Genomic DNA, 72,089 nt, shown 5'->3' on the forward strand with positions numbered 1-72,089 from the left:
TACTATTTTGGCATGAAAATAAATGAGGGTAGATTTGATATCAAATTAGATTCGGCCATCTTGACATAAATGTTGTTATGACTCTAGTCTTATGCTGAACATATATTTTTGAGTCAAACTTTTCTTACTAGGAAAATAATTTAATTAATTTAGATCTAGGTAAGTATTATCTATCAGAGATGACCATAGAGTGTTAACAATGTTTTATTTTTAGGAAAGGAAGTCTGAAAAATTGTATATTTTATTTATGAATGTAAAAAATATATTGAAACAAGTGAAAATTTCAAAATTGGCCAAAAACTTTGAAATATTAATTTTTAAAAATATTTCAATAATATAATAAAATTAATTTAATGATTAATAAAACTTAAATATTTTTTAAAAGAACACTATAATTTTCATCGATTTTGGAAGAAATCATATTTAGTAGAAATTTTATATTGCTTTCAACAATATTAAAAACCAAATGATGCTCAAATTTTAATTTTGTTACATTAAAAATAATTCCTTATTAGTTTCCAGCAAAAGCCATACATAAAACAATTGCACAAGATACTTACCAAACTAATGTGTTTACACATATTGAGGAAATAAGGGAATTTTGTTTTATTTTAAGAATAATATTCAATTATATTAAAAATCAAATCATGCTCAAAGCTTGTTATTATTACATTAAAAAAATTTCTAAATTAGTTTCGAGAAAAAACAATACATAAAATAATTGCACAAGATATTTATCAAACTAATGTGTTTGTTTACACACATTGAGGAAAGAAAAGAGAATTTTGTTTCATTTTTAGAATAGTATTCAATTATATTAAAAATCAAATTATGCTAAAATTTTGTTTTGCTTAAATTAAAAAAAATTCTAAATTAGTTTCGAGCAAAAGAAATGCATAAAATAATTGCACAAGACACTTACCAAACTAATGTATTTACACACATTGAGGAAACAAAAGAGAATTTTGTTTTATTTTAAGAATACTATTCAATTATATTAAAAATCAAATCATGCACAATTTTTATTTTTGTTATATTAAAAAAAGTTCTAAATTAGCTTCGAGCAAAAGCAGTACATAAAATAATTGCACAAAATACTTATCAAACTAATGTGTTTACACTTGTTGAGGAAACGAAAAGAGAATTTTGTTTCATTTTAAGAATAGTATTCAATTATATTAAAAATAAATCATGCTCAATTTTTTTTGTTACATTAAAAAAAAAATCTAAATTAGTTTCGAGCAAAAGCAATACATAAAGTAATTGCACAAGACACTTACCAAATTAATGTGTTTACATAAATAGAGGATAAAAAAGAGATATTGTTTCATAGGACCCCGCAAAGTTGGTATGTGTAACAACAATTTCGTCCATAGTTGAAGTGTGTTTTGTACCCTTTTCCCTTTTAAGAATAGTACACAAAAAGAAGAGGAGGAAATACATGTAGACTGTCTTACTAATATTTTATGATGATTTTTTTTCTCCCCTATGGTAACTAAGTTAAATTTCAATTATCTTCGGCTCTATATTTAAGTTTATTCGATCTTTTCTGGCTATTGTCTATCTGTATAAGACAAAGCGAAAGAAAAAGAAAAAAATATATTGAATTTATGTCGTAAGTTGTGATTTTGTCGCATGTAGTTTAACAGTCAAAAGGTCATAATATAAACTTAATTAGTAAAATTTTCTATCTCCAAATCAGTTTTTTAGTTTCAATCAATAACGTTTCGCTATCAAAAAATAAGAAAGTCTTGACTTTTGGGCTAGGTTAATCTCTTCATTCACACAAGTTTCATGTTCCTTGTCATGTCTTTCCCTTATCTACACTATAAGAAAGTCTACTAGTATTGTAAGTAAAAATAAAAGAACAAACAATAATCACATATAGAGTGTAATTATTACATACAATATTTTGGTGAGTTAAATTTAATGGGTTAGTAAGGTCACAATTTAAACCTAGTTGAATCTTTGTTCTTTCCATATTCATGCTACAGTTATGAGAAAAAATATGTCATATTATAACATTGCAAATGTATATTTAATGGCTAAAAGGTCACAATTTAAACCTAGTAAAATCTTCCGTCATTTTTTATCAACCATAGAAGTAAATATGTCATACTAAATATATTCTTTGCGAGTTAAAAGTTTAACAGACAAAAGATCACAACTTAAGCTTAGTTGAAGTTCAATCATCTTTTATTTAAAACCTATATGTAAATTATGTCATATTGCAAGTTAAAAAATTTAACAGTGAGAAGGTCACAATTTAAATCTAGTTGTATTGTTAATCATTTTTAATTAATCATATAAGTAAATTTATGTTATACTATAAATATTACTTGCGTGCTAAAAATTTAACGGCCAAAATCTCACAATTTAAACCGAATTATCTCTTTTATCTTATTTTATGTCATACAATATCTTCTGCAAGTTAGTAAGCTTAGCATACACAATATCGCAATTAAAATCTAGCTGGATCTTCTATCCATAACCATATACGAAAAAAAAGTTAATATCTCCAAAGGTCACTCAACTTTGAAAATTTATCTAGTAAAATCATTAAACTTTGTTTTGTAGCAATAAAATCACTCAACTTACACATTTGTATCAATAAAATCACTCTTAATGCTTTTTTGACTTGTCTACCACAATATACCCTTAACTATGAATTTCTTCATCTTCTTTCTTTTTTTCTCCCACAATTCTCGTCAAAGCTAATGAACTGACTAAGTGAATTAACATTTAACAAACATAAAAATCAAAACAGTTCTATTCATACTAATTAAAGACTATTCAAGTTAATAATTTGACAATCTATGACAAGATCCAATTCCATCAACAAAGACCATCTCCAAGACATGCCAAGTAAAGTTCTTATATATTATTCTTAATTTTAATCCCAACACATTTTAGCTGAACTTCACAATATCTTTTCTTTTCTTTTTTGGGGCTCTTAATTATTATTTTTTTTTAAAAAAACTCTATATAACTAAATTAATCATAAGCAAACAAAAAAATATTAATTCCATGAGTTGCTAGAGTGAGGTAAAGTTTAAACCAAAATACATCGTAACAAATTCACAAGATTAAGAGTGATTTTATTGATACAATGATCAAAGTTGGGAGATTTTATTGATATAAAGGTCTAAGTTGAGTGATTTCTTTTTATACAAAACAAAGTTCAATGCCTTTGCTAGATAAATTCTTAAAATTTAGTGATCCTTAGAAATATTAACTCTATGAAAAAGCAAGTTGTTTTCACCACTGAACTCATTGCAAAGAAAAAAAATAAAAAAATGAATTTTCTCTCCCAAATAGCATTTCCTCTCTTCCAGAAATTGGAGTGATTACACTTTATTTAAGGAGGAAAATAATTAATAATCTTGATCCAAGAAATATTATATATGTGGGTAAAACTTCTTCTTTTCTTTTTCTGTTTTTGGCTTTCTTTTTCATATATATATATTTTTAAAATGTTATCCGAGGAAAACAACTTTTTATAAAGCACTTGAATATAACGAAGAAACAAGTACGCCCTTCAATAGCTAAACCACATAAACAAAATATCTTAGTTGAGCGAAGAAATTTCAACTTGTCTAGCAATATTTGGATTAAGTATCTTCTTTAATTTCTCAAGAAAATAATATCTTCTCCCCTATACATTCATTCATCATCATTTTGTTTTTATTTTTCCATCATGATTATAAATTTTGGCAACAATACAACTCGATTAAGGATGTTAAAATCAAAACATAAATGAAGGCAAGTAATATATTAAGTGTTTGTTATAATGTTCTCATACTTTAATTAACCACACAAAAAGTACACTACATCAAAAATGATCTTTAGAGGCAATGAATTAACGATAATAATTCAACTACCGCTATGTATGTATTTTTAGTGGCAATGAATTTAGCGACATTGAATATGATGGCTCTGAACTATTGTCATGCTTAGAAATTTATTTTGAAACAGAAGTGCAGACATATCTACTTATAATTAAACTCTTACTAGCAAAATTAGATCAAAGGAGATGACAATTATTGGATTGATCAAGGAGGTTCTATTGCCTGATAAATTCGATACATAAAAAGTATTCTCTTAGAATAAATATGAAGAATAACTTTAATTAACCTTCTATGTGAAAAAAACTAGACAAAGCATATTCAGTAAGCAAAATAAATTACAGCCTTTTTGACAAGCAAGAAATTAAAGTTGGAAGTATAAATATACTCGAATAAGATGGATCCTAATAGACTTATAAAACAGTATAAATAGTAGACATTGATCATATATCCTTATAAGTTGCTGTGGTGGTGGTGATTTGGATATTGTACATTAATGTCGAATGATGTATCATCAAGTAAAGTCATTATCTCATCATCATTCAAACTCAACAACTCAGAAAATGAAGGACTCTGTGGAATGCCTAATGAGCCATTAACATTGTTATCCATTGGCACTGATGCACTCATGGAGGGATATTCATCAAAGGGTCTATTTGTGGTGCCGTTGGAGGAAACTCTAAATTAGACATTGGAGGAGTAATCATCGGTGAAGGCATTGGATAAGCCATTGTTGTTGGAAGGATTGGATAGGCCATTTCAGGATACCTTTGTGAAGATAACAAAGAAGGAACCTGTGAAAGATCCACAAGTGGAACCATTTGAGGAGGAGTCCTCAAAGGGGACATGAATTGAGGTATTTGAGCAGGAGCGTTTGAAGGAACCATTAATGGAGCCGTGAGAGGAAGAGTAGCATCAGGAACCAAATTATGAGGAGCCCTTGTCATCTCGAAGTTGGTCCCACTAGGTACAGTAGATGAAACCAAAAGAGGAATCTCGGATAGTACTGGAGCATCAATAGGGGCCATAAGAGGAGCCCATGACATGTCGAAGCTGGTCCCACCAGAATCCATCGGTCCAGCAATAGGTTGAGGAGCATTTGATGTAGAACCTTCTTCGTGAGTTTTTGCTTTGATCCCATCATTTATCAGTTTGAGGTTTTTATTGATCACATAACAGAGATCGTTGAGATCTTCTGAGTGCCTACTATTGGGCATCTCTTCATCATTCAACAATCCATACATCTGGTTTGTATACTCCATTTTCTTGTTTTCCTTCCTTACCTTCTCAAGTTCCTTCTCAATTTTCTCGATCCTTTTCTTGTTTATCTTTTCATGTGTTTTCATGTTTTTTGATTTCTTCTCCTCTTGAAGATCGATAAACTTTGTAAACATGCCGGTAGCAGCTTCATGATTTGGAAACAACTCAGGTTTATTGTGGTAAGGGCTATTGACTAAGGTAGCCAATTCAACATCGCAAAGGGTGTTGAGTTCAAGAGCCTTGGTTAAAAATCCCTTTTGTCGTTTTCTATATGAGACTCTCCTCTGAGTGCTATTTTCCATGAAAGACAACTTCACTTTCTTTCTAACCATGGCTAAAAATGAGAAAGAGGAGGAAACATGTGTTTATTAGGGTATGAGGGATGAAATGGATTTATTATTCTTATTGTTGTTGTGTGTTACGTTTCTTTGCTAAGAATTATCTTCTATTTATAGGGTACAAATAAATTTTTAAATAATTTGAATTAGAGAACACTTAGTTGTCATGGGTACTATTTTGGCATAAAAATAGACGAGGGTAGATTTGATACCAAATTAGATTTCCTCATCTTGAGATTAATATAGTTATGACTCTAGTCTTATGTTGAACAAATCTTTTTGATTCAAAATTTTCTTATTAGGAAAATTAAATTGATTTTGATTTAAGTAAGTATTATCTATAAAAACAACTGACCATAGAGTATTAACAAATGTTTTTATAAAGAAAGATTGAAAAATTTTATATTTTAATTTATGAATGTAAAAGGATAAATTTTGAAACAAGTGAAAATTTGAAATATTGGCCAAAAAAATTGAAATATTAATTTTAAATTTTTTTGAATAATATAATAAAAATTAATTTCCTTATTAATAAAATTCAAATATTTATTGAATATTAAATGAAGATATGTGTATGATTATTTCCATTGAATTGCTTATAAAAGCATATTATAAATTTTTCCAATTTTGGAAGAAACCATATTTAGTAAAAATTTTATATTGCTTTCAATTATATTAAAAATCAAATCATGCTCAAATTTTAATTTTGCTACATTAAATTTTTTTTAAATCTGTTTCAAGGCAAATTAGTACATAAATAATTGCACAAGACACTTACCAAACTAATGTGTTTTACACATATTGAGAAAATAACAAAGAATTTTATTTCATTTTAAGACTAGTATTCAATTATATTAAAATTCAAATCATTCTCAAATTTTATTTTTGTTACATTAAAAAAAAATTAAATTAGTTTCGAGCAAAAGCAATACACAGAATAATTGTACAAAGCACTTACCAAACTAATGTGATTACACATATTGAGGAGAGATAAGTGAATATTGTTTCATTATAAGAATAGTATTCAATTATATTAAAAATCAAATCATGCTCAAATTTAGTTTTTGTTTCATTAAGAAAGAATTCTAAATTTGTTTCGAGCAAAAACAATACATAAATAATTGCACAAGATACTTATCAAACTTATGTGTTTACACATAATGAGGAAATAAAAGAGAATTTTGTTTCATTTTAAGAATAGTATTCAACTATATTTAAAATCAAATCATTCTCAAATTTGATTTTGTTACATTAAGAAAAATTCCAAGTTAGTTTCGAGAAAAAGAATTACATACAAAATATCGCAATTAAAATCTAGTTGAATCTTCTATCCTTAACCATATACGAAAAGGAAGTTAATATCTTCAAAGGTCAATCAACTTTGAAAATTTATCTAGTAAAATCATTCAACTTTGTTTTGTATCAATAAAATCACTCAACTTACACATTTGTATCAATAAAATCACTCCTAATGCTTTTTTGACTTGTCTATCACAATATACCGTTAAATGTGAATTTCGTCATCTTCTTTCTTTTTTTCTCCCACAATTCTCGTCAAAGCTAACGAACTGACTAAATGAATTAACTTTTAACTAACATAAAAATCAAAACAGTTATATTTATACTAATTGAAGACTATTCAAGTTAATAATTTGACAATCTATGACAAGATCCAATGCCATCTACAAAGACCATCTCCAAGACGAGCCAAATAAAGTTCTTATATATTATTCTTAATTTTAATCCCAACACATTTTAGCAGAACTTCACAATATCTTTTCTTTTCTTTTTTGGAGCTCTTAATTATTTTTTTTAAAAAAAAAACTCTTTATAACTAAATTAATCATAAGCAAACAAAAAATTACTAATTCCATGAGTTGCTAGAGTGAGGTAAAGTTTAAACCAAAATACATCGTAACAAATTCACGGGATTAAGAGTGATTTTATTGATACAAAGATCAAAGTTGGGAGATTTTATTGATATAAAGGCCTAAGTTGAGTGATTTCTTTTTATACAAAACAAAGTTCAATGACTTTGCTAGATAAATTCTTAAAATTTAGTGATCTTTAGAAATATTAACTCTAAGAAAAAGCAAGTTGTTTTCACCACTAAACTCATTCCGAAGAGAAAAATAAAAAACTGAATTTTCTCTCCCAAATCGCCTTTCCTCACTTCCAGAAATTGGAGTGATTACACTTTATTTAAGGAGGAAAATAATTAATAATCTTGATCCAAGAAATGTTATATATGTGGGTAAAACTTCTTCTTTTCTTTTTCTGTTTTTGGCTTTCTTTTTCATATATATATATTTTTAAAATGTTATCCGAGGAAAACAACTTTTTATAAAGCACTTGAATATAACGAAGAAACAAGTACGCCCTTCAATAGCTAAACCACATAAACAAAATATCTTAGTTGAGCGAAGAAATTTCAACTTGTCTAGCAATATTTGGATTAAGTATCTTCTTTAATTTCTCAAGAAAATAATATCTTCTCCCCTATACATTCATTCATCATCATTTTGTTTTTATTTTTCCATCATGATTATAAATTTTGGCAACAATACAACTCGATTAAGGATGTTAAAATCAAAACATAAATGAAGGCAAGTAATATATTAAGTGTTTGTTATAATGTTCTCATACTTTAATTAACCACAGAAAAATTACACTACATCAAAAATGATCTTTAGAGGCAATGAATTAACGATAATAACTCAATTACCGCTATGTATGTATTTTTAGTGGCAATGAGCACACTTTGTAGATGTCCCTAAAGGCTTTAGCGACACTGGATTTGATGACTCTGAACTATTGTCATGCTTAGAAATTTATTTTGAAACTGAAGTGAAGACATATCTACATATAATTAAGCTCTCACTAGCAAGATTAGATCAAAGGAGATGACAATAATTTGATTGATCAAGGAGGTTCTATTGCCTGATAAATTCGATATATAAAGAGTATTTTCTTAGAGTATATATGAAGAATAACTTTAATTAACCTTCTATGTGAAAAAACTAGACAAAGCATATTCAGTAAGCAAAATAAATTATAACCTTTTTGACAAAGCAAAAAATTGAAGTTGGATGTATAAATATACTTGAATAAGATGGATCCTAACAGACTTATAAAACAGTATAAATAGTAGACATTGATCATATATCCTTATAAGTTGTCGTGGTGGTCGTGATTTGGATTTTGTACATTAATGTCAAATGATGTATCATCAAGTAAAGTCATTATCTCAACTTCATTCAAACTCAGCAACTCAGAAAATGAAAGACTCTGTGGAATGCCTAATAAGCCATCAACATTGTTATTCATTGGCACTGATGCACTCATGGAGGGGATATTCATCAAAGGGTCTATTTGTGGTGCCGTTGGAGGAAACACTAAATTAGACATTGGAGGAGTCATCATCGGTGAAGGCATTGGATAAGCCATTGTTGTTGGGAGGATTGGATAGGCCATTTCAGGAAACCTTTGTGAAGATAACAAAGAAGGAACCTGTGAAAGATCCACAAGTGGAACCATTTGAGGAGGGGTCCTCAAAGGGGACATGAATTGAGGTATTTGAGCAGGAGCATTTGAAGGAACCATTAATTAGGCCGTCAGAGGAAGAGTTGCATCAAGAACCAAATTAAGAAGAGCCCTAGGCCTCTCGAAGTTGGTCCCACTAGGTACAGTAGATGAAACCAAAAGAGGAATCTTGGATAGTACTGGAGCATCAATAGGGGCCAAAAGAGGAGCCCATGACATGTCAAAGCTGGTCCCACCAGAATCCATCGGTCCAACAATAGGTTGAGGAGCATTTAATGTAGAACCTTCTTCGTGAGTTTTTGCTTTGATCCCATCATTTATCAGTTTGAGGTTTTTATTGATCACATAACAGAGATCGTTGAGATCTTCTAGGTGCCTACTATTGGGCATCTCTTCACCATTCAACAATCCATACATCTGGTTTGTATACTCCATTTTCTTGTTTTCCTTCCTTACCTTCTCAAGTTCCTTCTCAATTTTCTCGATCCTTTTCTCGGTTATCTTTTCGTGTGTTTTCATGTTTTTTGATTTCTTCTCCTCTGGAAGATCAATAAACTTTGTAAATATGCCGGTAGCAGCTTCATGATTTGGAAACAGCTCAGATTCATTGTGGTAAGGGCTATTGACTAAGGTAGCCAATTCATCATCGCAAAGGGTGTTGAGTTCACGAGCCTTGGTTAAAAACCCCTTTTGTCGTTTTCTATATGAGAGTCTCCTCTCAGTGCTATTTTCCAAGAAAGCCAGCTTCACTTTCTTTCTAACCATGGCTAAAAATGAGAAAGAGGAGGAGAAATGTGTTTATTAGGATATGGGCGATGACATGGATTTATTATTCTTATTGTTGTTGTGTGTTACGTTTCTTTGCTACGAATTATCTTCTATTTATAGGGTACAAATAAATTTTTAAATAATTTGAATTAGAGAACACTTAGTTGTCATGCGTATTATTTTGGCATAAAAATAAATGAGGGTAGATTTTATACCAAATTAGATTCCATCATCTTGAGATTAATATAGTTATGACTCTAGTCTTACGTTGAACAAATCTTTTTGAGTCAAAATTTTCTTATTAGGAAAATAATTTAATTGATTTAGATTTAAGTAAGTATTATCTATAAAAACAACTGACCATAGAGTATTAACAAATGTTTTTTTAAAGAAAGATTGAAAAATTTTAATATTTTAATTTATGAATGTAAAAGGATAAATTTTGAAACAAGTGAAAATTTGAAATATTGGCCAAAAAAATTGAAATATTAATTTTAAAAATATTTGAATAATAATAATAAAAATTAATTTCATTATTAATAAAATTCAAATATTTATTGAATATTAAATGAAGATATGTGTATGATTATTGCCATTGCAATTCTTATAAAAGCATATTATAATTTTTTACCAATTTTGGAATAAACCATATTTAGTAGAAATTTTGTATTGCTTTCAATTACATTAAAAATCAAATCATGCTCAAATTTTAATTTTGCTACATTAAATTTTTTTTTAAATCAGTTTCAAGTCAAATTAGTACATAAATAATTGCACAAGACACTTACCAAACTAATGTGTTTACACAAATTGAGGAAATAACAAAGAATTTTATTTCATTTTAAGACTAGTATTCAATTATATTAAAATTCAAATAATTCTCATAATTTGTTTTTGTAACATTAAAAAATTTCTAAATTAGTTTCGAGCAAAAGTAATACATAAAATAATTGCACAAAGCACTTACCAAACTAATGTGATTACACATATTGAGGAAAGATAAGTGATTTTTGTTTCATTTGAAGAATAATATTCAATTATATTAAAAATCAAGTCATGCTCAAATTTAGTTTTTGTTTCATTAAGAAAGAATTCTAAATTTGTTTCGAGCAAAAACAATACATAAATAATTGCAGAAGATACTTATCAAACTTACGTGTTTACACATATTGAGGAAATAACAGAGAATTTTGTTTCATTTTAATAATAGTATTCAACTATATTTAAAATCAAATCATTCTCAAATTTGTTTTTGTTACATTAAAAAAAATTCCAAGTTAGTTTCGAGCAAAAGCAATACATACAAAATATCGCAATTAAAATCTTGTTGAATCTTCTATCCTTAACCATATAAGAAAAGGAAGTTAATATCTCCAAAGGTCACTCAACTTTGAAAATTTATCTAATAAAATCATTAAACTTTGTTTTGTATCAATAAAATCACTCAACCTACACATTTGTATCAATAAAATCACTCTTAAAGCTTTTTTGACTTGTCTATCACAATATACCCTTAAATGTGAATTTCATCATCTTCTTTCTTTTTTTCTCCCACAATCTCGTCAAAGCTAATGAACTGACTAAATGAATTAGCTTTTAACAAACATAAAACTAAAAAATGTTCTATTCATACTAATTAAAGACTATTCAAGTTAATAATTTGACAATCTATGACAAGATCCAATTCCATCAACAAAGACCATATCCAAAACAAGCCAAATAAAATTCTTATATATTATTCTTAATTTTAATCCCTAACACATTTTAGCTGAACTTCACAATATCTTTTCTTTTCTTTTTGGGAGCTCTTAATTATTAATTAAAAAAAAAACTCTTTATAACTAAATTAATCATAAGCAAACAAAAAATTACTAATTCCATGAGTTGCTAGAGTGAGGTAAAGTTTAAACCAAAATACATCGTAACAAATTCACGGGATTAAGAGTGATTTTATTGATACAAAGATCAAAGTTGGGCGATTTTATTGATATAAAGGTCTAAGTTGAGTGATTTCTTTTTATACAAAACAAAGTTCAATGACTTTGCAAGATAAATTCTTAAATTTAGTGATCTTTGGAAATATTAACTCTAAGAAAAATTAAGTTGTTTTCACCACTGAACTCATTGCAAAGAGAAAAATAAAAAATGAATTTTCTCTCCCAAATCCCATTTCTTCTCTTCCAGAAATTGGAGTGATTACACTTTATTTAAGGAGGAAAATAATTAATAATCTTGATCCAAGAAATGTTATATATGTGGGTAAAACTTCTTCTTTTCTTTTTCTCTTTTTGGTTTTCGTTTTCATATATATATATTTTTTATTTATTTATTTATTTTTATTTTTTTAAATGTTATCCAAGAAAAACAACCTTTTTTTAAAGCACTTGAATATAACGAAGAAACATGTACACCCTTCAATAGTTAAACCACATAAAGAAAAAATCTTAGTTGAGCGAAAAAATTTCAACCTGCTTAGCAATATTTGGATTATATATCTTCTTTAATTTCTCAAGAAAATAATATCTTCTCCCCAAAACATTCATTCATCATCATTTTGTTTTTATTTTTCCATCATGATTATAAATTTTAGCAACAATACAAGTCGATTAAGGATGTTAAAATCAAAACATAAATGAAGGCAAGTAATATATTAAGTGTTTGTTATAATGTTCTCATACTTTAATTAACCACACAGAAAGTACATTACATAAAAAATGATCTTTAGAGGCAATGAATTAACGATAATAATTCAATTACCGCTATGTATCTATTTTTAGTGGCAATGAGCACACTTTGTAGATGTCCCTAAAGGCTTTAGTGACATTGGATTTGATGGCTCTGAACTATTGTCATGCTTAGAAATTTACTTTGAAACTGAAGTGCAGACATAGCTACTTATAATTAAACACTTACTAGTAAGATTAGATCAAAGGAGATGACAATAATTGGATTGATCAAGGAGGCTCTATTGCCTGATAACTTCGATACATAAAAAGTATTTTCTTAGAGTAAATATGAAGAATAACTTTAATTAACCTTCTATGTGAAAAAACTAGACAAAGCATATTCAGTAAGCAAAATAAATTACAGCCTTTTTGACAAAGCAAGAAATTAAAGTTGGAAGTATAAATATGCTCGAATAAGATGGATCCTAACAGAATTATAAAACAGTATAAATAGGAGACATTGAGCATATATCCTTATAAGTTGTTGTGCTGGTGGTGATTTGGATCTTGTACATTAATGTCGAATGATGTATCATCAAGTAAAGTCATCATCTCATCATCATTCAAACTCAGCAACTCAGAAAATGAAGGACTCTGTGGAATGCCTAATGAGCCATCAACATTGTTATCCATTGGCACTGATGCACTAATGGAGGGGATATTCATCAAAGAGTCTATTTGTGGTGCCGTGGGAGGAAAAACTAAATTAGACATTGGAGGAGAAATCAACGGTGAAGGCATTGGATAAGCCATTGTTGTTGGAAGGATTAGATAGGCCATTTTAGGATACTTTTGTGAAGATAACAAAGAAGAAACCTGTGAAAGTTCCACAAGTGGAACCATTTGAGGAGGAGTCCTCAAAGGGGACATGAATTGAGGTATTTGAGCAGGAGCGTTTGAAGGAACCATTAATGGAGCCGTCAGAGGAAGAGTTACATCAGGAACCAAATTAAGAGGAGCCCTCCGCCTCTCGAAGTTGGTCCCACTAGGTACATTTGATGAAACCAAAAGAGGAATCTTGGATAGTACTGGAGCATCAATAGGGGCCAAAAGAGGAGCCCATGACATGTCAAAGCTGGTCCCACCAGAATCCATCGGTCCAACAATAGGTTGAGGAGCATTTGATGTAGAACCTTCTTCGTAAGTTTTTGCTTTGATCCCATCATTTATCAGTTTGAGGTTTTTATTGATCACATAGCAGAGATCGTTGAGATCTTTTGGGTGCCTACTATTGGGCATCTGTTCACCATTCAACAATCCATACATCTGGTTTGTATACTCCATTTTCTTGTTTTCCTTCCTTACCTTCTCAAGTTCCTTCTCAATTTTCTCGATCCTTTTCTCGGTTATCTTTTCGTGTGTTTTCATGTTTTTTGATTTCTTCTCCTCTGGAAGATCGATAAACTTTGTAAATATGCCGGTAGCAGCTTCATGATTTGGAAACAGCTGAGGTTCATTGTGGTAAGGGCTATTGACTAAGGTAGCCAATTCAACATCGCAAAGGGTGTTGAGTTCACGAGCCTTGGTTAAAAACCCCTTTTGTCGTTTTCTATATGAGACTCTCCTCTCAGTGCTATTTTCCATGAAAGCCAGCTTCACTTTCTTTCTAACCATGGCTAAAAATGAGAAAGAGTAGGAGAAATGTGTTTATTAGGATATGGGGGATGAAATGGATTTATTATTCTTATTGTTGTTGTGTGTGACGTTTCTTTCCTAAGAATTGTCTTCTATTTATAGGGTACAAATAAATTTTTAAATAATTTGAATTAGAGAACACTTAGTTGTCATGGGTACTATTTTAACATAAAAATAAATGAGGGTAGATTTGATACCAAATTAGATTCCATCATCTTGAGATTAATATAGTTATGACTCTAGTCTTATGTTGAACTAATCTTTTTGAGTCAAAATTTTCTTATTTGGAAAATAATTTAATTGATTTAGATTTAAGTAAGTTTTATCTATAAAAAACAATTGACCATAGAGTATTAACAAATGTTTTTTTAAAGAAAGATTGAAAATTTTAATATTTTAATTTATGAATGTAAAAGGAAAAATTTTGAAACAAGTGAAGATTTGAAAGATTGGCCAAAGAAATTGAAATATTAATTTTAAATATATTTCAATAATATAATAAAAATTAATTTCGTTATTAATAAAATTCAAATATTTATTGAATATTAAATGAAGATATGTGTATGATTATTGCCATTGCAATGATTATAAAAGCATATTTTATTTTTTCCAATTATGGAAGAAACCATATTTAGTAGAAATTTTATATTGCCTTCAATTATATTAAAAATCAAATCATGCTCAAATTTTAATTTTGTTACATTAAAAAATTTTAAATCAGTTTCAAGGCAAATTAGTACATAAATAATTGCACAAGACACTTACCAAACTAATGTGTTTACATATATTGAGGAAATAACAAAGAATTTTGTTTCATTTTAACACTAGTATTCAATTATATTAAAATTCAAATAATTCTCAAATTTTGTTTTTGTTACATTAAAAAATTTCTAAATTAGTTTCGAGCAAAAGCAATACATAAAATAATTGCACAAAGCACTTATCAAACTAATGTGATTACACATATTGAGGAAATATAAGTGAATTTTGTTTCATTTTAAGAATAATATTCAATTATATTAAAAATCAAATCATGCTCAAATTTAGTTTTTGTTTCATTAATAAAGAATTCTAAATTTGTTTCGAGCAAAAACAATACATAAATAATTGTACAAGATACTTATCAAACTTATGTGTTTATACATATTGAGGAAATACAAGAGAATTTTGTTTCATTTTACGAGTAGTATTCAACTATATTTAAAATCAAATCATTCTCAAATTTGATTTTGTTACATTAAAAAAAATACCAAGTTAGTTAAGAGCAAAAGCAATACATACAAAATATCGCAAATAAAATATTGTTGAATCTTCTATCCTTAACCATATACGAAAAGGAAGCTAATATCTCCTAAGATCACTCAACTTTGAAAATTTATCTAGTAAAATCATTAAACTTTGTTTTGTATCAATAAAATCACTCAACCTACACATTTGCATCAATAAAATTACTCTTAATGCTTTTTTGACTTGTCTATCACAATATACCGTTAAATGTGAATTTCGTCATCTTCTTTCTTTTTTTCTCCCACAATTCTCGTCAAAACTAATGAATTAATGAACTGACTAAATGAATTAACTTTTAACAAACATAAAAATCAAAACAGTTCTATTCATACTAATTAAACACTATTCAAGTTAATAATTTGACAATCTATGACAAGATCCAATTCCATCAACAAAGACCATATCCAAGACAAGCCAAATAAAATTCTTATATATTATTCTTAATTTTAATCCCTAACACATTTTAGCTGAACTTCACAATATCTTTTCTTTTCTTTTTGGGAGCTTTAATTATTAATTAAAAAAAACTCTTTATAACTAAATTAATCATAAGCAAACAAAAAATTACTACTTCCATGAGTTGCTAGAGTGAGGTAAAGTTTAAACCAAAATACATTGTAACAAATTTATGGGATTAAGAGTGATTTTATTGATACAAAGATCAAAGTTGGGAGATTTTATTGATATAAAGGTCAAAGTTGAGTGATTTCTTTTTATACAAAACAAGGTTCAATGACTTTGCAAGACAAATTCTTAAAATTTAGTGATCTTTAGAAATATTAACTCTAAGAAAAATTGAGTTGTTTTCACCACTGAACTCATTGCAAAGAGAAAAATAAAAAATAAATTTTCTCTTCCAAATCCCATTTCCCCTCTTCCAGAAATTGGAGTGATTACACATTATTTAAGGAGGAAAATAATTAATAATCTTGATCCAAGAAATGTTATATATGTGGGTAAAACTTCTTCTTTTCTTTTTCTCTTTTTGGTTTTCGTTTTCATATATATATATTTTTTAAAATGTTATTCAAGGAAAACAACGTTTTTTTAAAGCACTTGAATATAACGAAGAAACATGTACGCCCTTCAATAGTTATACCACATAAAGAAAAATTCTTAGTGGAGCGAAGAAATTTCAACCTACCTAGCAATATTTGGATTAAATATCTTTAATTTCTGAAGAAAATAATATCTTCTCCCCTAAACATTCATTCATCATCATTTTGATTTTATTTTTCCATCATGATTATAAATTTTGGCAACAATACAACTCGATTAAGGATGTTAAAATCAAAACATAAATGAAGGCAAGCAATATATTAAGTGTTTGTTATAATGTTCTCATACTTTAATTAACCACACAAAAAGTACACTACATAAAAAATGATCTTTAGAGGCAATGAATTAACGATAATAACTCAATTACCGCTATGTATGTATTTTTAGTGGCAATGAGCACACTTTGTAGATGTCCCTAAAGGCTTTAGCGACATTGAATTTGATGGCTCTGAACTATTGTCATGCTTTGAAATTTATTTTGAAACTAAAGTGCAGACATAGCTACTTATAATTAAACACTTACTAGCAAGATTAGATCAAAGGAGATGACAATAATTGGATTGATCAAGGAGGCTCTATTGCCTGATAAATTCGATACATAAAAAGTATTTTCTTAGAGTAAATATGAAGAATAACTTTATTAACCTTCTATGTGAAAAACTAGACAAAGCATATTCAGTAAGCAAAATAAATTACAACCTTTTTGACAAAGCAAGAAATTAAAGTTGGAAGTATAAATATACTCGAATAAGATGGATCCTAACAGACTTATAAAACAGTATAAATAGTAGACATTGATCATATATCCTTATAAGTTGTTGTGGTGATGGTGATTTGGATCTTGTACATTAATGTTGAATGATGTATCATCAATTAAAGTCATCATCTCATCATCATTCAAACTCAGCAACTCAGAAAATGAAGGACTCTGTGGAATGCCTAATGAGCCATCAACATTGTTATCCATTGGCACTGATGCACTAATGGAGGGGATATTCATCAAAGGGTCTATTTGTGGTGCCGTTGGAGGAAAAACTAAATTAGACATTGGATGAGTAATCATCGGTGAAGGCATTGGATAAGCCATTGTTGTTGGAAGGATTGGATAGGCCATTTCAGGATACCTGGGGACATGAATTGAGGTATTTGAGCAGGAGCGTTTGAAGGAACCATTAATGGAGCCGTCAGAGGAAGAGTTACATCAGGAACCAAATTAAGAGGAGCCCTCCGCCTCTCGAAGTTGGTCCCACTAGGTACAGTAGATGTAACCAAAAGAGGAATCTCGAATAGTACTGGAGCATCAATAGCGGCCAAAAGAGGAGCCCATGACATGTCGAAGCTGGTCCCACCAGAATCCATCGGTCCAACAATAGGTTGAGGGGCATTTGATGTAGAACCTTCTTCGTGAGTTTTTTCTTTGATTCCATCATTTATCAGTTTGAGGTTTTTATTGATAACATAACAGAGATCGTTGAGATCTTTTGGGTGCCTACTATTGGGCATCTGTTCACCATTCAACAATCCATACATCTGGTTTGTGTACTCCATTTTCTTGTTTTCCTTCCTTAACTTCTCAAGTTCCTTCTCAATTTTCTCGATCCTTTTCTCAGTTATCTTTTCGTGTGTTTTCATGTTTTTTGATTTCTTCTCCTCTGGAAGATTGATAAACTTTGTAAACATGCCGGTAGCAGCTTCATGATTTGGAAACAATTCAGGTTCTTTGTGGTAAGGGCTATTGACTAAGGTAGCTAATTCAACATCGCAAAGGGTGTTGAGTTCACGAGCCTTGGTTAAAAATCCCTTTTGTCGTTTTCTATATGAGACTCTCCTCTCGGTGCTATTTTCAATGAAAGACAATTTCACTTTCTTTCTAACCATGGCTAAAAATGAGAAAGAGGAGGAGAAATGTGTTTATTAGGATATGGGGGATGAAATGGATTTATTATTCTTATTGTTGTTGTGTGTTACGTTTCTTTCCTAAGAATTGTCTTCAATTTATAGGGTACAAATAAATTTTTAAATAATTTGAATTAGAGAACACTTAGTTGTCATGGGTACTATTTTGGCATAAAAATAAATGAGGGTAGATTTGATACCAAATTAGATTCCATCATCTTGAGATTAATATAGTTATGACTCTAGTCTTATGTTGAACAAATCTTTTTGATTCAAAATTTTCTTATAAGGAAAATAATTTAATTGATTTAAATTTAAGTAAGTATTATCTATAAAAACAACTGACCATAGAGTATTAACAAATGTTTTTTTAAAGAAAGATTGAAAATAATTATATTTTAATTTATGAATGTAAAAGGATAAATTTTTAAACAAGTGAAAATTTGAAATATTGGCCAAAAAAATTGAAATATTAATTTTAAAAATATTTGAATAATATAATAAAAATTAATTTTATTTTTAATAATAGTCAAATATTTATTGAATATTAAATGAAGATATGTGAATGATTATTGCCATTGCAATGCTTATAAAAGCATATTATAATTTTTACCAATTTTGGAAGAAACCATATTTAGTAGAAATTTTATATTGCTTTCAATTATATTAGAAATCAAATCATGCTCAAATTTTAATTTTTTTACATTAAGAAAGAATTCTAAATTTGTTTCGAGCAAAAACAATACTTAAAATAATTGCACAAGTTACTTATCAAACTTATGTGTTTACCCATATTGAGGAAAGAAAAGAGTCTTTTGTTTCATTTTAAGAATAGTATTCAACTATAATTAAAATCAAATCATTCTCAAATTTATTTTTGTTACATTAAAAAATTTTCCAAATTAGTTTCGAACAAAAGCAATACATAAAATAATTGCATAAGACACTTACCTAACTAATGTGTGTACACATATTGAGGAAAGAAAAGTGAATTTTGTTTCATTTTAAGAATAGTATTCAATTATATTAAAAATCAAATCATGCTCAAATTTTGTTTTTGTTGCATGAAAAAAATTTCTAGATTAGTTTCGAGTAAAAGCAATACATAAAATAATTGCACAAGATACTTACCAAACTAATGTGTTTACACATTTTGAGCAAAGAAAAGAGAATCTTGTTTCATTTGAAGATTAGTATTCGATTATATTAAAAATCAAATCATGCTCAAATTTTATTTTTGTTACATTAAAAAAAATTCTAAATTAGTTTCGAAGAAAAGAAATTCATAAAATAATTTCACAAGACACTTACCAAACTCGTGTGTTTACACATATTGACGATAGAAAAGAGATTTTTATTTCATTTTAAGAATAGTCAAGAAGAAGATGAGGAAATAGATGTAGACTGTCTTACTAATATTTTATGAAATGAAAATAGACATTTTATGATGATTTTTTCTCCCATATGTTCACTAAGTTAAATTTTAATTATCTTAGGCTCTATATTTAAATTTATCAGATCTTTTCGATTTAATGTCTATTTGTATAAGTCCAAGCAAAAGAAGAAAACATAAATATATTTAATTTATGTCGTATATTATGATTTTGTACATCAGATTTAACAGTTAAAAGTTCATAATTTAAACTTAATTAGTGAATTCTTCTCTCTCCAAATCATTTTTTAGTTCCAATCAATAAAGTTTCTCTATCAAGAAATAAAAAAGTCTCGACTTTTGGGCTTAGGTTAATTTCTATATTCACGCAAGTTTCATGTTCCTTGTTATGTCTTTCCCTTATCAACGCAATAAGAAAGTCTACTAGTGTAAGTAAAAATGAAAGAACAAACAACAAACACATATAGAGTGTAATTATCACATACTATATTTTTTGTGAGTTAAATTTAATGGGTTGATAAGGTTACAATTTGAACCTAGTTGAATCTTTGTTCTTTCCATATTCATGCTACAATTATGAGAAAAAATATGTCATATTATAACATTGCAAATGGAGATTTAATGGCTAGAAGGTCACAATGTAATTTAAACCTAGTCGAATCTTTAGTCATTTTTTATCAACCCTATAAGTAAATGTCATATGATGAGTTTGAGATTTCAACTCATTTAGGGCTTTGTTTTGATAGTATAAGTGCCCTCAAATGCCTATTTTATGCTCTAAACTGATGTTAAAGTGCTGATTTGCAGCTATGGAGGCTAAGGAGCAAGGCAAGGACATTACCAGACAAAAAGGAACTAAAAAGTTGAAGAAGTGAAGAAAAGCGATCGTGGTGATCGCCAAGACCACTCGACGCACCCCCTAGTGGCGCTTTAGCTCGCCCAAAGTTTCAGCGTGCCAGCCCTAGAAAAAATCAAGTTGGCAAAGAAATGGGCAGTCGACGAATCGCCGATCGGTTCCGTGATAACAAACTAGATCTCCTAAAGTTACAGGACTTGGGGTGCTGAGGACCAATGCAAAATGGCGATGGAAGAGAGCAAAAGGCGGATCGCCGAACCACTCGGTGAGGCGTGACCTATTCCGCCGAGTGGACTTTTAGGCCAAAATGCAGGCAACTATAAATTGGATTTTAAAAGAAGTTCTTAGGAGTTTTTAGTTTTTGGATCCCCAAGTTTTAGAATTAGAGTTTTCTCTTAGTTTTTGAGTTTTTATTGTGAACTTGGAGGATTTCTAAGCTTAATTTTGAGGATTTGAAAGTGGGTCTTTGAATTTAACCCTTGGAAAACATTGTAAAGACTTGGAGACTCTTACTCAGCTGATGGCTAATCAAGTTGGTAATTGTTTTTACCTTTTTATGATGTTTAGCTAAACCCCAATTCTTGGGGTGTGATCATGTGATTATGGGCTGAATTAGCTTATGGGTATTGTTAATTACTAATTTAACTGCTTAATTGAAGTGGGTTTAATTGATAGTTGTGTTTTAAACTAAGAATTGTTGTTGCAAATGCAATTCAAACTTAGAATTCTGGGCTTGCTTGAAAAAGAGGTTTTATAATCAAGGCTTTCAATTGATGATTGTAGTTATTGGGTTGATATGGGTTTAGCTTGAAAGAGTAAATTCTAAATCTGATTCTACCCATCTAGCTCGAGAGAGTGGATGAATTAAGATGTGGGTTGTTCTTATTTGCTAACCTTGTTGATGTTCGAAAGAAATCACTTGACTTGTAATAGTTGTTCAAGAGAAAGCTATTGCATCTAGAGTCTAGCCTACCCATTGATATTTAGCTATTTATTAGTAATTTCAATTACCCATACAATGAAATTTTCCTATAATCGATCACATCCCGAGAATCCGTCTCTAAATTGTTATTTCCTTAGTGTTTGATCGTATTGTAGCTGATAATTGTAAATCCAAACCCCCCCCACCTGACATTCATTGTCACCCCTTTAGATTTGTTTGTTTGTATGTTTTCGATAATTTATATTCCTATAACTGATTAGATCATGTTTGCACTTCATAATTGAATTTGAACACGTACTGCTCCCTGTGGGTTCGACCCCAACCTTTCGTTGGGTTTTATACTAGTTAAAGATCGTTAAAACCTAGAATTGGATGAGGTGTACTTGAAACGTTAATCATTATACTAAATATATTCTCCGCGAGTACAGACAAAAGATCACAGCTTAAGCTTAGTTGAACTACAATCATCTTCTATCTAAAACCTATATGTAAATCATGCCATATATATTCTTTGTAAGTTAAAAAAAATTACTGGTGAGAAGGTCACAATTTAAATCTACTTGTATTTTTAATTAGTCCTATACGTAAATTTATGTTATACTATATATATTACTTGCGAGCTAAAAGTTTAACAGCCAAGCCAATTGATTCGATTTTCTCGAAATCAACAAGTGGACTTGAAATCATAGATCTATTTTGTGATTCACGCGACTCAGACAAGAATCTTATATCATACCCACCCAGTGTTGTTCTGATTGAATTTCAAAGATATCGCTCGCTGTCAAAGAGCATTTTGTGAAGTGTTCTACTGCCCCTGTCACCTGAGATAAAGTCAACTGGAAATCTTGACCGGAGTTGTGGTGTGAGGATGATGATTTGATGATTCATTTGACAAAGAAGGGTGTCTTGGTTGCCGATACCGAGGTTGATGAATCATTCCACCTGGCAACATCAAAAGTGGAGTTTGGCAAAGGTCAAAGGCGAAAGCAAGGAGGAATTCCACTTTGGAAAGGAAAATGGCAGTTCCAAACGAAGGATCCTCGGACAAACTTCTCGGTGTCCAAGTTTCATAAAATTAAGGAGGTTAAAATCAAAACATAAGTGCTAACTTAATTAAATGAAGACAAGTACTATATATTTTGTGTTTATTATAATGTTCTCATACTTTAATTAACATTACACAAAAAAGTACTACTGTCATGCTTAGAAATCTATATGAAACCAAAGTACAGACATTTCTACTAATAATTAATATATCATAAATCCTTATAAGTTATTGTGGTGGTGATTTGGATCTTGAACATGAATGTCGAAAGATGTATCATCAAGTAAAGTCATTATCTCATCATCATTCAAGCTCAACAACTCAGAAAATAAAGGACTCCGTGGAATGCCAAATGAGCCATTAGCATTGTTCTCCATTGGCACTGATGCACTCATTGAGGGGATATTCGTCAAAGAGTTTATTTATGGTGCCATTGGAGGAATAAGCATTGGTGAAGACATTGGATAAGCCATTGGATAGGCCATTTCAGGATACCTTTGTGAAGATAACAAAGATGGAACCTGCGAAAGATCCTGTCACGACCCAATCCACTGGGCCGTGCGGGCACCTACATACTAACACCTAAGTAGGAGAACCCTCATATCCCAATAATCAAACATGCGGAAAAATTAAAGAAAACGGAGATAAATATACTAACAGGATTTTATAAATATGAACCTTTAAAACAATTTCGATTAAGACTTGTAAAGTAATTAACACCCCAGGGATCTAGTCTAAACATGTACAAGAGCTACTAAGAGTATAAAGCCAGACATGATAATGTAAAGACACAAGTCCCACCATGCGGAAGGAAAAATAGAAGCTGCTGGAGATTTGTCTTCGTCTTCACGTATGAAACATCACTGATCCTGCAACCAGACTATGCCAAAAAGGCATAGCAAGAGTAGTATCAGTACAAAACCACTCGTACTAGTAGGCATCATCCTTCATGACGACGCCCACCACATAATATAAGAATTCAACTAGCAAGAACATGAAATAAAACCACTCACTCCCCCACCTTTACTCTCTCTCGAATACCTCCAAATTACACTAGTACCCTTACTACTAACCACCATCTTAGTCCACCTACTTACTAGGTTCTTGATCATAGTCTAACCGTTCTACCTCAAAGAAGAGTCCACCATTGCAACTACTAACATCCGGACTAACCATTCATGACATACCCTTACCTTCTCTTCATCTTACCCAGTCCTTTCCACGTGGCACCTTTTATCAAGGCTTCCTAACCACTAACCACAAATTCCTTGCAACACCCGGACAACCTTTCACTTAAACATTAGAGACTCTTGAACCCCTGGCCATTCCCGTATTCCATCCCATTTTGGGACTTGCCCTTCCCGATTCATTCACTAATGAGATACATAACAAGTTTACTCAACATAGTATAACAATGAACTATTAGTCCTCATAATCATTTAACAATTCCAGAGAGATACAATATCAATTATCATTTACGAACAACATACAATTCCACAATTATCAAGATATACAATTTTGTCAAGTCAATGGTCCTCTTATGGAACCCAAACCCAAACTGTTAGCATACCAGAACGTGGTACCCGATCCAATGTTTATGCTGGAACGTGGCAACCGATACATATAATTTGTAACGACCCTAAAAATGAACTAGTGAAAGTAGAGCCTCACATGTGAGTTTGGAGTTGAGAACTTGATGAAATGATGAGAAATGACTGTGACGTCCGGAAACTAGTTATTTGAACTAGTGAGTTGTAAGGGTCAACTTTAAATGGTCATATATTTTAGCTCAAAATGAATTAAGTGGACCTTTACCTATCCAATTAAAGGTCTCTGAGTCCTCTTTCCAATGCCACTGAGTTTGCCCAATTCTGACCTTGGAGTAAAAAGTTATGCCCGAAATAGTGAAGCACTGTCCAAAAGGACGAGTTTAGACGGGTTTAGTGAACACTTTTAAGTTCAACTTTGTGGGTCCTTAATTCTTTTCCTAAGTTGAGTTACTATTATTCTTTGCCTTTCCTAGCAATTATAAAGCCCCTTTTTTACCAAAATTCTTTCATTTAAGTCACTCCAATTAGAATAAAGAAAGAAACCCACCTCCTCTCAAATATCTTTCTCTACAATCCTCCATTGAAGAAGGTCAAGAACTAGGAGTTAGTGTTTGACGATTTTAAGGTGGTTCTTTCTCAAATTGCTTGGGGATTCTTAGTTAAGGTATGGGGACTCTTTATCTTTGATTCCTTTTTCAATCAAAGAGCTAATTCAAAGTATTTTCAAAGTTCTTCAAAAATCCTAAAGTTCTAATTTCGATTCTAGCATGGGTTCTTGCATTAAAAAAGTTTTAAATGATGATTTATATTGTTATTAATGATTATTAATGGTTTTTAGAAAGAAATCCCCATGAACCCATGTTTTTCTCAAATTCTCTAAATTTCACCATAAAGTGGGTGTATTGATTTTGAGTAGATGATTATAGAATTGTGTTTAGTATGGTACGGGATGTTCATATATGGTATTATATATGTTGAATTGTGAAGAATTGATGTTGAATTGAAGGATATGAGATTTGAGCCTTGAATGGGAAAATAGTGAATCGGTGCTTATGTTGATTATTGGATTATGTTTAGCTTGTATTGTATAGCTAAATTCTACTATTATCTATGTTATTCTATTGTGATATTATGGAGAATGGTAAGATGACTTGATCTCTTAATGTTGCTATAATTGCTTCTTAGGTTGGATCCACCTTTGGTGGAAATGTTGCTTGTTGCTTTGGAATTATGATTGTGGCCATGAAGGGCATTGTATGAGTATTGTTGTGTGATTATATATATATGAGGCTATATGTAAAGTCCTTTATGAAGCTATATGTAAAGTTTTATGTGAAGCTATATGTGAAGGTATGATGTGAATGAGTTTTATGTGATCTTGTGATGATCCTATGTAAAGTGGATAGCATTGTGAGTTAAAGTATGACTTCTCTTGATGTATATATGAAATGATGTTTGATTATGAAGTATCCTTAAATGACAATGTTGTGACTTGGTTGGTAGACTAAAGTGTCCCTCCTTGTTACTTAAAGTCTTGAATGCATGAATGTGTGAAGTGGGCAGAACTAAGAAATGGTGCCCTTTCTATAAATGCTAAAAGAGGAATTCTAGGCCAAGAATTGAATCGGTAGAACTAAGAAATGGTGCCCTTTCATAAGTCTAGCTTTCCTAAGTAAATGTGAAACCTTGAAGTGGTGAACCCTAGGGGTAATGACCTTATTCTTGAGTGAAATGATAGACTTAGAGATGGATGGAGCCGGAACGGCATGAAAATCCTTATCTAAGAAAGTCAAATGAGCTATCCTTATGTGTCACGCCCCGAGCCTATACCCACTGGCACTCGAAGACCATCGCTGGCCCACAAGTGAACCCTTGGCCTGGCTTTCTTAACTCAACGGAATAACTCAGTGCAATGCAAGGTTTTTAAAACAACCTGCTTAAAATAACATCTGGCCAAAAAGGCAACTCGAGTCTCAAAATAGAATATTTACATATATACATAGATGAGAGACTACAAACCAACTGACTGACTGTCTATGAAGCCTCTAAAATACTGAGAGGGATGCTGGGACATGCCCCACGACATCCTCATAAAACAAAACTTGAGAGAACAAAATAACTGAGTCCTCCGGAATGCAAAGAGGCTCACCACTGACTCTGAAGTACTCAACTGGATCAACGGTGAACCGGATGCTGGCCCTGGGTACCTGTATCTGCATCATAATAAGATGCAGGCCAACTGACCTCAGTACATTGAATGTACGAGTATGTGAGCTGGAAAGCTAAACCACAACTCAAGCTTGAAAAGAGTACAAAGGAACTCTTACCTTGGCTCTGTTCAACTCATGAATAACTGAACTCAATATATAAAGCAATAAGACACATGCAATATATAAAGCTTGTAAAACAGTGTAAACAACTTAGCTTTGTTAAAGATAAAACAATAACAACTCAACTTTACTTATATAAAAGTAATATAACTTTAGTGGGAGACTCTTTCACCGACAATCACCATTAGGAGCCTTAGTGGTAATACAACGTTTTACCTCACGTTGCCCGAGGACCATCCTATACCTTGCCATCGATATAGGTTGCTAATGATACAACGTTTTATCTCACGTTGCCCGAGGACCATCCTATACCTTGCCGTGATATAGGAAGCTAATGATACAACATTTTACCTCATGTTGCCCGAGGACCATCCTATACCTTGCCGTGATATAAGAAGCTAACTTTACCAAGTGGATCCACTAGCTTAACTTTACGGATTCATCTAAAAAGTATGACCCGTTAACTCCCATGTTGGCTACATGGCTCTTATGGAGAGTTGAGTTTATAGGAACTCGTGTCTCCAATTTGGTGCTTAAGACTACTCCCAAAAATACTTAGCTCATAAGTGTTTTAAACACATTTTTCTTTATTTGAGATAATTACTCAAAACTTAGCCCAAAGGCTCTCTTGGAAATCGATGTTCCTTTCTTACTCAAATGTAAAAACATTTAAAAATCTCTTTTGGAAATACATAATTCCCTAATAACTTTCGAGAAATGAACTCGACTTTATGCTCTTGATTCAACTTGAAACTCTTACTTGACTTAACTTGAAACTCTTACTTGACTTAACTTGAAACTTGACTTAACTCTTTACTTGACTTGAAACTCTTGAGCATTAATGAAGTTAAACATTCAATAAAAACTCATGACTTAACTTTAAAACTTGCTTGACTCCCTTCTTGAACTTATAGACTCACCCCTTAACTTCACTTGACTTGGAAACTAACTTTCCTTGAATCGGAATTATGAATTCAAGGTGTTTGATCACATGATATGGATGAGTTCTTGATGTTTAAACATACCTTGGAGTGTTGGAAACAACTTGGGAACATAGGTACAATACCTAGGAACATGCATGAGAGAGTTTGGAAAGAATGGGAAAACTTGGCGCTCTTGGCGCTCTGAGAGGCGCGGAGCGCCAAGCCAAATACTTCAGAGATGGCCTGCTGGCGCTCTGAGAGGTGCGCCGCCCCAAGGGGGAAAGTTCAGAGTCCCTCTTGGGGCGCGCTGACAGGCGCGACGCCCCACCCTTTTTCCCCGAAAACTTGACTTTTCTCCTTAGTTTTCTCCAACTCTAAACCTTCTACACCTCAAGGTTTCCATCCTCAAACACTTAAAACCATAAACCTCTCAATATAACATAGATTCAACTCATAAAAACCACCGGAAACACACACCAAACCAACAAGAACTACAACACAACACAACTACAACTTCAACAATTCCAACCAACAACTTTAACAACAAATCCAATATTTTCTCAAATCATAAAAATGAGCTTGGTGTGTGGGGGAAAGGATCAACCCACACAAAGAACTCACATACCTAATAGGGATCACCCCCGACGATATCCACGACGATCTTCGACGAAAACTTGCTTCTTCTTCTTCACTCTCAAACCCTTACTTTCACTCCTTAAACATGAGGAAAACTGATCACAACAAGTCTTAAACCTTAATATATATCCAAAGACAAGGCTAGGGAAAAGACCAAAATACCCTTACAATTTTCCGGACAGATTTCCTGCCAACTGCCCAACTTTCAAAGGGCATAACTCGCTCATACGAACTCGGAAACGAGCAAACTTTATGGCGTTGGAAAGATCATTCCACGGAATTTGCAAACATAACTGGAACAACACCTAGATCATCCTGAGTTAGGATTTATAACTGTTCAAAGTTGGCCAAAAACTCATTATTTTCCATACTTAGCCAAATTTTCCAGATTTGAAATTTTTCACATTTTTCCAAAAATGGCTATTTCCAATTTCAAGCTTTTTCAAAGTTATTTCAAATTGTTGGATGTTACATTATGAACCTTGATTGACCATAACTAAGAAATGGGGCCTTTCTTGGGAAAAGATACTATGAGTTGGTTGAACTAGAAAAGGAACCCTCTTTTGTACATATGTGAATGAAAATACTCTATGGGAAACAAGGCTAGAACTGAGTGGATGTGGTTAGGATGGTGGCCCTACTTGAGCATGAGACTAGGGCACAATGAACTTCCTTGGACATCCCCTAAACCATGTGCCTACATGGGTTGGTTACTAGTTCTACCTTTGGCACGTAGAACAACCTCCACGGAGTAGGATAGACTCTGGATTCCATACCTAGCTAGTATGCTCTATGTTGGTTATGCCTATTCTCATCATGTGGGATGTGCACTCTAGTTATTGGATAGGTTCTACAACGTGTAAGTAGTAGTATGGGATGCTATCTACACATGGCACGAGTAGGCTTTGAAGATACTAAAGTGAGTTCCCTAAGTCTAACGACTATTATGTGAAAGTCCCCTTATGTGCTTGAATGTCTCCAAAATGGTTTCTTAAAGAATGTTGGTCTATTGATGTTATGTTGTAAAGGAAATGTCCTTATCTAAGGTAATCTTGGGAAACACTTAAGTGTGCTTGAAGAGGTTGTATGGGTGGTCACTTCTTGTCTCACTCAAGTGTGTCTTAAGGTTATATTAGGTAGAGGTCCTATGGTAATGAAATGACATGTGTTCTTTTAAAGTTAAGCATGGGTTGTATATGGACATATGTTGAGTATATGTATGGTTAGCCATGGTCTTATATGTTAATGTTGACTTGTATTATGTCTCTTATACTTGTAAAGGAAAGGTTTTATCAAATGATATGAAAGCATTTACTTCCTTGAAAATGTCCTTTTTGACATGTTTTTGCATGGTCTCCATACTTAGTACTTAATTGTGCTAACCCCTTTCTTTCCCTTTTTGGACTAAAGTGTTGGGATTTGGAGATGATGACATGGCATGGCTATTTGATAGGTTTCTAAGTGTTGAAGATGAAGACTTGGTGAGTCCTCATAGATTCGGGGACAATACCCAATATGTTCTTTTATGTCTTTTTAGTATTGTTTAAGTTGTGTATGGGATTAGTCCCGAATTTTGTACTCTAAAGTATTAGATGGTTTTGAGACATCAAGTATAAAGTCTAGAAAGTCTTCCGCTTGCTATTTTTTTTTTTTTTATGAAATGTTTTCCCGGTAAAGAAAGTTTTTAATTCCTTATGGTTTTAGTGTCTATGCGATGAATGAATGCTAAGAGGCTTGTATTAGACCTCTTCGAGGTCGAGTACACCATATACGACTACGAGGTGCTCCCGGGTCGTGACATAATTATGCTGAAACGTGGAATCCGATCCATATAATTATGCCAGAACGTGGCAACCGATCCATATAATTATGCTGGAACATGGCAACCGATCAATATAATTATGCCGGAACGTGGCAATCGTTCCATATAATTTTGTCGGAACATGGCAATCGATCCTAGTTAGAACGCAACATCCGATCCATTCAACAAACCACAATCACAATCATACAACAAGTGGTGATTCATGGTATGTAGTTCTTCATTCATACATAATGCTTCATTCAAATACACCCACACATCATAATACAATAATCGTCAACATATATCACGCAACCAAGAAATCAAACCATCACCTAGCCCTAGTTCATCGTCTAAGGTTTCTTCCTAGGATTTAATCATCTTTTATTCAGTGCACGAAGGTGTACACATAAATCTTATCATTAGCTTACATTATACTACGCAGTGAGCACAAATTTATAACTACTCAATTAATAAACCTACCCTACCTGGGCGCCAAGTAGCTGCACGGGATTTTTGGCTTCAATTCTTGTTTTCGGACTTCGTGACGGTGATCTTGACCGGAAATCCACAATCTATCGATCTCCTTAAGCTAGAAATCTCATTCTTTTTCCTTCCCAAGCTTAGAACAACTTTTTGGGAGTTTCTAGGGTGGTTTACGTCTAAATTAGGTGTTTTAGGAAGAAGGACAAAATAAGATTTCACGTTATTTATATTTTGTCTCACCTATCCCGCTCTGGCGCCAGCTTACCCCGCCGTGGCACCGCTGCCCTAGCGGCATTTGGCCCGCCCTGGCTGTAATAACCCATAAATTTTTTGAACTAAGACTCGAACCATTCTTCGTTGTGCGTAGGATTTTACCAAGGAATTTAAAATTTCTTAAGTATTAAGGTCAGGTCACTAGATATAGAACCTTGAGTTCCAAAAATAACTAAATTGGAAATAGCAAAATCTAAAATTTTGCAAGTTATGCTTAAGTTATGAGTTTTGGGTCAACTTCAAACGACTATAACTCTCAGTGCAGGATGAGTTAGGTGGGCTACAATATGGCTAATGAAAGGTCTTAGAATTATCTTTCCAACGTCACCGAGTTTGCAAAATGTCGAGCTCATATGAGGGATATATGCATGTTTGAAGTTAGGTTGTCCAATTAAGGAAAGTTACCCGAAAATATGAGGGGTATTTTGGTCTTTTCCTTATCAAATCAGATTAATTCATTTTTAGTAAGGCTTTAAGGTTCTAATCCTATTAGGTTCAGTTTTATAATCCTAATATATGCCTAGGGTTTTAGTTGAGAGTTCAAGAAGAGAAAAGAAGATAAAAAAGGAGATGATCAAAGCATTCGTTCAAGAAATTCAAGATTTTGTCAAGAACCTAGTTCTTTGAGGTATGTAAGCTTCCATAGTGTTGGGTTCATTCATCCACACACCAATCATGAGTTTCTTTTGCGAATCTATCCATAAATATTGAGCAATTTAATTTCTTGATAAGTTCTTGATAAGTGTTCTTGAAGTTTCCTTATCGATTAAGTTTTGATGTAAGATTCTATTGGGTCAACTTAAAACGACCATATCTCTTAGAATATAAAGAGTTACGTGAGACATAACCTATTAAATCAAATTATTTGAATCTACTTTCCAACACCATGATTTTTGCTTCAATCCAATTTCTGAGTAAAAAGTTATGACTATTTTAGTAACCTATACAGTGCTGTTACGAATTTAGCCGACAGGAAAACATTAAAAAGGGTTGTTTTTGTTTTTTTACCTCAAAGAAAACCTTAAACAAATTTCTTGACTAATAAAAGGCTCAAAACAATCAGATTTTCATCTTTTAATCCATCATTCTCTTCTCTCTCAAACCCTAAGGAAAACTTAAAGTAGAAGACTCCATTCAAGATTCTTTCAATCTTTTTCAAGATTCTTCTTCAAGGTAAGTTTTCTCCAAGAATTCCATTACTTATAACTCAAGTTCCTCCATACAATTATGAATCACTAATGAAAATAATAAATCTTGGCCATAGAGATTTCAAGAAACTAATTCAAGAATCTCAAGAAAGGTTTTCTTGATTGTTTACCTTTAAGCTAGGGTTTCAAGGCTTCTAATCAAGTTCTTCTTCAAGATTCTTCAAGAACCTTATTTTTTTCAAGTATGTAAGGCTATTATAGTGTTGGACTAGTCCGTCCTCATGCCCTACATCTACTTCCAAATCAGTAAAAGAGAAATATAGGATTCTACCCCTAGACTTGAGTATTCTTGAGCTAAGTTGATTTTGAGTTCTTGAATTCCTGATTCTTTTAAAATGCTCTATTCCTAATTATTGAGTTTCTATATTTTTATTGAGATCCTTGAGTTGATTTTCTCATGTTTATAATTCAGTATGAACCCTATTTTGAGTTATATATCTTGAGAAGTTTTCTAAGCCAACACTTGAGTTTTAAAGTGAGTTTTGAGGAAGTAAGTATGAGAATGAGAAGAGTTGTATACATGAGTTTCATAATGTTCTTTAGACCCTTGATTCGAGTCGTTCATGCTCATAAATTCCACATGAACACCATACATTGAGTATCTTCGAGAGGAGTAGCATCTTCGAGTTCTAAGTCTTTGAGCATTGAGTTCCTAATCCTTTTGAGATTATATTCCTACTGATGGGACTACTACATGTTACCCATGAAGCCCTTGAGTTGAGTTGTTCATGCCCATAATTCCGCATGAACCCTATGAGTCGAGCAGTCTAGAGATGAGTATTATCATTTAGTCTTGAGTTTTGAGTACTGAGGTTTTTTATTTCTAGTAAGATTCCTAAGTTGAGTTGTTCATGTTAATAATTCCACATAAACCCTATGATTGAGTTATAAATTTTAAAAAGTTTTTTAAAGCCAACACTGTTCTTAACTGAGTTTTGAGAAAGTAAAGATGAGTTTTGACAAAAGAGTTTCTAAAACATGATTAGTATGACAATTGAGTATGCCATCAATGTATGAGCAGTATGGTATCCAGATATACCATCAATGTCTATGCAATATGACTTCTCGAGTCATCAATGATCATATTATAATATTATTTTGAAATGTTTTTGAGAAAGAGCATAGTTGAGTTCATTTTCTTTAAAAATGATATATGAGAACTAAGTACTCTAAAGAGTAAATGTTTTCACATTTAAGATGAGAGGAAACTAAGATTTCCAAAAGAGTTTTGAGTTGTTTTGAGTACCATCTCTTTTAAGAGAAAGATTTTTGAGTAATAATCTCAAACCACATAAAAAGTTATGTTTTTAAACATATGAGCTAGTATATTTTGGGAGTAGTATTGAGCACTGATATGAGGGAGAGTTCAGATAACTCATAGCCCCATCAACCATATAGCCAACATGGGTAGAAAAGGGTCATACTTTTTAGATGATTCCTTAATGCTTTTTAGCATAGACTAGTGGAACCACTTAGTGAGTAGGTCTTATACCCTGACAAAGTATAGGACAGTTCTGGAAGCGTGGGCGAGATGTTGTATCATCACATAGCTCATAGTGATGGTTGACGGTTAGAGAAACTCCCACAGAGATATTTGTATTTTTATATACACAGAGTTTACTTGTATTTCATATATAAACAAAGTTTATATTGTATCCTCGCATACAAACTGAGTATATTGTATTCTTAAATACATTGAGTTGCTTTCTACTGTTTTAAAAGCTTTTCATATATTGCATCTCTTATTGTTGCTTTATATTGAGTTAAGTATCCAGAGTTTGAGTACCAAGAGTCGAGTGTCTTATCATTGAGTTGATCCTTATTTCACTGCGTTAAATATCTTATTATTGAGTTGAGCCTTATTTTACTGAGTTGAATATTTTATCTTTGAGTTGAGTATCTTATTCCTGAGTTGAGTTAGTTGAGTGAGTTAAGAAGATGTAAGTATGTTTCCTTTTATCAAGTTCAAGCTTATGTTATACTTTAGAATTCCCCTTACATGCTCGTACATTCCACGTACTGAGCCATTTGGCCTGTATCGTTTCATGATGTAGATACAAGTATTCAGGGTCATCAACAAGCACTTCATTGATACCACATGCAGTTCGAGTTAGCTATGGTGAGCCTCCTTGCTTCCGGAGGATTTCATTTACTTTTCATTTTTGTCAGGATGTCGTGGGTCTTGTTTCGACTTCCATCTTTGTCAGTTAGAGGCTTCGTAGATAGACTGTAGAATTTGAGAAGTTTGTTTCATTTATCTTCTTAAATGTATTAAAGACTCGAGTGCCTACTGTTGGCTAGTTGAATTTTTATTTTGAGTTGTTCATTTGAGTTAAAGATTTGCAAAGTTGAGTTTTATTGGATTTTATTCAGTTCTTAAGCTTTGTATGCTTGAGTTAGTCTTTCACTTGTAGTCAGCCAGGATGAGGGTTCGCTTGGGGACCAACAATGATTCTCGAATGCCGGCCACGTCCAGGGTGTAGGCTCGGGTCGTGACACTGGCGGGATAGTGACTCAGTAATTTCCCAAAGTTTTACTTTTCCTAAATAACGACAGTTGGGGTCGTTATAGATCCACAAGTGGAACCGTTTGAGGAGGAGTCCTCAAAGGGAACATTAATTGAGGTACTTGAGCAGGATCGCTTGAAAGAGCCATCAATGGAGAGGTCAGAGGAACCATCGATGTTGGAGTTACATCAGGAACCAAATTAAGAGGAGCCCTTGCCCTCTTGAAGTTGGTCCCACTAGGTACAGTAGATGGACCAAAAGAGGAATCTCGGATAGTACTGGAGCATCAACAAGGGCCAAAAGAGGAGCCCATGACATGTTGAAGCTGGTCCCACTAGAATTCATCGGTCCAACAATAGGTTGAGCAACATTTGATATAGAGCTTTCTTCGTGGTTTTTTCTTTGATCCCATCATTTATCAGCTTGAGGTTTTTATTGATCACATAACAAAGATCGTTGAGATCTTCTGGGTGCCTACTATTGGGCATCTCTTCACCATTCAACAATCCATACATCTGGTTTGTATACTCTATTTTCATGTTTTCCTTCCTTACCTTCTCAAGTTCATTCTTAATTTTCTCGTTCCTTTTCATGGTTATCTTTTCTTGTGTTTTCATGTTTTTTGATTTCTTCTCCTCTGGAAGATCGATAAACTTTGTAAAGATACCAGTAGCAGCTTCATGATTTGGAAACAACTTAGGTTCATTATGGTAAGGGCTATTGACTAAGGTAGCCAATTCAACATCGCAAAGGGTGTAAAGTTCACGAGCCTTGGTTAAGAATCCCTCTTGTCGTTTTCTATATGACTCTCCTCTTAGTGTTATTTTCCATGAAAGCCAGCTTCACTTTCTTTCTAACCATGGTTAAAAATGAGGAAGAGGAGGAGAAATGGATTTATTATTCTTATTGTTGTTGTGTGTTTCTTTGCTAAGAATTGCCTCCTGTTTATAGGGTACAAATAAATTTTTGAATAATTTGAATTAGAGAATGCGTAGTTGTCATGGGTACTATTTTGGCATAAAAATAAATGAGGGTATATTTGATATCAAATTAGATTCCATCATCTTGAGATTAATGTAGTTATGACTCTAGTCTTATGTAGAACAAATCTCTTTGAGTCTAACTTTTCTTATTAGGAAAATAATTTAATTGATTTAGATCTAAGTAAGTAGTATCTATAAAAAAAAATGCCTATAGAGTATTAACAAATGTTTTCTAATGAAAGATTGAAAATTTGTATATTTTAATTTATGGATGTAAAAAAGATAAATATTGAAACAAGTGAAAATTGAAATATTGGCCAAGAAAATTGAAATATTAATTTTAATAATATTTAAATAATATAATACAAATTCATTTAATGATTTATAAAATTCAAATATTTATTGAATATTAAATGAAGATATGTGTATGATTATTATCGTTGCAGTGCTCATTAAAGCACATTATAATTTTTTTCCAATTTTGGAAGAAACCATATTTAGTAGAAACTTTATATTGATTTCAATTATATTAAAAATCAAATCAAGCTCAAATTTTAGTTATTTTTTTTTACATTAAAAATATTTCTAAATTAGTTTCAAGGCAGATCTGTACATAAAATAATTACACTTGACACCTACAAATTATTGTGTTTAAAGATATTGAGGAAAGAAAAATAGAAAATTATTTCATTTTAGAATAGTATTCAATTATATTATAAACTAAACCATGCTCGGATTTTGTTTCTTGTTACATTAAAATTAATTCTAAATTATTTTGGACGCACATTAATCTATAAAATAATTGCACATGACACTTACCAAACTAATGTGCTTTTGTTTCATTTTAAGGATTGTACTCAAGAAGAAGAGGAGGAAATAGTCATAAATTGTCTTAATAATATTTTATGGATTTAAAATAGACATTTTATGATGACTTTTCTCCATTTTGTTGTGATTGAATTATGAAATTCTGTAAAAATTATGTTGGCTCTGTTACAAGAGCTGAAATATATCATTACTTTATATCCTTAGATTAGCATGGAAATATGGAGTCTATACAACATATCAAAAATAGTAACTCTCGATACTCTAACATCTTAAATAAGTGCACAGAATTGATCTGCCCTTATCATGTTGTTTTATTAATTTGTTGGATGTTGTATCCTAGTCGGACTGTTTTGTGATTGTATCGAATTTGTGATGATTAAATTGTGTTTAAATCAGTCTTATTTTTATTTTCACTGTGCCCGATAAATATAGTGACAACTTTCGTAAGGACAAATCGTCATTTGGTTGAGAGTATATGTTGTGAGGGGTTTGTGTGGTGAAGCCTGAGTAGTCATATCTCGAAGGGATGTATGAACTTGCTCGGTGATGAATATGGTGACATTTTTTTCAGGGTGAATCGGCGTCTTTTAGGGAAGATATGATTTGTTTGGTACTAATAAATAGTCTTGCAATGAAGAAAGAAAAAGTGAGCACCCCCTCAAAATTATTGAAAATGAATACATGATGGGAATAATCTTGTGACAACTCTTTGACTATCTTTGTGATTTTTGACTCATTGGTGGTTATCAAGCATGATATCATTTGTTCTTGTGAGGAGGTAAAAAATCAACCATCTTGATTAATTTGCATGTCATATGTGGTGAGGTTGTTGAATAAACTCTTGTATTTACTTGTTCCATCTAGAACTTGTCCGGTTGGTCTTGATTGCTTTTAATTGGAGAAATGATCTTAGCCTTTCTTTGTGATTTTTGAGAAGCCCACTATACCTAAAAGCCCTACCATTGCACTAAATGTATCCCTAGTTGATCCCTTTTGAGCCTAATAGTGTTTCTTTGACAACCACATTACAAGTCTTACTCTTTCGAGAAAACAAAACCTCTTTTCAACCCTTCCCTCTTTGAACTCCAAAAGTTGGAAATTGAGGCTAAAAGCCTAAGTTGGGGGTGATGAAAATCTATAAAGGTAATGCTAACCACATGATGGCTTGAATACCCTTCGCCATAGAGAAGACCCGTAAAATAGTAACCTAATCGTTTTACGTACTGTAACTTTTAAGAGTTTTATTCTATTTTCGTAAGGGGTCCTCCTAAGGATGTCATAAGTCATATTTTGAGTAAAGAAGAAGGATGATGTTGTAATGAGGATTAAAAATGTGTTGCTAATAAATGGGTCTTAAAACAAGAAAGAAAGTAGTTAGCTTCGAAATAAATATTAAGCTAGTAGTTTTGAATAAGTTCCATGAATTCGGTGAAGGTTACTTGGATGCTTAAGGGTGGGGGAAACAACAGTGATAACTCATATTTTGACTTTACTTAATTTCTAGTATGTAAATATGAGTTGTATGACATATTGATCAGTCTTTAAACATAGTTGTGTTTTGTGACTGGTGGAAATTGGAATTAATGATTACTTATGATTATTATATACTAGTTCTGGGCACGTTCGCACATGCATAATTAACATATGTCATTACTTAATGTGTACTAAAAACAATACTAACATATACCTAAACATGCTAAACTGCATACATACTCTTGAGTATTTTAAATCAAATTTATAGTGTACAACCATGAAATTTAAAGGTGATAAAAGGTGAATGAGATGATTATTCTAATTTCGACATTCAGTAACTCGACATGTTTTTCCATCTCTCAAATTTTTAGCTTTTATTTGCTATTAGTATTCTTGAATTAATATTTTTATTTAACCAAAATGTCATGATATAATGATTTTATACACTACTTTAATTATAACTAAATAATTGTAATAAATTTTCACCTTTTGCTCATAATTCTCTGTAAGCTTTCTTTCCACGGTTCACAAATATGATCATTCAAGGATAAATGCACAAAAAATATGTTGCTATTAATTTGGGATCCTATTAAATTTAGATAATGGCTATAATTGTCTCCAAAAGTCTTATATTAACTTTTTCATGGATTTACTCTTTACTATCAAAGATACGGAGAAGGGCCTAACATGCTCCTCAAGTATTCGAATTGGTATAAAATTACCCTCCATCCACCTTTCGGCTCTAAAATACCCCTGGCGTCCACCTTTTGACTCAAAAATATCCTCGACGTTAATCATTTGACTCATATTTATCCTTATTTTCAATAGCATCCTTAAAGTAAAATTATTAAATATTTATTTATTATGTTGCTTAATGTGATTTCTCAAATAAATAATAAAAATGATATTTTTAAAAAAATTATTTTTTTATAAAACAACATATGATTCATATTTTTACCCGATACACTTGAAAATAATATTAAAAAAATAATCAATTTCACGAGATCTTCATATCAGCCTTTTTTAAATCAACCCCCAATTTATAACATAACCCAACTCATAAATGGAGATCCAACTAAAATTCATATTCACCCCAACCGATTGTCCATCTAAAAAATTATTTTTTTTCATTAAATAAAATTTTCTATCAATTATCCAAATGTCTTGTTCATTTTCTATTTTATAACTTTTTTTAATCTCTTATTCTTAATTAGGATATCCGGGACTCAAACTTGAAATCGAACTCACATGTTTATATTCTTTTAATTTGTATTATTGTTATGGTGGGATGAAGGTGAGGATAAGAGAAATAATTATTTTTATTTTATTTTGAATTTTGGGTACACACAAAAGAAAAATGTAATATTCATACATATTTGCTTAATTAAATTATTTTTTATTAAACTAATTATTTTTGTATGAATGCATCGTTATTTTCCTCCTTTTTTTCTCTCTTATTTTTCATAAATTGAAAAAAAATAATTAAAATGGTAAACAAGATCCAAATAGAAAAAAGAAATGGAAGAGATAGGAAGTGAAGGGTGGGGGTGGGTGGAGGTGTATAGAGTAGATGCCTAACCTTTTTTATTTTTAATTTACTAGAAAATTCAAAATCAAGTCAATCATGTGAGCTTATATATTAAGTACTTTCATATTATTTTAACGGAAAAATTGGCTAAAATGCCCTTAAACTATATGATTTGGTACAATATTGCCCTCCATCCTCCTAATGAGTATGATCCGTTAGATATAAGGGTATTTTTGAGCCAAAAGATTAACGTCATGGGTATTTGGGGGCCCTAAGGTGGATGTGTCACGACCCAGACTGTCGTGATTGACACCCACACAAACTCTTCGGTAGGAGAACCACTACTACAATCCAAACCAAGCAAATAATCTAAAAACTAAGGCATTTAAATCAAACACTAAGGAAATAAAAATAGAGTTCCCATAAACTCTAACAAAAGTCTAACGATAATAACTGACAACGCGGAAGAAATAACCTAGAACCTGAAAGTCAATGTACCAAAACATCTAACAATGATCCAAGTCTAAACAAAAAGGGATACAACTCCATACTAATGAACTAACTAAAACAAAGGTCTAAGTCCGTAAATGGTGGACTTAGACGAAAGAGAATTCCATGGCAGCCCGGAAGAACTGCTCACCCTTGAATTCGAAGTGACGATCACTGATCTCCTAAGCGAGGTCTGTCAATAGCCGCTTGAAGATGCCATGTACTCAACAAAATAAGAGCAAGTGCAAAATCAATACAGAACCACAGTGTACTGGTAGGATTACGCGGCTATCCCACTAGTGCAACATAAACAAGTCAAACAACATTATAATCACATGCATATATATCAACATATACAACATCATCAACATTTACGAACAACGAGCAACTTCACATTTTATATCAAATCATTGGTCCTCTCATGGAACCCAATCCAAACAATTAGCATGCCGGAACGTGGCAACCGATCCCATATTTATGCCAGAACGTGGCAACTGATCCCATTTTTATGCCAAAACGTGGCAACCGATCTTATTCACACACCACAATCACAATCACAATCATAAGTATATCATCAAGATCATACATTTAAGTCATGATTTCATGGCATTCATCAATTATCTATCTCATTTACAGCAAGTGTGATCAACATTGCAACATTCATACATATACAAGTATCATAATGAAGCAAGAACAAACATATATCACACAATCATAGAATCGCAACCATCACCTACCTCGAAACAAACTTGAAATCCTAAGAAACTTGATCCTTCCCTTTTCGGATTCGTTCCACTTGTTCTTGGTTTACAAACAATCAATATAATACGGGAATCAATAAACAATCATTAATTACCCGGATTACTAACAATTCTATGAACCCTAGATCAAACCCATGATCCCAATTATTCAAATTAAGGTTGTTTCTACTGTAGAATCTATAACATAACCTCCCCCATCAATATTCACCCATTCTATTACGTTCTACCGATCGAAGAACGGATTCGAGGAGTGAAAAGCTTACCTTTAGCCTTAAGAATGGCGAAAAACAGGAGGAGTCACCTGAGGGTCGTTCCTTAGCTCAAAAAGTCAAAAAGTGTATAATGAGGTCGTTTAGGGGTTTATTAACGACTTTAATTCGCGTTGGGTCCGCCACAACAGCGACGCCAAAGAGGCAAAAGTCCCCGCCAAAGCGACCAAAACAAAACAGAGAGCTATTTTAAGAATTCCAAAATTCCCATTTCATAACACACCTCTAACCCACGACGCTCAGTAAATACCCTTTACGCTAAGATCGATTCAGGGAGTTCTACTTTCCCGAATTCAATTCCATAAAGTCGTACGAATTCCTTAACGAGTTATCTAACTACTGAAGTAATCAAATCATAAATGTTCACCCGATTGGTACCAAATTTCGCTACACCTCAATGACTCCGATTTCGTCCAAATTTGGACAAGGTTGGGAAAATCCAAATACTACGAAAAAGTTTTTTGGCCCCAAATTTTCCCATGAACAGTTCGTTACAATAGATATCAATTTACCCATCACTCGTCCCTGAGTGACAAAACTTAGGAAAATAGGCTAAAGAAGGAATGAAGTAGTACCTGAATCGACGAACAATTGGGGATACTTGTCTCACATGTCCCTCTCGGTTTCCCAAGTAGCTTCCTCAATTGGACGATGCTTCCATTGAACTTTCATGGACTTAATCTCCTTGGTCCTCAACTTGCGCACATCACGATCAAGAATTGCAATCGGTTCTTCCTCATATTGGAGGTCTTTGTCTAACACAATTGAGTCTCACTTAATGATATAATCCCCTCACCATGATACCTCTTCAACATGGATACATGAAATACCGAATGAACACTTGATAAATTAGGAGGTAAAGCCAATCTATATGCTACCGGTCCCACACATTCAAGAATTTCAAATGGACCAATGTATCTAGGACTTAACTTACCCTTCTTACGAAATCTCATCACCCCTTTTATGGGTGATACTTTAAGAAGAACATTTTCACCGGATTGAAACGCCATGTCTCTTACCTTATGATCCGCATACTTCTTTTGTGTACTCTGGGCTGCTAAAAGCTTAGCTTGAATACTTCTCACCTTATCTTGAGCATCATTCACTAAATCAACCCTAAAGGTTTCACATTGCCAACCTCAGACCATCCTATGGGTGATCTATATCCCCTCCCATAGAGTGCCTCGAACAGTGCCATATCAATGTTGGAGTGATAACTATTATTATAGGAGAATTAACACAAAGGTAAGAACTTATCCCAATGCCCTCCAAAATCAATCACATATACCCTCAACATGTCTTCAAACACTTGAATAGTCCTCTCTGACTGTCCATTCGTCTGTGGATGAAAGGCTGTACTAAAAGTTAGTTGTGTGCCCAATTCATCATGTAATTTCCTCCAAAACTTGGATGTGAATTGGGTACCACGGTTTGAGATGATAGAGAGGGGCACCCCATGCAACCTCACTATCTCTTTCACATAAACTTTAGCCAATTGTTCATTATTATAATCTTCTATTCTTACCGGAATAAAGTGGGTTGACTTAGTCAATCTATCAACCACTACCCAAATAGAATCAAACTTCCCCAAAGTCTTGGGAATACCAACCACAAAATCCATGGCTATTCTTTCCCACTTCCATTCCGGAATTGACATTCTTTGAAGCAAACCTGCAGGCCTTTAATGTTCATATTTCACTTATTGACAATTTTGACACTTCGCCACAAGCTCCGCTATGTCTTTCTTCATGGCTGGCCACTAATAAATTCGCTTCAAATCTCTATACATCTTGGTCACACCCGGATGAATAGAATATCGCGAACCATGAGACTACCAACAATTTCTCAATCAAGTCATCTACTCTAAGAACACATATTCTCCCCTTAAAATTTAGCACACCATCCGCATCAAGAGTGGTCTCTTGTGCCTTACCAATCGCAGTGTTTTTCTTTGGTTCTTTCAAATTCTCATATTCAAATTGTTTGGCCTTGATCTCTTCAATAAAAGTGGCCCTTACCTCAATACTAGCTAGCACCTTACCTCTTTCTGAGATGCCCAACTACATGAACTAAGGTCTGAATTTCTTTAGCCAAAGGTCGCTTGGCTACACTCAAGCCAGCTAAACTACCCATACTCACCGCTTTTCGACTCAAAGCGTCTGCCACCACATTAGCCTTGCCCGGATGGTATAGAATGGTCACATCATAATCTTTAAGTAACTCCATCCACCTTCGCTGCCTCAAATTCAGATCCTTTTGAGTGAACACATGCTGCAAACTTTGATGATCAGTAAATACCTTACATTTAACACCATAAAGGTAATGCCGCCATATCTTAAGAGCAAACACTACCATTGCCAACTCTAGATCATGTGTTGGATAATTCCTCTCATGCACCTTCAATTGAGGCGAGGCATAAGCTATAACATTCTTACCCTGCATCAACACAACACCCAACTCAGAATGAGAAGTATCACAATAAACTATAAAATCCTTACCTTCCACCGGTAACGCTAGAATAGGTGCGGTGGTCAAGAGAGTCTTGAGCTTTTGGAAGCTCTCCTCACATTTTTCAGTCCATTCAAATGGTATCTCCTTTTTGGTCAAATTAGTCAAGTGAGTGACAATATAAGCAAAGTTCTTCACAAATTGACGATAATAGCTAGCGAGCCCCACAAAACTCCTAACTTCAGTCACAGAACTTGGTTGAACCCAATTCTTAAACGCCTCAATATTTTGAGGATTTACCATTACCCCTTCCTTTGAAACTACATGTCCAAAAAATGCAACCGATTTCAACTAAAATTCACACTTAGAAAATTTAGCATAAAGCCTTTGCTTCCCAAGAACACCCAAAACACTACGAAGATGGTTGGCATGTTCTTCCTCATTTTTTGAATATACCAAAATATCATCAATAAAGACTATAACGAACGAATCAAGAAATGGTTTGAACACCCCATTCATCAAACTCATGAAAGCTGCAAGCGCATTGTCAAACCAAAAGACATAACTAAAAACTCATAGTGCCCATAGTGAGTTCTAAACGCCATATTGGGCACATCCGCAGGCCTAATATTCAATTGATGGTAACCAGAACTTAGATCAATCTTAGAGAAAACTGATGCACCTTGCAATTGGTCAAAAAGATCATCTATTCGAGGCAAAGGGTACTTGTTTCGAATAGTGACCCTATTCAATTGTCGGTAATCTATACACATCCTCATACTACCATCATTTTTCTTAACAAACAAAATCGGGCACCCCATGGGGAAGCACTAGAATGAATAAATCCTTTATCAATAAGCTCTTGGATTTGAGCCTTAAGCTCTCTTAATTTTGCCGGAGTCATGTGATATGGAGGGATATAAATGGGGGGTGTACCAGGCTCTAAATCAATGCAAAAATTTATATCTCTATCCGGAGGCATACCAGACAAGTCATTAGCAAACACTTAACTAAATTCAGACACCACAGGAATAGACTCAGTGGATGGATCCTCAATCTCAACGTCCATAATATGAGACAAAAAAGCCAAACAACCCTGCTCTACCAGTTTACTAGCCCGAATGGAGGATATAATCTTAGCTTGCTTAGGCTTGTACACCCCTTCCTACTCTAATTTTTCCCTTCTCGGAATTTCTAGAGTTACAGACTTAGTATTACAATTAAGCACATCATAATAGGGGGACAACCAAGTCACGCCTAAGATTATGTTAAAGTCAATCATATCCAAAAATCACGAAATCAGCCCAAGTCTGAAATCCCATAAACAAAATAGGATAAGCATGATAAACATGGGTAACTATGACTGACTCTCCAACTGGGGTAGAAATACAAATAGGGACATCAAGAATATCACAAATCATATCAAACTATGAGGCAAATCGCACAGATACATAAGAATAAGTAGTACTCGGATCAAACAAAACATATTAGTCATCCGGTCACAGACAAGAATAGTACATGTGATCACCGCATCAGACGCCTTCGCCTCATTCTTTCCCGGAAAAGCATAACACTGAGCCCTATCATCATGACGAGTCACTTCCCTTCCTGGTTGCTCATTACCCCTACCTCCATTACCATTACCATTTTCTCTACCTCTACGGCCTCGCTGATTACCTCTTGGCCCACCTTGTGGACGTCCACTACCATTATTACCATTCCCCGCGGGTACCACTACTCTAGACTACTGCTGCTGCACGGAATATAACACACGTGGGTAGGGACAATCTCTCCTCATATGCCAAGGTTCACCACAGTTGTAACAAGTACGATCAAAAGATGGTCTGCCGACCGTCGAAGGCACAACTCCCTGATTATCCTGAAATTATGAGATAGAGTTTCTAAGTAACTACCTGTAGAGGCGGGCATAGCGGACTGAATTCGCTTGGCTGCAAGCGTTGGCCTTTCGGACCCCTTGGAATAAGAACCTTGAAAGTTACCTGAGTTCTTGGCCCCTTTTGCCCATGCCTTAGCTTGACCGTCTCGCTTCACCCTCTCCACTTTCTTAACATAGTCTGTTACCTCATTGAAACTCCTCCCTGCAGAAGTAATATGAACTGATAATACTTGCAACTCTAAATTTAATCCCCTAATAAATAACCGGATCTTCTCTTTCTCAGTAGTCACTAATTGAGTAGCATATCTAGACAAATCATGGAACTTGGCCTCATAAGCCGCCATAGACATATCACCTTACTCCAAAGCCATAAACTAATCTTTCTTGCGATCCCTCAAAGTCCTAGGCACATACTTCTCTAGAAACAGAGCATGAAATTGGGTCTAAGTAAGTGGAGGTAAAGTAAAAGATCTGCACTCCATATATGCTCTCCACCATTGCTTCGCCTCACGTTGTAGTTGAAAGGACACAAACTCAACCCCATGTTGATGAACAATACCCAATTTATGCAGCCTCTCATAGCAATCTAAGATGAACTCATAAGCATCCTCACTCTCAGAACCAAGAAACACAGGAGGCTTTAGCTTCAGAAACTTAGTCAACATTTCATGCTTATTACTAGTTATGACAGAACCCAACAAAGGATGGAAGAAATGATCATTACCTCCCGTTCCACCCGTCTTGGTCGAAGTGCTAGCAACAGGACGATTAGTAGGAGCTTGAGTTGCTTGAACAGATGGAAGCATTCCATGACTAGCCAATCCCTTTAAAAACTACATGATTTATTGAGCTAACACCGGATCGATGGGAGGAGTACTTGTAGCCTCAACTTGCACCTCTTCCTCTTGTCCAACCTCATCAACATTCTCAACCTCAACCTCAACCTCTTCTTCTATTTCCTCATGATGCGCACGAGGGCTTTCATTCATATGAGAATTCTCAGCAAGAGCTCCATTTCCAACAAGTTCTACTCTTCCACGACCTCTACCCCTACCTCAACCGCAACCTCTCGCTGTAGATTCCTCAACCAGAGCATTGACGGAAGTTACGAGCCTAACGCCGTTGAATCTAGTATTAACCATCTGCGAACAGAAGAGTGAAGAAGGTTAGATACCAATTTGAATCGCCAGATACCAATTGGAATCAAGTCATAACACGAAAGGAGTCAAGAGAAAAATAGAGATTTCCAAAAGTCATATACCCTTTCGAAGAAAAGTAAAGGCGTCCCTGTACCGTTCCACGAGACTTTATTCGAATCGTTTTGGTACATCAAGATCAATGAACCTAGGTTCTGATACCAACTTTGTCACGACCCATACCGTCGTGATTGACATCCACACTGACTCTTTAGTGGGAGCACTATTACAACCCAAACCAAGCAAATAATAAAAAAACTAAGGCACTTAAATCAAACACTAAGAAAATAAAAATAGAGTTCCCATAAACTCTAACAAAAGTCTAACGATAATAAGTAACAATGCAACAGAAATAACCTAGAACCTGAAAGTCAATGTACCAAAACATCTAACAATGATCCAAGTCTAAACAAGAAGGGATACAACCCCATACTAATGAACTAACTAAAACAAAGGTCTAATTCCGGAAATGGTGGACATAAATGAAAGAGAATTCCATTGCAGCCCGGAAGAATTGGCTCACCCTTGAATTCAAAGTGACGATCACTGATCTCCTAAGTGAGGTATGTCAATAGCTGCTTGAAGATGCCCTGTACTCAACAAAATAAGAGCAAGTGCAGAATCAGTACACAACTACAGTGTATTGGTAGGATCACGTGGCTATCCCACTAGTGCAACATAAACAAGTCAAACAACATTATAATCACATGCATATATATCAACGTATACAACATTATCAATATTTACGAACAACGAGCAACTTCACATTTTATATCAATTCATTGGTCCTCTCATGGAACCCAATCCAAACAGTTAGTATGCCGAAATGTGGCAATCAATCCCATATTTTTGCCGAAATGTGGCAACTGATTCCATTTTTATGCCGAAACGTGGCAACTGATCCAAGTTAGTTATGCGGGAACGTGGAAACCGATCCTATATTTATGCCGCAACGTGGCAATCGATTCCATTTTTATGCCGGAACGTGGCAACCGATTGAAGTTAGTTATGCCGGAACGTGGCAACCGATCCCATTCACATACCACAATCACAATCACAAGTATATCATCAAAATCATACATTTAAGTCATGATTTCATGGCATTTATCAATTATCTATCTAATTTACAACAAGTGTGATTAACATTGCAACATTCATACATGTACAAGTATCACAAAGAAGCAAGAACATGCATACATCACACAATCATAGAATCATAACCATCACCTACCTCGAAACAATCTTGAAACCCTAAAAAACTTAATCCTTTCCTTTTCGGATTCGTTCTGCTTGTTCTTGGTCTACAAACAATCAATATAATACAAGAATCAATAAACAATCATTAATTACCCAGATTACTAATAATTCTATGAACTCTAGATCAAACTCATGATCCCAATTATCCAAATTAGGGTTGTTTCCACCATAGAATCTATAACAAAACCTTCCCCCATCAATAGTCACCCATTCTATTATGTTCTACGGATCGAAGAACGGATTCAGGGAGTGAAAAGCTTACCTTTAGCCTAAAGAATGGTGAAAAACGAGTAGGAGTCGCTTAGGGGCCGTTCCTTAGCTCAAAAAGTCAAAAAGTGAATAATGAGGTCGTTTAGGGTTTATTAGCGACTTTCATTCTCGTCGGTCCCGCCATAACGGCTACTACCCCGCCACAACAGCGATGCCAAAGCGGCAATAGTCCCCGCCAAAACGGCCAAAACGAAACAGAGAGCTATTTCATGAATTCCAAAATTCCCATTTGACAACACACCTCTTACACACGACACTCAGTAAATACCCTTTACGCTCAGATCGATTTCGAGAGTTCTACTCATCCGAATTCAATTCCGTAAAGTCGTACGGATTCCTTAACAAGTTATCTAACTACTCAAGTAATCAAAATCATAAATGATTAACCCAATTGTTACCAGATTTTCCTACACCTCAATGACTCCGATTTTGTCCAAATTTGGACAAGGTTGGGAAGATCCAAATACTACGAAAAGTTTTTCGGCCCCAAATTTTCCCTCGTTGGCTTTACTATAACGACGAAAACAGTTCGTTACATGATGGAGGATAACTTTGTACTAATTCAAATAGTTAAGGAGCATTTTAGTCCCTTCTATTAATTTCTACACATTAGGGTTTATCTAAAAGTCTTCGTATTGAAATTAAATTTGCTATCGATTTCCTATAAATATACATTAACTTTCTTTTTAGTTGACGTTTATTTACATTAATGCCAAAGGAATAGTGCATGTTGAGTATGACATAGCCCGTTTAAAGGTACTAGTTTTTCGACACATGCGTTGCATGTGATTATCAATATAGAAAATTTAAGGGAAGATTTGAATAATAAGCTTTGCACAAAATAAAATTACAGATTCTTTTGTGAATGTTCAATGTGGATCATCATATATATCTCATATTCACACGAACCCATAAAGATGGTCAATGAAAATTTTTATTAGTTAAATTCAATAATGTATATACTTATTTCAATTTGATGAGGTTCAATCATGTAATTAGTTGTATCTCACTAATATTACCTTATAAATGATATTTGTTGTGTATTTTTCTTGTCATATATTCAGATGTTCTTTGCACGCATATTCCACTTAATCTGTTTATATGTCATATGAACATGTGGAGAACAACATCATTTTCTGTTTTAGAACTATTTTTTGTAATTTTTATTTTATTAGTTATAACATAATAGATGTTGTTCTTTTTGTTGGCTCTAATATTTGAATTTTCAATTGACTGTCTACATATATCAAAGAGACTTATCTGTCCATAGTTAACTGAGAAAGGTTTCCTTTTTTTTACCGAAAAACTAAAAATTAAAATTAAAGAATATATTCTATCTGTGAAATCATATATATAATCACTTTTTTTTATCTTACACCCAACAAAGATATAGTTTATATACTTGTAAATAATTTTTAATTTATTCAACCAAGCATGATTCGTCCAAGGAAAAATAACAACACCGTGTTATCACATATATAGGGGCGGTATAATAATATGAAAAAAATATTGATAAAAATTTAATATAAGGAAAGATGAAAGATAGAAATAATTAATGCAATAACTATGAGGATTCATAATATTGTAACTAAAGATAATTTATAATGTTTCAACTAAAGAATTATAGATGAATTTCTAATAAATTTTATACTTACATAAATAAATAGGACATTTATTTAATGTTACAATTTTTTTTATACTTATTAGATTTTAATTTAGTGTAGGGACAAAATGAAAATGTTTATTCCATATTACTAAATATAAAATTTCATTTTGTTAATGATAAATTTTAAATGATTCATATATATTCACACATTTTCACATTCATATAAATTTTAAATGATTCAGAAAAACAAATTGTGACAATTTTCTAACCCTTGAGAAGTTTAATAATTTTGAAAAAAGATATTCAGAATCATATATCTACATCACAAGAAAAATTGTTCTAATACAAACTTCACCTGACGTTATTACAAGTCATATAAGTTTTTCTTCGTCGAAAATACTTAAATATTAAGAAATAGTAAATCAATAAAACAAAAGGGCAATGTTTATATTAACAAAAATGCAATGTTTATATAGTAATAACTATTTTGAAGCGAACTTCCTGACAATATAAATCACATAAGTACCATTGACAAATAAAATCATTGTTTTGTCTTGAGCATAAAAAAACAAATCGTGACAATTCTCTAACTCTTGAGAAGTTTAATAATTTTTGAAAAAGATATTCAGAAGCATATATCTACATCACAAGAGAAATTGTTAACAAATAAATGAGTTTAGACTGCATCATGTTAACTTCATATTTTGGAACATTACATATTATTATAAGCAAAAAAATAATTATTATATCATCAGAATTATTTTCCTCAAGTACTCGGGGTTAAGGAGTATACCATCTTACGGTAGAACAATTTACTTCATCAAAATAGTGGTACATCATATTCCCCTAACTTTGAACTCACTCAACGACAATAAATCACACGTAAATTTTTAAAATGCAAGAAGAAGATTCAAAAAATTGTGGTTGAAAAATGAAAGGAAACCCCTCTATTTATAGTCAACAAAGGGTAGTATGAACAAGTATTTTTTGTGTCTTATCTGAAAAGTCATGACCTTTCGAAGAAGTCACTACCCTTAGGGAACGTCACAACTTATTGAAAAAGTCACAACTATTTGGAAAAGTCACAACTCATTGAAAAATCACAACACTATGAAAAAAGTCGCAACTTATTAGGAAAGTCACAACTCATCAAAAAAGTCACAACCTAAGTTAGGGATATTATAGTAATTTAACATTCAAGTTAGGAATTCATGCTTTTAAGGTAATATAGATTAATATCTATCAAAAACTTTAGAAATTCAACTTGTAACTTTGTTATTTTCTACTTCTAACAATATACTTTTTTTTGTAGTCCAACCAGACCCAATGGGTTAGATTTATAAATGAAGCAATTATTTACACAAATGGGCAAGCCAAAAGTGCTAGACCCATTTAAAGAAAACAACTTTAAAAAGCTAATTAAAACAAAATCAAAAAGAGGAAAGTCAAAAACAATAGAAAGGGAAAGTGAAGCTGCTTAGAAGCTCTGGAGACGTGTACTCTGGCCAAATGCCGGCCAAACTCTGGTGAACTATTTACGGATCTCTCGTTGTCGACCACTACAAGCCAACCTGAAGACAGTAACTACAGAAGCAACTACCGATCAGGTAAGCTTCGACTTAGTTCTTTATTCCGATTTGTTGCTCTTTCTATAGATCTAAAATAATGAAATAGTTGCGCCCTTTATTGACTTCTTTCGCTACCAGCAGTGGATTTGAAACATCTCTAGAAATGTTGTTGAGGACCAATTCTCGGGTTGAAACTATACCCAAATAACACTATTTCTTCATTTGGAAAGCTATTAGGTAGGAAATATTGTGCTTTTCCTTATTAGTTATCGTTGATGGAATGAGCTTTATAGAAACTAATACCACATATCAAAAATAATTTATAAGTTCTAGCACAAATACTTTTAACTAGATAGTTTTCCGTTGTTGTTTAAAGGATGTAAGGTCACTCATCACTCACTAATCCTTTCCAGATGTTCTTCCTTGATAGGATGAATCTCAAAGAGATTAATACCATAGATCATAGGAAACACTCTATGTCACGACCCGAGCTTACACTCTGGACGTGGTCGGCACTCGAGAACCATTGTTGGTCCCCAAGCGAACCCTCATCTTGGCTGACTACAAGCGGAAGACTAACTCAAGGATACAAAGCTTAAAGTTGAATTAAGAATTCGTGAAACTCAATTACAAAGCTTTAACTCAAATGAAAAACTCTGAATAAAAATAAATTATTCAACTCGCCATAAAATAGTCATCTTAAGTCTTTAAAAACATTTAATAAAATAAATGAACATACTTCTGAAACTCTACAATCTATCTATGAAGCCTCTAAATGACAAAGATAGAAGTCGGGACAAGACTCACGACATCCTAACAACTGATATAACTGAATGGTAAATGAAATCCTCCGGAAGCAAAGAGGCTCACCATAGCTAACTTGATCTCCATGTGGTATCAACGAAGCTCCTGTTGATGACCCTGAATACCTGTATCTGCATCATGAAACGATGTAGGCCAAATGGCTCAGTACGTGGAATGTACGAGCATGTAAGAAGAATTCTAAAGCATAACATAAGCTTGAACTTGATAAAAAGGAAACATACTTACCTCTTCTGAACTCACTCAACTCAACTCAACTCAAGAATAAGCTACTCAACTCATGATACTCAAGGATAAAACAATAATAAAAGACGTAATATAAAATTGTAGATAGCAACTCAATGTATTAAAAAATACAATAATACTCAATGTGTATGTAAAAATACAATATAACTCTGTGGGAGTTTTTCTAACCGACATCCACCACTATGAGTCTAAGTGATGATATAACATCTTGCCTATGCTGTCAGAACTGTCCTATACTTTGCTATCATATAGGACACCTTAACTAAGTGGATCCACTAGTTTATGCTAAAAATCACTAAGAAGTCATCTAAAAAGTATGATCCTTTTTACCCATGATGGATATATGGTTTATGGAGACTTGAGTTATTATGAACTCGCGTTCCCATATCGGTGCTCAATACTACTCCCAAAATATACTCAGCTCATATGTTTTAAAAACGTAACTCTTTCTCTAGTTTGAGATAATTGCTCAAACTATCCTCTTAAAAGAGGTAACTGCTCTTGAAAACTCTTTCTCAAAAACATATCAAAATCATATTTAAATATGATCATTGATGACTCGGGAAGTCATATTGCATAAACATTGATGGTATATCTAGATACCATACTTGTTAAACATTGATGACATACTCGATTGTCATACTAATCATGTTTTAGAAACTCTTCTCAAAACTCATCTTTTTCTTAAAAGAGATAGTACTCAAACTGCTCAAAACTCTTTTGGAAATCTCAGTTTCCTCTCATCTTATATGTAAAAACATTTACTCTTGGGAATACTTAGTTCCCATATATTATTTTAAAGAAAATAAACTCAACTCTACTCTTTCTCAACTCAGTGCTCAAAGTCTTTAAAACAATTTGTAAAAAGACTTCTTAAAATAGGGTTCATGCCAAATTATGTACGTGAACGACTCAATTCAAGGTTTTCAATAACTATGCATAGAACTCAATACTTGGGGAACTCAACAACTCTAGAACTCAAGGAGTCAATGATACTACTCATTTCAAGAATACTCAACTCAGAGGGGTCATGCGGAATTATGGGCATGAACAACTCAACTCATGAACTTCAGGATACTTCTCATCTCAAGACTGTTAGAATTCTAGGGTTCGTGTGAAATTATGAGCATGAACAATTCAACTCAAGGACTTCATGGGTAACATGTAATAGTCCCATGATTAGAAATATAATCTTAGAGGGGATTAGGAACTCAATACTCAAGACTTAGAACTTAAAGATACTACTCCTCTCAAATGTACTCAACTGATAGAGTTCATGCGGAAGTTATGGGCATGAACGACTCGACTCAAGGGAGTTCCTTATGTATACGACTCTTCTCATTCTCATACTTCTCAAAACGTAACTCAAATTGATGATGGATCTCAAGGGATTCACAATTGAACTCAAAGGCTTCCTTGAACTCTACTCTTAACTCTCTCTTGAATGTGGATTATGAATTCAAGAGTTATGGTTCATGATATGAAAGATCTCACGATGACAAACTAGACTCATGAATACATTCTCCTCATCCTCATACTCACTTGCTCGAGTCTTGAAACAAGTTACTAGAAATTGTAGAAGACTTCTCAAAAAGACTCAAAGGGACTTTCTCAAAATGTTCGAAAGAATTCTCAAGACTTGACTCTCAACTCTACCTTGAATTTGATTTATAAATTCAAGGTTGTGATTTATGAAAGGAAAGATCTCATGATGTTTAGGAATGTTTTTAGATAGTTAAACATGAGAAACGATCAAGAAATCACTGTTTGAAAGCAAGTCCGCGACGCGGAGATGCATTTTAATGTTTGGTCACGAAATAACTTTTGAGGCAGAGGGTCCGTGACCTCGACGCGACATGAAGAAATTTTTTATGAAATGGGGAGGCAGGTCCGCGACGCGGACTGGGTTGCCAGATTCTACTTTTTCCCTCTTCATTTTATTCACCTAAATTTGATTCTTTTGCTCAACTTCTCTCTAGATTTAGATACCTAGCACATGTACACTAGAATCTAACTAAAAAAAACTCTATAAATCGATACAATAATCTCAAGAACTCCTCAATCTCAGCCCAATTCAAGAACGAAAGCAAATTCAAGAACAACTTTCAACTTTCTAGAATGAATTTAATGTTGAAAATAACATTATTGGCGTGTGGGTGAACAAACCAAACACTATGGAAGCTTACATACCTGAAAGAACCATCTTCTTAAAGCAAGTTGAAGGAAAATCTTGAAAGACGAACCCTAGCCTTAGGGTTTCTTGAATTCCTTGAGCGTAGAATTCTTGGAGTGGATAGAGGGTTTGATTTATGAAAACTGAATTTTCTATACGTTTAGGGTAATTTAGATGACCTCCTAAGGGTTTTTAGGATCAAAATACCCTTAAAGAAAATAAATAAAACGAGCTGGGAGTTGAAATAATTTTTCACTAGGCAATGAGGTCCGTATTGGCTCCGTAATGCCGAGCCATCGCGGAGCTGCTGCCAGGTTTGGGCGTCATTAGTACATCAGTCATAGCTTTTTACTCAGAGCTCGAAATTTAGCAAACTCGATGGAGCTGGAAGGAGGATTCGAAGGGCTTTAATTTTCCATCTTGTAGCTCACCTAACACATCCTATACTAGGAGTTATGGTCGTTTGAATTTGACCCAAAACTTAGAAGAACTAGGAATGACTTGAATGTTTTTCTCTTTTGGTTCTTCTTGGAACTCAAGGTGCTACATCTAGTGACCTTAACACTCAAGAAAAAATAAATTCCTTGGTAAAAACTTACTCACTACGAAGGATGGTTCGAGTCTTAGCTCAAAAATTTTCTGGGGTGTTACACTCTAAGAAAAAATAAGTGACCCAACATCCTTAAACTAAACGTCACCAGTAAACACTAATTGCACCAAAAAACAGTAACAGACAGCCTTGCCCAATGCCTATGCCTTAATCAGTAATCATTGTACACCTTAAACTCTCACCAGGTGGCATGATATACAGACTTTATGAAATAATTTCAGGCATCACATTAGAGCAAAGTTACCTCTTCCTAGTTTCCTACATGAGCAAGCATAATGCTTGATAGTCCAAGTACAAAACTAACTATTGAGTTGATGAATGATCCTAAAATTAGGCATACCTGACTTGTCCATGTTAAGAATTATATTTGCTTCATTAGGAAGCTCCTGAAAATTTTCCACCAAATAGGTACCTGCAAAATTAACAACTTAGTTAGCAAAAAAGTCGGCCAGAGTGTTGCCTTCCCTCAATATGTGTTTCAATTGGATAGGAACATTTTTCCTCATCTTGTTAATTGCTTCAACCTCCTTGACCACACTCCAAGGGACCTCCCAAATCCCTTCAATAAATTTTGTCATTGAAAGAGAATCGGTTTCTACTATTAGGGGTAATAAACTTCTTTCAATGCAACAGTGAATTCCCTATCTTATAGTCACAGCTTCCGCCACAAGGTTGGTTGAAGTCGATAAACTTCTCCCTTTTGCTCCTATAATATCACAAGCATTGTTTCTCACACATAAAGCAACTGAACTAGGGCCAGGATTACCTTTGGATGCACCATCTGTGTTACACTTGTACCAATCAGGAGGAGGATGCAACCATCTTACCATCTTATAACTATATCTGGGCTTCCATCGTTCTAAAATTTCCACTATATGAGGCCAATATCTAGGTATCTCTTGAAAACAAGAAAATCTGGTACAAATAAACTTATGAATAGTATAAGTAGTATCAAAAATAATTTTCTCATGCGCATATAATCCACCATGTCGAATGGTGTTTCTACTTTTCCATACGAACCAAAGAATAATGATAGGGACAACAACCATAACATTTTTAAGCACCTTGTCATCTCTCCACTTCTGTACAGTTTGCTTAATATGAATGAAAGGACCTTGAATGCCAGCAACACTAGCAAAATAACTCCATACCTTTTTAGCCATGTAGCCATCAATGAAAAGATGTTGTACAGTTTCAGGCAAAGGTATTGTACAACATAAACAATTAGGATCAATAGACCTATCCCAATTAGCAATAGTAGTAGCCACATGTAACAATTTTCTCCAAATCCTCCAGGCTAGGAAGCCAAATTTAAAAGGCAACCCTTTCACCCAAATAAGATTATAATGGACATTCACTTCCTTCTTGTTTCTTAGCAACTCCCAAGCAGAGCTAACTTTGAACTTTCATGTACTGTTGAGTAACCACCATGGTCTATCAGACATATTAGAGGGGATGAAATTACTCTCTTGCATTCCAATATGCTCAACTATTTTTGTAGGCGAAAACTGTTGCATTCTATCCATATCCCAACCTTCGTTGTTCATTAATTCACTTATATCTACCAATTTTGGGTAAATATGGCATTTGTGATCTTGATGCAAAGTACCAAGCTTAATCCAATTCTCGTACCATATATTAGTGGTGCCTCCCCTTGGTTCCCACCAAATATATTTTTCTAGCTCGGTCCTATTTTCTAACATGTACTTCCACACTTGAGATCCCTTCTTCCAAATCACAACCGTAGGGATTTGTTTCTTGTAATATTTATTCCACATAAAATTTGCCCAAAGGGATCTCCTAGTTCTGAAATTCCACCACAATTTTGCAGCATTGCCTTGGATACATCAAAAAGAGATCTAAAACCTAGACCCCCCTTCTTCTTTAGGTAAGCAAACATCCTGCCAAGCAACCCAATGTTTACTACTACCTGATTCTTTGTTGCTTCCAAAGAACCTGACAAAAATCTTGTGTAGCTCTTTTATTACACATTTTGGAGGGATAATAGCAGATAAAGTATGAATAGGAATACTTTGTAACACACTACAAATTAATGTAGCCTTACCACCATAAGAAAGCATCCCCCCTTTCTATGATTGAAGCTTCTTCTTCACCTTTGAAATGAGCTCATTATAGTCTCTCTTCCTTTACTTAGCATGGGTGATAGGACACCCTAAATAAGACAAAGGAAATTGACCTCTAGTAAATCCAGTATACCTATCAACCAATCCAACTAGCTGCGCACTAGTACTCTGACGCATCTACCAAGCACTCTTCCCTTTATTGATTAACTAGTAAACTTACCCGCGTTTCACGCGGGAATTTAACATCATGGAATTTATTAAATAATACTTAAAACCTATCAGTCATTAAAATTAAAACACTATATTATCTTATATACAAGATTATGTAGTAACAAACATTAATAATGAAAAGGAAAATAAAAATTATTATATCTTATCATTTATCCTTAATAACATAAGCATAAATTAATGACTGTAAAAATACATACTAGGATCTGTAACATAAGTAATGGTGTCAGTGAGCTACTCAACATGAGCAAAGTACACAAATATTTAATTGTAAAGAAGAAGAAGAAGAGGTTCATAATTTTCATTGTTTTAAAATGAGAGGAAATCCCTTATTTATAGACTACAAAGAGTAGTGTGAAGAAATTGTTATTGTGCCTTATCAGAAAGGTTACAACTGTTTGGAAAAGTAGAAACCCTTCGAAAATGTTACAACCTTTCATAAAAGTCACAATTTTTCATAAAAGTCGCAACTCTTTATTAGAGTCGCAACTTTTCATAAAAGTCGCAACTTTTCATTAAAGTCGCAACTTTTCATAAAAGTCACAACTTATCATAAATGTTACAACTTTTCATGAAAGGGGAAGGCTAGTTTTGGAAATAAATAAATTAAAAGGGAATCCTGGTTTGTGGTGGCGCCACGTAGGCGGGCCTAAGGTTCTATTTTATATATATATATATATATATATATATATATATATATATGATTGACCAGACTGTTTTTCATATTTACCCAAGACTTTCATGATTTTCTTGAGAGATCTCTCATGTGTTGCGGCAAATATGATAATATTATCATCATAAGCTAAATGATTTAAATTAGCACTCCATTTAGGCAAACCATATCCAACATATTGATCATATTCAAATAAAGCATTCAACGCTCTGGATAAGACTTCTGTACTCAAGATAAAGAAAGCATGTTAAAGTGGGTCCCCCTGTTTGACCCCTCTAGTGGAGTGAAAGAAACCCTGAGTGTAACATCTCGCAATTTGAAATAGATAGGAAAAAGTACAGAACTGGAAATAGTCATTTTAGGAAATAATGAAAATCTGGAAATTTGTCTAAAGTTAGGAAAAGTTAAGTTTTGGCCAACTTCAAACGGTCATAACTTCTAGCTCAGGATGAGTTAGAGGTATTTCCAGATATGGTAGGAAAGATCTTGGAATAATCTTTCCAACACCACTGAGTTTTCGCGATTCCAAGTTTGTATGAGTGAGTTATCCCTTTTGGAATTTGGGCTGTTGGTATTAGGAAAGTCCAAATCCGGATTATTTAAGGGTAGTTTGGTCTTTTGCTTACCCAACTTAATTAATTCATTTTTCAGAGTTTAATTGGGGTAAAGTCAGATGTTTGTTAGTTTAGAAAAAAGTGAATTTCACGCTAGGGCTTGGAGAAAGGAGAAGAGAAAGCAAGATTCGTCGAGATTAGCTTGTGGATTTCGTCGGGGGTGATCCCTACAAGGTATGTAAGATCACATAGCGTTGGGTTAGTTAACCCATGCACCAAATATGATTAATTCAGTGTATTTTCATCTTAAATAGATTGAGAATTTGATGCTCTTGATAGTTGTTCTTGAATTGATTTCGTTCTTGAATATGAGTTGAGATTAAGGAGTTTCTTGATGTTAAAATGTTGTTTCCTTGAGTAGTTTGGGTTAGAGTTTGTGTATATGATTTGGGTACATGAATCTAAAGTGAATTTGAGAAAAAGAATCGGATTAAAATGATTTAGGATCAGAAAATGAGAACAAAAATGTGTCACTCACCTGGGGAGGGCCAGGTGCGTCGCGCCCTCATAGCGCCAGAAAGGCTGGGGGCGTCGCCCCCCCATAAAGACAAAAAGGCTGGGGGCGCTAAATAATTAACACTTTCCATTGATTCTAACTGCTCTAAATAACTTCTAAACATCTAGAAATCATCCAAAAACATGAATCATAACCTTGAATCCATAAATTCAAATTCAAGGAAAGTCAAGAGCCAAGTCTAGGAAGTTCTTACAGTCTTTTTAAGAAGTCTTTTCCAAATGTTTTAACTTTGTTTTAAGACTTAAAGTTTAAGTTGAGTAAAGAGTAAGGAGTAAAGTTTGAAGTTTATTTCTTCAAAAGTATATGGGGACTATGTATTCCCAAAAGGTTTAAAATGTTTTCACATTTAAACGAGAAAGGAAACCTCGATTTCCAAAGAGCCTTCGGGAAAGTTTTCAAAAAAGAGTAGTCGCTTTCTAAATGAAGCAAGAAAGGAAACTTTGATTTCTAAGATAGCCGTTGAGCTAAGTTTTTAAGAAATTATCTCAAATCACAGAAAGAAGTATGTTTTAAACATAAAGAGCTAGTATCATATTTTGGGAGTAGTATTGAGCACCGTTATGGGGACGAGCTTGAGTCCAGATAACTCATGTCTCCATAAACCATGTAGCCATAATGGGTAGAAAAGGGTCATACTTTTTAGATGAATCCTTTTCGCATAGACTAGTGGATCCACTTAGTAGTTCAGGTTTTATACTTGTGGCAAGGTATAGGATGTGTTGACAGCGCGTGGAAGATCGTTGTATCATCACAATACCTCTTATGTGATGGTTGTCCGTTAGAGAAACTCCCATGGCATTACTTTGTATTTTTATATACATCAATTTATTTGTAGTTTTACATACATCTCAGAGTTATTTGTATCTTTGCATACACACAGAGTTGACATCATGTTTTAAACAGATTTTCTTTATATTGCACTTGTTTTAAACTACTTTATATTGAAATAAGTCAGTTATATTGAGTGAATTGAGCCAGGTAAGTTCTTCAGTTTCTTTCAGATTCTTTTCAAGCCTATGTTGTGTTTAGCATTCCAACTTGCATACTCGTACATTCAATGTACTGATGCTAGTTGGCCTGCATCTTTTTATGATGCAGACACAGGTAACTAGGATCGGCATCCAGCGCATCGTTGATCCAGTGAGCACTTCAGAGTCTGTTGGTGAGCCTCTTTGCATTCCGGAGGACTCCTTGTATTTCGCTTTCAGTATTTCATTGTTAGGATGATTGGGGATCTTGTCCCAACTTTCCTCTTTGTTTTAGAGGCTTCATAGATAGTTAGTAGTTCAGTTCTCTTTACATTTCATTTCATATGTTAAGACTTGAGTTGCTATTATGGCCAAGTTGAATGTTGACCTTTAAAACATTCTAAGTTATTTTACCAAGCTATTTGAGTAGGTTCATTTGATCATTGTAATAATGTTTAGAGTTTTTCGCTGAGTTAGTAAGCTAGGCCAAGGGTTCGCTTGAGGCCAGCAACGGTCTTCAAGTGCCAACCACGTCCAGGGTGTAGGCTCGGGGCGTGAAAAACTTGGTATCAGAACACAGAGTTGTAGAGTCCTAGGGAGTCTATGAAGTCGTGTATGTAGAGTCCTAGTTATTGATGTGAAGCGCGCCATATCTATAATTAGGAGGTTGCAACACTCAGGAAAATTTCTCACTTCTTTCACTCTTATTTCGTGCGTTAGAGTTGATCTCTAAAAAGTTTCCTTATAATTTGTGCTTGCGCGTGTTTTCAGATAATCATGCCTCCACAAAGAGCAGTCAGAGGTCGTCCAGCTAGGAGAAATATAGAGGAGCAAGGGGTACCCAATGTACTTAAAGTGCAACCTCAAGGGGAAGTTACCAATGTTGAGTTCAGAGAAGCCATAAGGATGTTAAGTCAAGCTGTGACTAACCAAGTTGGGAAGCAAAAAGGAGCTCGATAAGAAAAGGCTGACACTTCAGGGATTCATGAGTTCTTGAGGATGAATCCTCCAAGTTTCACTGGTTCAAGCACTTCTGAGGATCCAGAGAACTTTGTTGATGAATTGAAAAAGATGTTTGAGGTGATGTATGTTGCTGATACTGAGAGAGTTGAGCTAGCTGCATATCAACTAAAGAATCTCGCTAGGACTTGGTTTGACCAGTGGAAAGGGGGTAGAGCTGAGGATGCACCACGTGCGAGTTGGTCCTGTTTTGAGGAGGCTTTCTTGGGGAGTTTCTTTCCTCGAGAACTAAAAGAGGCCAAGGTACGTGAGTTCCTCACACTTAAATAGGATTCTCTAAGCGCTCATGAGTATGGGTTGAAATTCACCCAATTGTCTTGTCATGCTCCGAAAATGGTTGCGAACATGAGGAGTAGAATGAGCTTGTTTGTGGCTGGGTTGGCTCATCTGTCGAGTAAATAAGGTAGGGCCGCAATGCTCATTGGGGATATGGACATCTCGAGGTTAATGGTATATGTGCAGCAGGTTCAGGAAGAGAGGCTAAGGGATAGAGAAGAGTTTAAGAACAAGCGAGCTAAGACAGGGAACGAGTCCAGGAAGCAGAAGAGTTAATGCCAACCGGTCATCTTTCCAATAGAAACAAAAGGGACCTGCTCCATTATCTGCTAGTGCACCTGCACCTAAGAACAAAGGTGAGTACAATAATCAGAACTTTAGAGCTAAACCTGCTTATTCTCAGGGTAGCATGACACAAGGGGTAGTAAACCTCCTGCATGTGCCAAGTGTGGTAGGAACCATCCAGGTATTTGTCGTGAGGGAACCACTAGTTGTTTCATGTGTGGTCAGAGTGGGCATTTCATGCTAGAGTGTCCAAAGAACAGGCAGGGAAATGATAACGTGGGCAATAGAGCCCAGTCTTCTTCAGTTGCTCCACCAGACAGAGCTGCACCTAGAGGGGCTACTTCCGGTACTGGTGGAGGAACAAACCGCTTATATGCTATCAACAGTCGCCACGAGAAAGAGCATTCACCAGATGTTGTCACTGGTATGATCCAACTCTTTAAATTTACTGTTTATGCTTTGCTAGACCCAGGAGCGATTTTATCTTTTGTAACTCCTTATGTTGCTATGAATTTTGATGTTATTCTTGAGCAACTTAGTGAACCATTCAATGTTTCTACACCTGTTGGCGAGTCTATTCTAGCAGAGAGAGTCTATCGTGATTATCCTGTTTACGTCAATCACAAGAGTACCATGGTTGATCTAGTCGAGTTAGACATGGTAGATTTTGATGTCATTCTTAGTATGGATTGGCTTCATGCTTGTTATGTCTCAGTTGATTGTAGAACTCAAGTTGTCAAGTTTCAGTTTCCAAATGAGCCAGTCTTAGAGTGGAAAAGCAGTTCAGTAGTGCCTAAGGGTCGTTTTATTTCGTATCTTAAGGCAAGGAAGTTAGTTTCCAAGGAGTGTGTCTATCACTTAGTTCTAGTTAATGACTCAAGTGTTGAGGTACCTCATATTCAGTAGTTTCAATAGTAAGAGCGTTTCCATAAGTCTTTCCAGATGATCTACCCGGAGTCCCTCCTAAGAGAGAGATAGACTTCGGTATAGACCTTCTTCCATATACTCGTCCTATCTCTATTTCGCCATGTAGAATGGCACCATCAGAGTTGAAAGAGCTTAAAGAGCAGTTGAAAGACCTTTTAGAGAAAGGTTTTATTCGACCAAGGGTCTCACCTTGGGGCGCTCCGGTCTTATTTGTGAGGAAGAAAGATGGTTCCCTTAGAATGTGTATAGATTATCGCCAATTGAACAAGGTTACCATCAAGAACAAGTATCCTCTTCCGCGAATTGATGATCTTTTCGATCAACTTCAAGGTGCTTCTTGTTTTTTGAAAATAGACCTCAGATCTGGCTACTATCAGTTGAAAGTAAGGGAATGTTATACTCCCAAGAAAACATTCAGGACCAGTTATGGTCATTCTGAACTTCTGGTCATATTGTTCGGTTTAACTAATGCACCGACAACGTTCATGGACCTTATGAATAGAGTGTTCAAACCTTATTAGATATGTTTGTTATCGTCTTCATTGATGACATACTAATCTATTCAAGGAATGAAGAAGATCATGCTAGACATCTCAGAATAGTTCTTCAGACTTTGAAAGATAAGGAGTTGTATGTTAAGTTCTCGAAATGTGAGTTTTGTCTTGAGTCTGTGGCGTTCTTGGGCCACATAGTTTCCGGTGATGGAATTAGAGTTGATACCCAGAAGATTGAGGCAGTGCAGAATTGGACTAGACCCACATCTCTAACTGATATTAGGAGTTTCTTGGGTTTGGCTGGATATTATAGAAGGTTCGTAGAGGGGTTTTCATCTATTTCATCTGTTTGACCAAATTGACTCAGAAGATAGTTAAGTTTGAATGGTCTGAAGCTTGTGAGAAAAACTTTCAAGTATTGAAAAAAAGTTAAACTACTGCCCAGTACTGACCTTACCAGAAGGTACACAAGGCTAAGTGGTGTATTGTGATGCATCTAGAGTTGGTTTGGGTTGTGTATTAATGCAAAATGGCAAGGTTATAACTTATGCCTCCAGACAGTTCAAGGTTAATGAGAAAAACTACCCAAACCATGATTTAGAATTGGCTGTCGTAGCATTTGCTTTGAAAATATGGTGCCATTATCTTTATGGTGTTCACGTGGATGTGTTCACCAATCACAAGAGCCTTCAGTACGTGTTTACTCAGAAATAGCTCAATCTCAGATAGAGGAGGTGGTTAGAATTACTCAAGGATTATGACATGAGTATTCTTTACCACCCAGGTAAGGTTAATGTTGTTACTGATGCTTTAAGCAGGTTGTCTATGGGTAGTATCGCCCATGTTGAGGAAGAAAAAAAAGAGTTAGAAAAAGATGTGCATAGACTTGCACGCTTGGGAGTCAGACTCATGGATTCCATATAATGAGAAATAATGGTGATGAATGGGGTTGAATCATCATTAGTGTCAGAAGTAAAAGGCAAGCAAGACCAAGATCCTATTTTGCTTGAATTGAAGGCAAATGTTCATAAGAAAAAAAGTATTAGCTTTTGAATAAGGAGGAGATGGTGTACTGAGATATCAAGGTAGATTGTGTGTACCAATGGTGGATGGACTCCAAGAGAGGGTCATGGAGGAGGCTCATAGCTCCAGATATTCCAATCATCCGGGTTCCACAAAGATGTATAGTGATTTGAGAGAGGTGTATTGGTGGAGTGGTATGAAGAAGGGCATTGCCGAATTTGTTGCTAAGTGCCCAAAATTGCCAACAAGTTAAAGTAGAGCACCAACGGCCCGGTGGTTTGGCTCAGAATATTGAACTTCTGAAATGGAAGTGGGAGATGATTAATATGGACTTCATCATAGGCTTGCCAAGGTCTCAAAGGCAGCATGATTCTTTTGGGTTATTGTCGATAGAATGACAAAATCAGCCCATTTTATGCCGGTAAAGACTACCTATTCAGCAGAAGATTATGCAGGTTATATATTCAGAAGGTGGTAAGACTTCATGGGGTCCCAATCTCCATTATTTCAGATAGAGGTGCACAATTTACTACACACATTCTGGAAATCTTTTCAAAAAGGTTTGGGTTCAAAGGTGAACTTAAGAATTGTCTTTCATCCTCAGACTGATGGGCAAGCAAAGCGCACTATTCAGACCTTAGAAGATATGTTGACGGCTTGTGTGATTGATTTCAAAGGGAATTGGGATGATCACCTACCTCTCATTCAGTTTGCTTACAAAAATAGTTACCACTTTAGCATCCAAATGGCTCCATATAAAGCTCTTTATGGGAGAAGATGTAGATCTCCTATTGGATGGTTTGAAGTTGGTGAAGCAGGGTTGATAGGACCAGATTTAGTTCATCAAGCTATGGAGAAGGTAAAAGTGATTCAAGAGAAGTTGAAAACGGCGCAGAGTCGTCAGAAATCCTACACTGATGTTAGGGGAAGGGCGTTAGAGTTCGAAGTAGATGATTGGGTATATCTTAAATTTTCACCCATGAAGGGTGTTATGAGGTTTGCTTAAAAGGGGAAACTTAGTCCCTGGTATATTGGACCTTAACGAATATCCAAGAGGATTGGCAATGTAGCTTATGAGTTGGAGCTACCACTAGAGTTAGCCACGGTTCATCCGGTGTTGCACATCTCCATTTGAATAAATGCATGGGCGATCGTTCATTGTTCGTACCAACTGAAAATATAGAGATCAAGGATAGAATAGCTTATGAGGAGATTCCTGTTCAGATTCTAAATTGCCAAGTTCGCAAGTTGAGGACAGAAGAGGTAGCATCAGTCAAAGTCATTTAGAAGAACCAATTTGTTGAGGAAGCTACTTGGGAATCTGAGAAGGATATGAAGAAGAGATATCCACATCTCTTTGAATCCGGAGAAAGTGCAAACCAAGGTACTAATTCTCTTCTTAGTACTCTTAAAATTATGAGTGAGCATGTTGTTTGTTTGCATTTGCTTGTTTGGTGTTTGAACTTAATGTTACCACCCTTAGCCTAGTAAGAATAATCTCATTCGAGGAAGAATGTTCCCAAAGGGGAGATATTGTAGCATCACACAATTTGAAATAGGAAGAAGCTAAGAACTAGAAATAGTCATTTTAGGAAATAATGAAAATCTGGAAATTTGTCTAAAGTTAGGAAAATTTGAGTTTTGGCCAACTTCAAACGGTCATAACTTCTAGCTCAGGATGAGTTAGAGGTACTTCCATATATGGTAGGATAATCTTTCCAACACCGCTGAGTTTGCCTGATTCCAAGTTCGTATGAGTGAGTATCCCCTTTGGAATTAGGAAAGTCCAAATCTGGATTTTGAAGGGTAGTTTGGTCTTTTCCTTACCCAACTTAACTAATTCTTTTTTAGGAGTTTAATTGGGATAAAGTCAGACTTTTGTCAGTTTAGAAAAAAGTGAATTCCACGCTAGGGCTTAGAGAAAGGAGAAGAGAACGAAAGATTCGTCAAGATTCGTCGAGATTAGCTTGTTGATTTCGTTGGGGGTGATCCCTACAAAGTATATGAGATCACATAGCATTGGGTTAGTTCACCCACGCGCCAAGCATGATTAATTCAGTGTATTTTCGTCTTAAAAAGATTGAGAATTTGATTCTCTTGATAGTTGTTCTTGAATTGATTTCGTTCTTGAATATGAGTTGGGATTAAGGAGTTTCTTGATGTTAAAGTGTTGTTTCGTTGAGTAGTTTGGGTTAGAGTTTGTGTATATGATTTGGGTACATGAATCTAACGTGAATTTGAGAAAAAGAATCGGATTAAAATGATTTAGGATCAGAGAACGAGATCAAAAATTCGTCAGACTCACGTAGGGAGGGCCAGGCGCGTTGCCCCCATAGCGCCAGGAAGGCTGGGGCGGTGTGCCTGCAATGTGCCAGAAATGAGCCCCAGTAAGTTGAGGGCTGGCGCGGCGCGCTCGGGATGCGCCCAAATCGTCATTTTTCGTCAGATTTTCATCGTCTAGCTTATTTAAGTTCTTCTAAAGTGTACTAACACTTTCCATTGATTATAACTACTCTAAATAACTTCTAAACATCTAGAAATCATCCAGAAACATTAATCATAACCTTGAATCCATAAATTCAAATTCAACGAAAGTCAAGAGCCAAGTCTAGGAAGTTCTTACAGTCTTTGCAAGAAGTCTTTTCCAAATGTTTTAACTTTGTTTTAAGACTTAAAGTTCAAGTTGAGTAAAGATTAAAGAATAAAGTTTGAAGTTCATTTCTTCAAAAGTATATGGGGACTATGTATTCCCAAAGGGTTTAAAATGTTTTCACATTTAAACAAGAAAGGAAACCTCGATTACCAAAGAGCCTTCGAGCTAGTTTTCAGAAAGGAGTAGTTGCTTTCTAAATGAAGCAAGAGAGGAAACTTTGATTTCCAAGATAGCCTTTGAGTTAAGTTTTTGAGCAATTATCTCAAATCACATAAAGAAGTATGTTTTAAACATAAAGAGCTAGTATCATATTTTGGGAGTAGTATTGAGCACCGATATGGGGACGAGCTTGAGTTCAGATAACACACGTCTCCATAAACCATGTAGCCATCATGGGTAGAAAAGGGTCATACTTTTTAGATGAATTCTTTTCGCATAGACTAGTGGATACACTTAGTAGTTTAGGTCTTATACCTGTGGCAAGGTGTATGATGCGCTGGCAATGTGAGGAAGATCGATGTATCATCACAATAGCTCTTATGTGATGTTTGTCGGTTAGAGAAACTCCCACAACAATACTTTGTATTTTTACAGACATCTCAGAGTTGTTTGTATCTTTGAATACACACAGAGTTGACATCATGCTTTAAACAACTTTTCTTTATATTGCACTTGTTTTAGACTTCTTTATATGGAAATAAGTTAGCTATGTTGAGTGAGTTGAGCCAGGTAAGTTCTTCAGTTTCTTTCAGATTCTTTTCAAGCCTATGTTGTATTTAGCATTCCAACTCACTTACTCGTACATTCAATGTACTGATTCCAGTTGTCCTACATCTTATTATGATGCAGACACAGGTAACTAGTATCGGCATCCAGCGCATCGTTGATCCAGTGACCAATTCAGAGTCTGTTGCTGAGCCTCTTTGCATTACGGAGGACTCCTTGTATTTCGCTTTAAGTATTTCATTGTTAGGATGATTAGGGGTGTTGACACCCAATTTTGACCGACCTATAACCCTTTTTGGGAATGTTATTCAATTAAATACACATTTTTAAAAATATATTTCGAGTTTTAAAATTTTAGTCAATTTTGCCTAAAAAATTGTACATTTTAGTATGCATGCTTTATAAAATTATCGTAAAAATATTTTTAAAAGTATTAGTAAAACTCAAAGTAATTATTTTATTCAAATGAATAAATTTAAGTGATTTTAATTATATAAAAAATATTATAATATTTGTAGTATTTTAATTGGATAGCATTTGTTTAAGCTTCGTCAAAATCGTTTAAATAATAGTCCACCCTATTCTATTTTCTTTCAATTCTAAGCCATTCCAATTTAAATTCTCATTTCAATTCTAGCCATTTCATTTCAATTTTAGCCATTCCAACTGCTCAATCCAATCTGATTTAAGATCTCATCTCTTAATCTCGCCCGTCCTTATTCTAGATTAAATCCTAACCGCTCATCTAAACTAATCCTACGGTCCAGATTCAATCTACCTAACCTTCCTATTATATTTCAAAAGAATACCCTAAACCTAAGATTTTGTATTCTCTTCTTCTCCTATCTCCTTTAGCGTCGCTACTCTCTCCCTCTCTTCTCACCAGTCTTCTCCGACGAGAACCAGCAGCAACCGGCAAAGAACCACCGGCGATGGGGAGCCTCCAGCAAAAACTGGAGGAGATGTCGTTCCCCTCTCCTCTTCTCCCTCGCCCCTTCTCTTCTCTTCGCCTCTCGCCCCTCCGCATTTTCTGCTCTCCTCTCTTCTCGCTTCCATAGCAGTAATAAAAACAACATTCAGGCGAGGCAAACAGCGGCTCCGGTGAGGTCAGCAGTCACTGGCCGCCTCTGCTTCTCTCCTCTCTTTTCTCCGGTGAAAACAACAAACAACAACTCCAGCAGCTCCGATTGGCAAAGCAGCAGCTCCGTGACAGCAGCAGCTCGGCGAGAAAACATCAGCAACAGCTGCTCTGTCCAGCAGAGACGGACGACAACGACAGCAGTTCCAACCAGCAATTAGGTGAGCTCCGAAGACAACGAACTCCGGCAAACATTTTGAAGTTTTTCTTTTGAGTTTTAAGATGGATCTTTAACAGATCCATCCGAATATGTTTATTTTATTCATTTTAACACATTGTTCTTGATTTTAAAATATGGTGAGTTTATAATATGTCATCATGTGCTCTTAGAAAGCGTGTTTAGGTTGCAATTCTCGGACAAACTCTTGTTCATCGTTTCTATTATGATCTGCTAGGCTTCAGCTTTCAAATCGTGAAGTTTTAGCACACTTGCTGCATATGAGTCTACTCTAACTGACAATTTGCACATTCTATGTGTTTATATAGTAAAGTCATTAGTATATGAATTCCTTTGACTAATTTCTAAATAGTAAAAAATCTTTTTTTTTAGCCTTAATTGATTGAGAATCACATTTGTTCTTTCTTAAATAATTATTCTTGATTTTCTTTTATATTTTACATTGCTGATTTATCCCCTTAATATATGTGTAATTGTGACTTGTTAATTGTTTCGTCATATCTATTAGGATCTCTTAAAGTTGTTAACTTAGCTAATTGTCTGGTCAAATTGCTCATTTACTGTGATTTAAACTTCCGTATACTACTAACCCTCATGGCTTTGTGTAATTAGTTCGGTGTAATTTGTTGGACCCCTTGCCTATGGTAAGTCTGAAATTATGGTAAAGCATGTATTATTTCTTTCCTTGTGTTGATTTTATATTTATTAATTTTTAATGCTGCAAATTGATCCCCCTCCCCTTAATTATGGTTTGAACTGATTCTTACTACTCTATTTTTAGCAATCCCTACCGGTATGGTGAATAATTTGGCTGATTTCAGTTTTTCCCCATATTTGGTGAAAATAATAATAATAAATTTGATTTGGCTCTCATTTGAAATAAGGAAAATAATATTAAATGATTTCCTTTATTCCTCTTCCTTATTTGCCCGTATTTCAGTGACTATAAATAGGACTCCTCCCCTCATTATTTGATCATCTTGACTTCGCTCATACTTGAATACTAAAAAAATAATATTGCTCTCTAATCTTAAAAGAATTAAGATTCCAATTAACATTCTAAGTGTTGCTTTACTCGGTTTTTGCTGTGTACGGGTTTATTTTAATTAAGTTTATCTGCATTGCTGATAACTATACTTTGCATAATCGGTTAGCTCCCCTTCATTAGTTTAAATTTCATCTTGCATCATCTATCATGAATATCGTCTGTTGTATGTTCGAACACGAACAAAAGGAAGCATCCAGGTCAATTTCTTATCCCTTTTGTTCTATGTGCGATTTTATGCTACCCTTGATTACCCAGAAAGCGTGTATGTCTGTTTTCCACCTATATGTTGAAAGAAGCAATATTATGCGAGTATTATTGTCTTGGTGTATTGTATATACTCGTATCTTCTTCAGCAGGTTTGGACATTTTGTTCAAGTTGAAGAGTCGCTTGGTTAAGAGATTTTGATGGAGTTTTTATTTTTGTTTTAAGTTAATTTTGTTGTGGTTGGGTTTATTCCTAATCGGTTTTGTAATAATCTTGTAATAACTCTCTAACTCTCTAGTACATATATATGAAATATTTGGGGGATCGCCTAAGAGGGGAGGGGGATTTATGTGCTAACTGATTTACTTATGTTGAGTCTATTTGTGTTGTTATAATAACTGGCCCATAAACTGTTTGAACATGTTAGATTAAAACATATTTTATTACATGCAAAATAACTAATGGAATAAATGTGCTACTTGCCTTATCAACGCCTCAGATTATTATGCAAGCATGTTAGAAAAGATTAAATAAATGAATAAATTGCAGAATTAATCTCATTCATTAACTTTGTTAAAATCACCTACTTTCGAATCAAATTTGTTAATATTTCATGTTATTTGTATCATATATTGTCTCACCTAGTTAACAAATCTTGCATGTCAGCATGTAATTAAGCATGTCTATATTTAAAATATTATACCCATAGGAACTACTTCAACTTGTTAAATAAGTAGTTGATTTTAATAATACACTAGTTTCAGCATGATTGATGAATTTAAAAGGAGTAAAATTTGAATCCTTTAAGTATTGATCTATCTTAATTGTTATTTGTTAATGCGAGCTTTATTAATAATCTTCAATATGTTCACACTTAGATATCACATCTATAGGTTTTTCTGAATATTATTATGATTTTCAACATGTTCATATTTAGAAGCTATGCCTATAGGAGCCATGCATACAACCTTTCAATCGCCTAGAAATCATGTTCATAGGCGTAATCAAATAATTTCCAGCATGTTAAATTATTGAAATAAAACTATGCACATTTTCTGTCCACTGGAAAATAATTTCTGCAATGAAATTAATCTTTACAACGTAAAATAAAGTAAAAATGATTTCCAGTATGTTCAAAACTGATTTAAATCTGCTATACACTTTGTTGTTCACCGAGATAAGCCTACTACGCATAGCTTCTGCCACTTAAAATAATTTAGATGGCCCCCTAGAATGTTAATAACAAAACAAAGCAAACTTATTTGCATATTTCCTACACTATTAGTGGTTAATATCTTCCCGTATTTTAAGAGTTTAACCAGCATAACAATATTTCTTGAAGTAAAATCTAAATTATTGTTAACTAAAATCTGCTTTTGTCTTGTTTTGCCACTTAAAATTAATTTTCTGCATCTGCTACTTGCTGCCCCGATTAAATATTGTTTGAATTAATTTTTGCACTGTTTTGCCACTTAAGATAAGCTACTAAATCAGTTTCTGCATATTAAGTAATAACTTTCTGCCACTGGATCATCTAAGACTTTAATATCAGCTCTATGCGAGACTGTTTAGCTGAATTACTTTAGCCACTATTTTGCTGATAATATCCCTGTCTGCTCAATTAATTGTCAATACTTGCTCTTTGATCATATGTCCACACACTTAGTAATGAGACCTTTCACTAATTACGTGCGTTTGCTAGCATGCTAATAATAAAATCTATAGGCCAACATGAGACTTTACGTGCTAAACGATTGTCCAACTTGTTTTTCTTGGTGTCTAGGGGGCCTATTAGAAACATTTATTTTATTTTTTTAGTCTAAAACCTTCTTATTAGTAGTGCAATGCCTCTTGGATATTAAGCTGGGACGATAAGCAACGTTTAGGACGAAAATCATGCGGTGGTGAGGGGGTAGTTTAGGCCCTACGGAGATGATGACATTGCCTCGAGCTGTAAACGACAAACATTTGTTTTGTCTGTTCCGAAATAAAAAGCCGAGCGCTGATCCGTTAAGTTGTCAAAGTTTCCCTTTCCTTCTCCCTTTTATATGTTTATAATAATTATAATTATTTGGGGTAGTTTAACAAAAAATAAAATTTGATTGTGCAATTTATTTCTTCTCGCTTATCTTCTATAACTGTTTCATGATTAATATATATTTAATATTATGTTATCACTTAGTCTTACATGCTTAATTAAATAACAAATAACTTAAGTGATATTAATTGTTTAATATTATGTTACCACCTAGTTTTGCATGCTTAACTAATTAATTAAAATAACTAAATTGACCTTAATTGTT

General features: G+C 33.9%; 1 protein-coding gene and 4 pseudogenes across 1 annotated transcript; all 5 read right to left on the minus strand.

Annotated features, from left to right (window-relative positions):
• Positions 1-4,298: 4,298 nt before the first annotated feature.
• LOC125829056 (agamous-like MADS-box protein AGL80) lies at positions 4,299-5,437 on the minus strand (annotated as a pseudogene).
• Positions 5,438-8,611: 3,174 nt separating this feature from the next.
• LOC125829057 (agamous-like MADS-box protein AGL80) lies at positions 8,612-9,751 on the minus strand (annotated as a pseudogene).
• A 3,203-nt stretch (positions 9,752-12,954) lies between these two features.
• On the minus strand, positions 12,955-14,094 carry LOC125829058 (agamous-like MADS-box protein AGL90). The gene has a single exon (XM_049508333.1). The coding sequence runs from the start codon at positions 14,092-14,094 to the stop codon at positions 12,955-12,957; it is 1,140 nt and encodes a 379-aa protein (XP_049364290.1).
• A 3,175-nt stretch (positions 14,095-17,269) lies between these two features.
• LOC125829062 (agamous-like MADS-box protein AGL80) lies at positions 17,270-18,339 on the minus strand (annotated as a pseudogene).
• Positions 18,340-22,815: 4,476 nt separating this feature from the next.
• Positions 22,816-35,166, minus strand: LOC125829061 (uncharacterized; annotated as a pseudogene).
• Positions 35,167-72,089: the final 36,923 nt, after the last annotated feature.

This window comes from Solanum verrucosum, unplaced genomic scaffold, assembly GCF_900185275.1.
Source record: "Solanum verrucosum unplaced genomic scaffold, falcon-dt-bn FXZP01000007.1, whole genome shotgun sequence".
NCBI lineage: Eukaryota > Viridiplantae > Streptophyta > Magnoliopsida > Solanales > Solanaceae > Solanum > Solanum verrucosum.

Excerpts from the sequence above, each read along its gene's own strand:
- LOC125829058 (XM_049508333.1), bottom strand. The coding sequence starts at position 14,094 with ATGGTTAGAAAGAAAGTGAAGCTGGCTTTCATGGAAAATAGCACTGAG.